Source organism: Ictidomys tridecemlineatus, chromosome 5 (assembly GCF_052094955.1).
Source record: "Ictidomys tridecemlineatus isolate mIctTri1 chromosome 5, mIctTri1.hap1, whole genome shotgun sequence".
Taxonomy (NCBI): Eukaryota; Metazoa; Chordata; class Mammalia; order Rodentia; family Sciuridae; genus Ictidomys; species Ictidomys tridecemlineatus.
In genome coordinates, this window is record NC_135481.1 from 128,483,593 (window position 1) to 128,555,681 (window position 72,089).

General features: G+C 38.8%; 1 protein-coding gene and 2 pseudogenes across 2 annotated transcripts; 2 read left to right on the plus strand and 1 right to left on the minus strand.

The window, feature by feature from the left end:
• Nucleotides 1-11,180: 11,180 nt before the first annotated feature.
• Nucleotides 11,181-36,368, minus strand: LOC144377990 (sorting nexin-21 pseudogene; annotated as a pseudogene). The gene is made up of 4 exons (XR_013439375.1): nt 36,230-36,368; nt 18,331-19,842; nt 15,074-15,329; nt 11,181-11,278 (listed from the first exon to the last, which is right to left on the minus strand). The product of XR_013439375.1 is annotated as a sorting nexin-21 pseudogene (transcript).
• On the plus strand, nt 35,821-42,358 carry LOC144377673 (uncharacterized). Its single transcript, XM_078049064.1, has 4 exons — nt 35,821-35,992; nt 36,152-37,790; nt 40,258-40,324; nt 40,779-42,358. The coding sequence occupies exons 1-2, from the start codon at nt 35,821-35,823 to the stop codon at nt 36,778-36,780; spliced, it is 801 nt and encodes a 266-aa protein (XP_077905190.1). The 3' UTR covers nt 36,781-37,790; nt 40,258-40,324; nt 40,779-42,358.
• Nucleotides 42,359-61,677: 19,319 nt separating this feature from the next.
• On the plus strand, nt 61,678-66,981 carry LOC101977420 (NGFI-A-binding protein 1 pseudogene; annotated as a pseudogene).
• Nucleotides 66,982-72,089: the final 5,108 nt, after the last annotated feature.

Below are 72,089 nucleotides of genomic sequence, written 5' to 3' on the forward strand. Positions count from 1 at the left end.
GGGAGTTCATTGTAATCTCTTTAATAAGGGCACTAATCTCATTCATGAGGGTAGCACCAATATGTCAATCTCACCTTGGGAAGGCCCCACCTCGTAACACAATCACATTCTAGGTCAAGACCTAGAATGCGCATTGGGGGAAAACACAAATATGCAGCCTATGATAATATTCATCTATTAACTTCAAAGGAGAAAAAAACCCATATCAACTCTTTTATTCCAGTTTTTTGAAGAAAAAAACTGTACTTGATAATTACAGCCCATCACATATTTATATATTTGGTTAGTGTGAATAATGCAGTGTCTCCAGGTAGATGGAATCTAAACTCAATTCTCTCAGCCAAGTTTTTTTAAATATCCCTTTTGCCAGATGTGGAGGCACATGCCTGTAATCCCAGCAGCTCAGGAGGTTGAGGCAGGAGGATCCTGAGTTCTAAGCCAGCCTCAGCATCTGCAGGGCACTGATCTCTAAATAAAATTCAAAATAGGGCTGTGAATGTGGCTCAGTGGTCGAGTGCCCCTTGAAATGCTAAGGCTTGTCATGGGAGATTAAAATGTGTGTGTGGACACACACAGATAGCAGTGACAAAGATGAAGCGCTTTATTGCAAACTGCTGCTAGTTAAAGTGAAAGTCAGTTATCTTAGACCAGGAAGCTCCTGGGGCCAATCATAGAAAAAGTCAGGACATCACCTACGGTGCAAGAATGTCCGCCCTGCATAAGATTCATGGAGATCATGAACTGTTCAAGAGTGTGGAAGATGGGAGGACCAATTAGTGAATTTTCAAAACAACTTGTTATCCGCCCACTGGCAATTTGTCCGCCGCCATATTGCATTAGGGGCTTCTTATCTGAAAGGCCCGAGGAGTTCTCAGGGAAACTCCCAACACCCCTGAATTTAATTCAATCCCTGGTAGCCCCCTCACCAAATTATATATATATATATATTATAAAATTACCTGTCTCAGTGTAAATATATACTGCCTTCACACTATATTTTCTGAACTCATTTGAGAAGGTCAACAAGAATTTAAATATATACATTTTGCAGAAAAATTTCTTAGCTTTTTGTCAACTGGCATCCTGTTTTCATACTAATTGCTCCATTTAGTAAATGAGATCTTCAATCCAAACTTATTGATGTTATTCTTTTTTAAACTTTCTATATTGAAAGATGTGCAGTTTACATTCTTCATTTACAAAATTATGTTTAGAAACTTTGCCTCCTCATGAATCATTATTCTTTATACATCAAGATTAGATTTTTAATTTCATTTTTAATAAAAAAATACTTTCAAGTATAAACTCAGCTCTGTTCCCTTCTCTCTACTACTAAAGGAGTGAAAAAAAATCAGACTCACCTTTTATGTCTTTCATACACTAAAATCTTTCCCCTGGAATCCCTTATGGTTGTGTCAGTGAGTGACAGTCTTCGTGCTGTGATTGAAGGAGGTTCTGTCTCCCTCCTTTCCTGGTGAACCTGCCTGAGCACTCCGGAAATGCCAGTGGCTCTCACAAGTGGACACCATAAAGGACCACACTGAGGACATGGCAGTGTTTGAGTGGAGTGGATTGTTGGCCTGCTGACTCTGAGATCTATTTTAATCCTAACCATCTCTAATTGTATTCCTGAAGAACACCAGGAACATGTCTGTGAGTCTGTCTCCATATAGCCAGACAAAATGTTCCTGTAAGCACTTTTCAAAATATCCATGCAGTATTGTTTGTATACTTGAAGTTCTGAGAGGTTAAGCCTACTTGTCTGAGACACCAGTGTTAGCTCCAGAAGGTACACCTTGCTGGGCAGGCTGGATTGAAAACAAAGTTTCAAAGATCTAGAATGTTCATTGGGGAAAAACATGAAGTCTATGATAATATTCTTGAATTGAGATGTATGTAATTAGATGCATCATCTGTTGGTTGTTAAAGCCCTAGCTTCCAAGAACTAATTATAGAAAATACAGCTTATCAGAGAGAACCCAAATAGATGCTGAGCTATGTAGTTTATATCATAAAGGTGATATTTATTCTCTCTGAAGTCTGTTTGTTTTCCAGGATTTGTTGCTTGAGGGCTTATGGGGAAAATTACTTTTAATAGAAATAATACTATATTTTATTCACAGTATTTTCATATTCAGAAGATTTTAATAGCAAATTGGCTCCCAGTGTGAAAGTTAAATTAAATACATTCTCAGATTTAAATAAGACATGTAGAAATAAGAATTTATAGGAAGAACATAGCTAATGAAGAAGGGAAATGAGTGGAGTTGTGTTTAATCTGTGGAGAATCTTGAGACAGGGCTTCACAGCAGCTGGCCAACGCGATCCTTCTTTCTCTCAGGGGCAGGTCCTCAAGCTTCCCAGTGCCCTGGGCTTGTCCAGCTGTGTGAAAAGGACTGAAGGCATTGGTCAAGAAATGTCACATGTTCAGTTTCATTTAGGCAGTCTGTATCTACAGTTCTCCTTATTAGTTACAGTTGGTTCTGCAAATCAGCTGTTTCTCTTATTGGAGGCTCATGCCAATTTCACATTCTTTCCGCTATTTGGTGTATACTTGGCTGCATGAATGCAAATACACACACACCTACAATGCTTTGTTTATAGTTTTTTTTTAATGTTGGACCTTTAACATAAATCATTAATTTATGTTTGCTTTAAGATTAGAAATAAAAGATTCATATCCCAGAACATGCAGCAGGCACCAGAAAAGCATCTGATAAATGAATGAAGATCATTCTATCTCCTGTAGCATTTTTCTAATTACCAAATGCACCCTCCTAGCAAGCTTCTTGTCAATGTTTTCTTCATCACTGCTGATTGCTAGGTGGTGAGATTTCCTGATTCCCTAAAGCCCTAAGGAGTAAAGATAGATGAAAAGTTAGTAAGAAGTTACATGTTTCAGCTAAAATACTAGTGCTTCTAGTGTTAACTCTGGTCTTAGCAAACTATGAAAATTATCTATTCCTGTTTTATCACTATTGTTATTATTTTAAATGCAAAATTTCCTCAGGTAAGTGTGGTGTCCCTTCCTGCACTTCTCTGGATTACCACCAGGGGCTCTAGAGGCACCCTAGGAGGGCCGGCCCAGAGCAGACTGGAACGCGGGATCCTGTGGTGTCAGGGGCAAGGATCGCTGGGTGGCTGGGTGAGTGAGTTCGGCTGTAGGTTGTACTTCCACTCCGGGTCCGAGAGGAGAGGAGAGGAGAGGAGGGTGCGTGCCAGACCTCTGCACCCAGCGGAATGTGGGTGTGGGGTGGGAGCGCCCCTGAGACTGTGGACAAGGAGCCTATGGAGGGAGCCTTGCTCAGGATACTCGCTCTTTTTTCTAGGCAGACCTGCAGCACACAGTACAGGATCTTTTAAAACTTATATTGAAAACTTAGAAATTGTGTTGTTATTGTTAATATTTACAAATGTAATCGCTGGCCTGTTTCTGAAAATGAGGCATTAAAAATATCTCTAAGCCCTATTGCTAAGATGAGATAGTGTTTTAACTTTATTTATTTTAATTATATATATATATATATATATATATATATATATATATATATGAATGACAGCAGAATGCATTTTGGTTCACTGTATGCAATTGCAATTTTACAATAGTTTTTTCTCTTGTCATATCTAACATGTATACATGTGTAAGTCATGATTTTGACTTCTGTGAGCCCAAACTTAAGCTGCTGGTTTGACAATTCTTTGAGAAAGTTAAAGTTCTAGTAAAACCTAAAATTAGCATAAGAATACTGAGAGATAAGGTGAGTGAACTTCATGAAGTAGTGAGAAGAGCATGCCACTGTGGTCACTTAATACCATCGTATTATAAATGCACTTCATAAGAACTATTTGAGAAAAAGAAACAACAGAACCAGCTCTCTCCTTTGTAGCCTAGATGAATGCAGTTGGTGCTCTGCACAAAAGGACAGACCAGAAAACAGAGAATTCAGGTACTGCACTAGATCTATCTCCTGTAGCATTTTTCTAATTACCAAATGCACCCTCCTGGCAAGCTTTTTAGGTGTAGATGGACACAACACAATACTTGGTGCTGAACCCGGGTCCCGCCTGTGCTAGGCGAGTGCTCTACCTCTGAGCCACAATCCCAGCCCTGCACTGTATCTTTCTGGCATATTCAGAGAAGTATCCACCCTTCCCCAGGAAATGGCTTTTGCTTAAAGGAAAAATAGTTTGCCATTCAGATTCATTTATTTTTATGGTATTTACTAGTGCATTATAATTATACATAACAGTGGTATTAACTGTGACATATTCATGCATATACATAACATAATTTGGTCAACCTCATTCCCCAGTACCTGCCCTTTCCCTCCTGTTCTTCCTCCCCCTGGCTCCCTTCCTCTTCCCTACTGCTCTCCTTTCTATTTTTTTTAAATCAGTGCATTATAATTATATGTAAAAATTGGTCTTGTATTTTCATATATGGATGTAGCATGATTTCATTTAAAAGTTCATATGGTTGAGTTTTGTGATTAAAAGTTCTGCTTACAAATTTTGTAGGTTCAGTTCATCCACATAAATTTCTCAGTTCTGGGTTAAGCTATGAGATGCTAGCTAAACTTATTCAGCAGACTTTAAGATATTTTAATCTGACAGTTATTAACAAAAATTTTAAAAGTTTCATTCAGATTAAAATCTCCGTCACAGGGCTTTCCTTGAGGCTTTTCTTCAGAAAGTCCCCTCTGTCTCTCTTCTTTTCCCGTGTGGACAGGAAGACAAACTAGTAAGCCTTTCAAGAAAGTGCTGGTAGGCATGTTAGGAAACTGACCTTGCTGCTGGTTATCCAGATTTACATTTGGGGGACAGGAGTCCAGCTCAAACATCATCATGAAAGTTAATCTGAAGGAATAGTATTACAAACTTATCCTTTCCACTCACATTTATTCATGCCCCATAGATTGATAATTTAGTATTCACTCATTTAAGGCAGTAATCTTTGTGCAGTCACTGCAAATGCTAACTGGTGATTCAGATACAATATTAACTTAGCATTAAGTGACCACCTCCAGGAATAAATTAAAATAGGGTATTTACATAAAACCTAATTCTCAGGTACTGAAAGAAAGCACTTGTCATTTTGCTAAGAAATTAAAAATTTGCTTGTAGAAAAGAATTTAAACTGCAGTTTATAAAGTAAGTCACTGGAGGTCACTATTACTTGCAGAAAATATGGCTTCAGAAACCTTTGCTGCCTTTTTCCTTAGTTTTAATTGTGTGATGTTGATGTTGTTAGCAGTTTTACTCTTTGTTTTTCATTGCTATTGCATTCCCTGAAACACAAGGGGGCGCCCGCTCTGACCCTGAGCATTCTTGCTAAGGAATCACAGTGCAGGTGCTTTGTGGGGAGGGGCAGTACACCTGCCTGCTGTGAATGTGTTTCTAAGCTCAACTCCCTGTGGCTCTCTGGCTGACTCTGTAAATATCAGTGCTAGCTTTCATGTATTACCCTCTTATTACTTAGGTATATTTAAATACTCAAACTAAATGTTAAAAAATAAATTTACATGCCATGACCATTTTAGATAATAAGGTCAATCCCCACAGAGAAGAGAGGGCTATTGATGGTTCTTCAAATGTCAAGATTATATTTAAATGGCTTGTGGCTTTAAAGGTCCACAGAGACTAGAAAAAGTACATTTGATAATTTCTCAGCGCTCTCTTTCTGATAGTCTGACTTGTGGAAGTAGAAATAATGGTGAATAAATGTTATTAATCTCATTAGATAAGCTAATTAGATAAGTTAATATTTGTTTCCTGTTTGGGAAGTAATTGTATATGTGTATATGTACAAGTACGGCACTTTAAACTTGTACTTGAAATTGGTTATTAGTCATGTAGAAAGGTATTCTAGTTTCTGTCCCATTTTGTAAGATATTTATTTATTTATTTATTTATTTATTTATTTATTTATTTATTTATTTATTTATTTATTTATTTTACTGTGCTGGGGATTGAACCCTAGGGCACTTTACCACTGATCCACATCCCCAGGCCTTTTTAATTTTTGAGACAGAGTCTTCCTAAGTTGTTTAGTGTCTGGCTGATTTGCAGAGGCTGGCTGCAAACTTGCAATCCTCCTGCCTCAGCCTCCTGAGTGTGAGAAATTTTAAAGAAGAGTTTTCAGACAGGGTAGGATTTCAGGTTTCAGTAAGAAGCCATGGACCTCAGTGTTGTTTAACCCTTTTGATAGCTAACCTTTGTTTTCCTAAGAAGTGCTTTAAGAACTCAAATAATCCTTTCCTGTAAGCTTTATGACTAAACTGAAATGTTCTTAAGCATCAACATGAAAGTAATGAGAATTGCATGTAAATTTTAAAAATGTATAAATGATCTTCCCCATAGAGCCAATACTGGTCCTAAGACAAGCTCTCCTAGAACAGGACTTGCTTAAAGCATGTGTCCTCTTAGGGATTATGCATATTTTGACAAGATGGTTTAAAATATAGGCAGTAAGTCAAAAGAATTATTCTGCTATTCTGCACAAGGTGAAAATTGTTTCTCACAGCCAGTAGCATGTGCTTGTGTGGTGTTTTGTTTTTTAGTTTAAGTTGAATGATCTACAACCCACAATATATAACATAGAATCTGATATTTTTAAAAATGTGAACAATTATCTGGGGTGCCCTCTCAAATTCTCTGTTCTTAGTCAAAATGAAAGTGTTTATGTGCAGCTGTTCTCTCAAAGGAACTCCAGAGGATATCTGAACACAGGATTCTGAGTTAGAGTTCTGTTTTCTTTATAAGCAGTTATCATTTGCTTTACTTCCTAATGGGAGGCACAAGTGGAGGAAGGAGGTAGCTCTCTATTTCATCATTTTACCTTTGAATCTACCATTTCTTTAATAATTTTAGGGAATTTTAGAGGAAGAAGAGGGTGAATTGCTCATCCGGTGCTCATAGATTGATTGTCACTATAAAGAACAGTGTTCACCTTGGCTAATAGCAACTAAGCTCCTTGCTGATGTTGTAACTGAATCAGGCTCTTCTTGTCTCAGTAGCATGCTTGATGTTTGCCTGGAGAGTTCCATGTTCCAAGTTAAATCAACTTGGTGTAGGAAGGCTACTTGTGAGAGCTGGTGCCCACATAACAAGTAAATGGGAAGCTGTTCTTAACACAAGCGAACATGTTGGGGAAATGACCTCAGATCAGGGATCAGTGTTTTGGTTGGCATTTGAGTTTGGAGTTTGGAAGAAGAATATTTGACAAACTATAAAGCTTATGAACAGTGATTTGATGTAAGTATTGTATATACCTGGCAGGTGTACACAGGCATTGTGTAATGATAAGTGGTCTTAAATTGTTGCTTTCTACTGTGTTTCCTTTCTTGTTAATGAAAAAATTAGTTTTCAATAATAAAACAGCCAGTTTGCCATAGGAGGTAAAAATATTTTCCTTAGATTCCTGAAAATGAGAATTTTCAATGTACTAAAATAACTGAAGCATAAACAGTAGTCATTTTTAAGTACTTTGAATTACAAACTAAGTAATTACTGTATTATTAGACCAGTTGTTTAAAAACCACATTCACATTTCCTCCAAAGCTATAAGCCACAACTTTTTTATTTTATTATTATTTTTTTTAAATACACGACAGCAGTGAAATGCATTACAATTCTTTTTTTTGAGAGACAGAGAGAGAATTTTTTAATACTTATTTTTTACTTTTCGGCAGATACAACATCTTTTTTTTTTTTTTTTATTGGTGATACAACATCTTTATTTGTACGTGGTGCTGAGGATTGAACCCAAGGCCGCATGCATGCCGGGCGAGCATGATACCGCTTGAGCCACATCCCCAGCCCTACAATTCTTATTACACATATAGAGCAAAATTTTTTGTATCTCTGTATATAAAGTATGTTCACTCCAATTTATGCCTTTATACATGTACTTTGTTTTTTTGCATTACAATTTTTAATACACATATATACCAATTTTTCATATCTCTGTTTGTATAAAAAGTATGTTGACACCCAATTCAAGTCTTCATACATGTACTTTGGATAATGATGTCCATCACATTCCACCATCCTTGCTAATCCCCTGCCCCCTCCCTTTCCCTCCCACCCCTATTTCCTATCTAGAATGAATCTAATCCTCCCATGCTCTCCCTCCCTACCCCACCATGAGTCAACCTCCTTATATCAGAGAAAACATTGAGCATTTGTTTTTGGGGGATTGGCTAAATTCACTTAGCATTATCTTCTCCAACACCATCTATTTACCTGCAAATGCCATGATTTTGTTCTTTCTTAATGCTGAGTACAGTTCCATTGTGTATAAATCCATTCATTCACTGAAGGATATTAGGTTGGCTCCACAGTTTAGCTATTGTGAATTGTGCTGCTGTAAACATTGGTGTGAAAGCCACAACTTTTAAAGAAGTATAATATATATCTTATCTGAGCTATGACTTTTAAAAAATTTTTATTTGGTCATACTTCAGAATGAAGTACACAGAAGGACTGTTAGTTATATTTAACTCTTGAAGAGAAACCTGAAAAAAGTTTGGGATTTGACTAACAAATATAATATTTTTTTATTTCTTTTGGGAGAATACTATGAATGTCAGATATTTAAATTTATGAAACTTTTTTTTTTAGGATGTGGCTTTCAGAAACTGTGTGGTTTGTGGTTCCATCACCTGACTTATTGGTTATCTTCTCTGAAGAAGGAATTTGTAATATCTTGATTCCTGGGGCTGGTGGACCTTGTTTGGGATCTTCTGTCATGATTTCATAGCCCTGTGTGGTCCCTGGAACTCTGGCTGAGGTTGAAGGTCCCCACATGCTCCTTTGTAACTCTCATTTCTTGGGGTGTTCAAGACCTAAGAGAGAATTTCTCTAACATGTAAGCAAGCAGTAGATCCACTGGTTGGAGTCGTGCAGGGTGACCTGCTTCCTGATGTTGTTAAATTGGGTGCTGCCTGCAGGACTCAAGACTTTTAAGGAACTCATTTGTTTTGTTAGCATCAATAAATCCTTGAGTGGCCTAAGAGCTTGGTAAAGTTAAACTGAATACAGCATTTCTAGGAGTGGTAAACTAATGGGCAAAGTGATAAAACCATCACTGATGTCAACAGGAGAATTCAAGATAAGGAAGAATTCAAGATAAAAAGGGAGATTTGTAGCTTCTAGTTTATTGGTTGGTCTAGGCAGAAAACAAAACAAAACAAAAACTGAGAACTCCTGGGACAACTTATTTTTACAGTTGGTACAATGATATGCAAACCAAGTTTAGCTGTGGCTCTTCCAGGAACTCGCAAGCCCAGTGTGCCACCCCACAGTCAGTAAATGGCTCTCAGGCTGGGTTCTGAGTTCAGGTCCAGTTGCCAGTGGGATCCTTCTTGGGGATTCTGCTGTGCATCTGTGAACCTGTGCACCTGTGCACCTCTGTGTCTGTCTGTGTGTCCTGAAGAGGTGATGGGTAGAGAGCTCTGTGGAGTAAATTGCTGCAGTCCACAGGGACAAGAAAGGCAAAGGTGATTGGAGCAGAATCCACTTATATGGAATGTAGTTGTTTCTTACTTGCTACCATGCAAAAGGGACATTCTCTATTCTGGGTTTCTGAGTCTATGAGCAATAAAGATCCACCATGTGCCCCCAACCAGTTGAAATGTGGCCTTCACTTGCCTGAGGTACCTTCTCTGTATCCTGGCACATTAGTGTACAAGTGTCCAATACAGTGCCCCTCCTGATTCTGGTGAACCCAGCACTACCCCAGGGAATGCCTGGTGGGCTACAGGTTATAGAACAAGAGATAAAGCAATTATGAGAATGCAATTAGCAAAAACAAATCAATAATTAGATTCAGTTCAAAAAAATCTTTTAAATCAAATATCTTGTGAAAGAAAATATTTTGATAGCTATTGACTATTGTTGTCTCAGAGTTGGCTGGCTTAAGAAAAATAGTATGTATCTGTAGACCTTCCTTCAGATGTTTGGAGAGTATCAGAGTTGAGCATTTGTTGTATAGCTTTATATTTGCTAAACTCTCTATGTTCTAAAACTTGAGTATAAGAAAATTGCTGCACTTAATGTAGTACTAAATTAAAATAAAAACAAATATAGAGGTGTAATGTCATAAATCTAGGGAGGTACTCTGTGTCTGGGATTTTACGCATCTTTGCAGTGTTGTTTTGGTTCATGGATGTTCTGATAAGAACAGCTTGTGAAATTTGACAGTTCAGAACATGTTTTTATGCTGTAAGATGTACAGTGATGACTAAGAAGCCCAAAATTTGGGGATAGAAGGTGACATATTGACTAGAGTTTAAGGTTTATTTAAGAAAGTTTAAGAGAACAAACCACAAATTACTATTTCCTTTCTTAAAATATAAGGGAAAATATGGGAAATAAAATGTCAGCTATAGAAGACAATACAGTCAACAGATTTCAGAGTCAAACACCATTTGGATAAAGTGAAATGATCTTTATTGAACTGTAGTATAAGGCTTGATTTTTCTGTATCATAAGGATAAACTTCTGATCACAGTAATTTATTATTCTTTGTCATGGTGAATTGCAGATTTGTAAATCTGAAAACTCAATCTTTGAGAGATTGATGTCACTATTAATAATTAATTTCATTGATTTTTCTTCTAAGTTCCTGGATTTTTCTTGTGACCATCACCATGAGTGAAGCAGGAAAAAGTGGGAAAGCACAGCTGTTAGATAGCATGCATCTCAACATGAAAAACACATACACATTCACACACACACACCAATAACCAGAATCCCATTCTCTAGGAAAGAATTAAACAAGCTCCCCCTGCCTCAGAGATACTATAGGGAGCATTCATGGGCATCCTCCTCCACCATGTTCTCAGATGGAGGATGACTGGATGTGACACCATGGATTATCTGGCTTGAACTGCCTGGATATGACTAGCCAAATAGGTACCCTTCCTCCCACTGCTTCCCCTAAGATCTTCTCCCTTTTAGGTTTTCCTCTGTGATCCCATTTATAAGTTTCAGTGATCTGGAGTTGTAAGATGGTGACTACTTCATCTTAATCTTTTCAAAACTAATTGGGTATATAGAGAATAGCAAGAAATATAGATGTTAAGAGTAGGGATATGGCTAGTGTCTTAGTCCTTCTGTTACTGTGACAGAATACCCAATACCAGGTAAGTGATAAAGAATGAAGTCTATTAACTCACAGTTCTTGGCCTAAAAGTCCAAGATTGGGTGTCCACATCTGGTGAGGGCCTTGTGCTGTATCATAACATAGCAGAAAAGTAGAAGGGCAAGTGTATTCCTGGAGAAGAGACCAAATATGAGGTCAGCTTTGCTTCTTAATAATCTCCTCAGGAGAAAACCTACTTCTGAGGGGAAGACGGTCTCCAATCTTAACAACTTAAGCTTCTTCAAGGCCCTGCTCCCAACACAGTGGCAATCAGATTTCAACATGGATTTTCCAGGGGTTGACTCACTCAAAGTGCAGCAACAAGTACCTTACAGTTACAAACTTGCTAGCAAGCATTTTCCCAGTTATAATAGATAGGAAACACAACCAGATGGACTTAAGCAAACAAGAGAAATCTTTAACTCAAATTATTTTTACAAATCATAACACTTATTTCAAAGTTGGGTCCAAGTGATGAAATTTTGCCATCAGGGTCAACCTCTTTTCAGCTCTGTCTTTATTACTTTGACTGGACCTCAGGCAAAATACTGTTTGGCATCTCCAAGATCAAGGTCAAACTGCCCAACCACATTGACTGAGAAAATGCTTTATTTTAGACTTTGGCCCTTATTGCCATTTGAAACACAAAGCACTAATTTGTTTATTCCCTCATATCAAGTCCCAAGAAATCAGACTTAATGTTTGTTTTGTTTGTCCCCAAAGAATATCTGGGAGATAGTGAGTTTTCAATATGTATTTGCAAAGTAATATCCCCAAATACCATTTTCATTTTTTTCACTCATGTTGCAAGACTGGTCTTACCTAATGATCTGGACAGACCTAGCAATCTTTTTTTTTCCCATATATGAGATGTTCAGTATTTTTTTAAGTATTTTTTTAGTTGTAGATGGACACTATACCTTTATTTTATTTATTTGTTTTTTTATGTGGTGCTGAATATTGAACCCAGTGCTTCACACATGCTTCTACCTCTGAGCCACAACCCCAGCCAGGCCTCAGAATCAACAATCTTGACAGGAGTTATTTCCTTCCAACCGACTAGTGGTAGAACCAGGAACTTATTGTGACCTGATCCTTGACCAGGCGTTTCATCTATATCACCTTGACAAGAAATCACAGTGCACCAACTCACTAGATAATTCAATATGTTATGAAAAGCATTTGTTTTCAGATTATCTGATTATTTAAAAGATGTTTGGTTATGTGTCTGCTTCTCAGATTCTAAACTTTCTGAAACAGAACCACATGTCTTTGTCTCAGTGGTGGCCCACTAATGGTACTCAGTAAGTAACTACCCAATACCTGAAGAAACTAATAGAGTCGTGCACCCCATAATGACATTTCCATCAATGACGGCTGCATATATGAAAGTAGTCCCATAGATTATGATGGAACTAAAAACTTCTTATGGTCTTGAATTTTTTTCATACCTTTTTTAATGTTGAAATATACAGATACAATTGTGCTTTAACTGCCTAGAGTATTCAGTACAGTAACATGCTGTACAGCTTTGTGTCCAAGGCTCAGTGGCCTATACCATATGGCCTATGAGTATGATAGCCTATTATACCATCTAGGTTTGTGTAAATACACTTTTCATGTTGTTGGCACAATGATAAAAAATCACCTAAGGATTTACCTCCTAGAATGTGTGCCCATCATAAAGCAACATATGACTATGTATTTAAATATGCTATTTGAAAATGTGTGCGAAATGCAGAATTCCCATGTGAATTTCATAAATATTTTGTAGTTGAAATATTTTGTAGTTGAACTTTCAACTGTTGACCCATTGGTCAGATGGCTAATTTTGAGTTATTCATTTCCTTTTTAGTAGTAAAATGCATGGCATAATTTCTAGTCCAAAGCATTCGTAAGAATCATGGCACATGTTACTAATGGTGAAGGAGCACCTGAAGTGGAGCTGAGAAAGAACAGTGTCAAGCAAACCACCCCAACACCAAAGAGCAGAAAGAGAAGGACTTAGAATAGTATTAGGCAAAAATATTGTATCCAGGCACCTGAGACTCCAAATTGAATCTAAGCCAGGCTAGATTCTACTCAGTGTGGCAAGGGTGCCTGGGAGCAGTGTGTAACCATAGTTATCCAGAATCCTGGTTTGCATTGTCTAATTGGTACTCAAAGCAGCATCTAATACAAGATGTACAAGCCTGAGAAAAACCAGGGTGGGGCTGGGGACCAGAAAGGAAAATGCAGGGCAGGGGATGTGCAGGTGGATGAAGGTTATTACATTTCAGCATGGTCATTGTATCCATTTCACTCCTTGATACCCAGGAGGCTAAATTTACTTGGGCTATAATTGCCTCTGGGATTGAAAACCACAGACTTTCCTTTAACCAGTCAGAGCAAAAGGAAGTTCCCATTATGTAGACTCTACACTGCTGGTCTGTGCTGGGGGATTATGAGTCTGTTCCTGGCTGGTCATTTTCAACAAAACCATTACTGACACCATAACATGCTGATGATATTGCTTAGAGAGTATTTCTATTTTTAAATGAAGATGCTTTCTAATTTAATTTTCAGAATTCCATAGATGGGGTATAATGGAGGCTATAGAGATGATTCCAGCAGCAATTTCATGATGTGCTAACATGATGAATCACACTTTCTGATAGGAATGGTGTGGGTGTAAGCAGATGCCTGGTTCCACAGGTTCACACCATCTGTGTAATCTCAGGTAACTTACTTTTCCTCTCTGTGTCTGTTTCCCCATCTCTGAAAATATAGGTAATACCTACCTAATAGAATTAGTATAAAGGAGATATATATGTATGTATGTATGTATATATATATATGTGTGTGTATGTATGTGTATATATATATATGTGTGTGTGTGTGTGTGTGTGTGTGTGTGTGTGTGTGTGTGTGTGTATAATCTTGTGCCTGGAACCTAGAAGTAAGTTCTCAATGAATTTTAGCTAATTTAGCTCCTATTGACTTAAAGAATAAAATCAGAAACATAGTCCATAACCTTATGTAGAATAATAAACAATATTTTAGGGCAAAGTATTGGCACTAGGTATTTACATTATCAGAAATATTTTCACTAGTACTATGCTATTATGACAATATTACAAAATAGGGATGTTAAAAAGATGTCTGTACAAAGTCAGAAAGTCTTACTATAGCATATTGCTCTATTTTGGTTTTCTAGAATATCATCTCTGTAAATAATAAAATCCCTCAGATTTTAGCTGTTTTAATCAACTTGTCATAAGCAGCTTAAATCTTCTTTCAACTTCACATATTTTCTATGAGCTGGAAGAAACTCTCCAGGACATTGTCTAATTGTCTGTGTCAGGATAATAAACCCTGGGTACATGTGCTGCTTGTTATCAGAATGTTTTTATTTTTTTCAAGTCTTGTACAACATATGATGTCTGGCCACCAACATGGATCCTGCAACATTCCTGATAGGTTAGTGAGTGTTAACCTCTAGGTGAATGTATCTCTATTACAGGGATGCCATCTTCACTTTAATGTGCAAGGAGACATTGGTGTGGGTCCCTAGAGAGAACAACACTGACTGATGATGAAGGATGGGGTAGAGTTCCATCTCCTGAATTTGCTCTGGTTTTCTTCAATCATCCTGTCACAGGCTTGTTCAGTCTCTCCATATCTCTGGTACTTACACTGTTGTCTTCATTGTTTTCCTGTCTCCAATTCATCTCTTAATCCATTTGCTGTCCTGTTGCTACTGTAATCTTGCTAAAGGTTACTTACCTGATGACCTTACTTTCCTGGGCAGGACTCACATGTTCATTCACATCTCATGAAACACCCTCACATTCCCTGAAAGGCCCCTTCTCTTTACCACTGCTCCCAGCCTGGCCTCAACCACAACCACACAGCCACGCTGGCATCCCTTTACAAGTCTGTACTCACCCCACCCCCAGTGGACTCTTGGAACATCTTGCCTTCCTGTGGTTTGGAGTGTGTTCCTTCTGTGGGATCTCTATTCCCTCCTCTCTGGTTCTGAGCTGCTGTTCCACCTTGGTAAGTTTTCCAGTATGTCTTCTTACAGCTCAGGCACCTCTGACAAGCCGAGTTTCTGTCACCATCCACATTCATAGTTATGTCTCCCCAGCACCTGGGGCCATGTCTTACATACAGTGTAAACTCCTTCATAATTTCTGAGCACCTGCAATCACAGATGCACACAGGCATAGATGAAAATTCAGACAGTCTTTCCCTTTCTACTTACTCTGTGGTACAATTAATTGACCTGTGGGATTACAATTTGGTCAATTAAGTTTCCTTTAAAAACATTAACAAATTAAGTGACTCTCAATATTACCATTGCAATTTATTTATTTTTTTCATGAGTTTGGACAAAAACTAAAAAAGATGGGGCTGAGATTGAGGCTTTGTGGTGGAGTACTTGCATAGCACATGTGAGGCACTGGGTTTGATTCTCAGCACCACATGAAAGTAAATAAATAAAATAAAGGTATTGTGTCCATATGCAACTATAATTTTTTTTAAAAAAAACTGAAAAAGTCACAAATTATTTGGATGTTTTTCAAATATTTACTCCCAGGCACTTGCCATTTTATTTTTAGCAGCCTTTGAAATAATCAAAAATACATTTTGTTGGAGTAAACTGGTTCTTCCAAATCTCTCTCAATAAATTTATCCTTTGGGCTTATTTTGGCAAGGCAAATATATAGTTGAGATGCTTACATAGGAGGAGCAAAGAAGAAAAATAAGTGTATTATCATCTACTATTGAGCAACAATATTAGTATATCCAATTAATAATATAATGGTATAAAATTAATAACAAAAATATTAGGTTTTTCTCTTCTTAAATAAAAGTGGAAATAATTAGGTTTATCCAAATAATAATTCCCACCTGCATATTGACTTATATAGCAAATGTGCTGTAATTTTTAAAAACCTGTTGACTGAGTAAATTAACACATGGAATATGCAGAAGGCTGAAAATATAATGGTGACTGGAAGAAGAAACTACAGATCCAAAAATACAATTAAGAAAGTGAGTACAAAAAATAGGTGTGGTCCAATTCTCCGACCTCAGCCTCCTGAGCTCCTTGGATTACAAGCATATGTACACCTGTCTAAGGGAAGTGATTGTTTCATGGAAATTTTTTAGTTTTCTATTACTATTTAAATAATTTCAGGTAAACATTGCATTAAATAGAGGAGCTATAATGAGAGTCTGATGTCTGGAGGGGTACTACATACTAGGAGCAGAAGCATTCTAGGGAAAATCAGAGACAGAGAATCTTGTGGCCGGTTGGTGAAATACCCTGAATCCTCCCACTCTGCCTGTTGGCTAGATGGTAGAAAAGTCAGAAAACTAAGGTTTTTTTTGACAATAACCCAGTGTATTAAACTAGAAATAATTTCCCATAAATTAGTTAAATTAAAAATTTCAGTATCATATGAATCCAAATTCTAAAAATAAAATAAAATTCTTCCTTTTTTCTTTATGAGATTTTTATGCATTTCTTTAATACATCAAAGAAATTACTGTCCCTTTTTGGTTGAAAAGGAAATGATATTTTATGACGAATTCATTTATAAATATTCTTGCTAGGAATGGATTGATTGCACTTGCTCTGAGCAGCTGACATAAAACCATATCATAGTCCCCAAATCCAGTTTTTCCTTCCATGAAGAGACTGTGACCACAAGACACAGCCCTGAGGAAAATCATATGCTTCATTAGAAACAAGAGCCTTCCCAGATGGAGCGCCTCACAGGAGTCTGTTCTCCAGGAACATGCCCACATTTAGCAGGGAATTGTTCCTGGTTTTCTCAAAGTAGAAGGAAGGAGGCAGGGAGACAGGGAGGAAGCAACAGACAGAAGTACATCTATATCACAAAACAATGCAAGAAAATTTATATGGACAGTTTTAGAACGTTCTAGTTGATTATTTGAAACACCAAATACCTATATCTTGGCAATGACATTTTTTTCCTATTTTAGTATAAAGTAGGGAGTCTCTAGCTTAATAGGGAGTCTAGCTTTGGAATGTTTTTTTATATTGCTTTAATTCTCCTCAATCAAAATGCTCAAATTACCAAACGTTCATTCTAAGATAATAAAAATGAAAACAAATTCTCATGCAGCCTTTGTCTTATCCTGAAAATTCAAGTTGTTATAAATTTATGGACCAAATATGATAGTACAGTTGTTAAATTCTTGTATTTAAAGTCATATGGTCACTTAGAAAAATGTCCCTCTACATAAATGACCACCAGAACTCTTTCAGGTCTTTTCTACATTTTAAAAACTTTGTGTAGCAATTTCCCAATATTTCTACAATAATATAAAAGAGAGGGAATTAAATAATTTCCTTCTATTTTTACTGGAGAAAACTGAGGTATTGCAGGGTAAAATTTTTATCTAAAGTTTATTCAAAATAGATTATTTATTCACACAATAAATATGTTGCTCTATGAGGTAGCATTTGGAGCAACATTTATAGAATAAAACTATGGTTTTTAAAATTAATATTTGTTATGGTTTAGATCTGAGATGACTCCCAAAAGTTCATGTGTGAGGCAATGCAAGGATGTTTACAGGTGAAATGATTACAGTATGAGGATTGTAATCTAATAAGTGGATTAATCCACTGATATAGATTAATTGGGTGCTAACTGCAGGCAGCAGTTAGGGTATGACTGAAAGAAGTAAGTTACTGGGGCCATGACTATGGGGTTTATATTTTATACCTGGGAAGAGAAATATGCTTTCTCTCCCTCTCCTACCTGCTGTCAAGTCTTGAGCTGCTTTCCTCTGCTATGCCTTCCACCACCATGATGCTCTGCCTCACCTTGGGCCCAGAGCTATGGAATTGGCTAATCATGGACTGAACCTCTAAAACTATGAGCCAAAATAAATGTTTACTTCTCTAAGTAGTTGTTGTCAGGTACTTTGGTCACAGTGACAAAAAAAAAAACTAAAATTATATTATTTTTAATTGACAAATAATAATTGTATACATTTATAGGGTACAATATTTTTAATGTGGAATGATTAAATCAACATGATTATAATAATGATTAAGTTAATTTAGCATTTATTAGATATACACACACATATATATGTATATACATACACACACACACACACACACACACACACACACACACACAAATATACATATGCACCTTTGAAATGTGTTTGGGTTTCTATTGTACCATAATTAACAGAATTCTTTTTTTTTTTCCTGGAGTGGCTGGTCTTTAATTTCTTTGGGCCAGAAATACAGCCCTTCCTCTGGCTCTCAACTGCAAGACTTCAGTCAGGCTGACTTGATGGCTTAGAGGCCCATGGAAAAGAACACATTAATCCTGACCTGGGCAATGGCCCCTGGCTGTGAATAAGCTAGAGGGGCTGTGTCAAACTTCCTCCTTGTACCATTCCCTGGGTACCAATCCCCAGCCAAAGCTTGTCCTCAGCCCAAGTCAAAACAAAATTTCTTCTGTCCACTGCAAATTCTCTGTGGAACTTCTGGGGGTTCTCAGTAACCCTGCAGCCTTCTAGCTGCTTTCCATGTCCTCCTCTTCAGTCCCCTGCTCCCCAAATCCTGGGGCAGCCCTTCTCCCCACAGGGGCTTTAAGGCTAGGTGAGGGTTAGCCCAGCACCTCCTTGATGAGCAGCAATTCTTTGAGACTGAGGGATGGCACAGGGGCCTGGAGCAGGGACTCTGAGTGGCATTTGTCCAGACCTAGGCACCAGGGGAATTGGACATGGGCCTCTAGGAAGGGTGCCAGGAAAGAATGGGAGCTCTTTTCTCCCAACAGCTGCAGGGCCTTCTCACAGCAGGCCCAGGCCTCCACAGGGTCCTCCAGCTCCTGGTTGCACACAGCCAGCCCAGCTAGGGTCAGCAGAGAATGGTCTGGGCCCCAGGAGGGCATCCAGCTGGGTCTGGAGCTGTCATGCATTGGCCTAGAGTGCCAGGGCCTCAGGATAGAAGCCAGTATAGGTGAGGCTCTGTGCCTGCTGCAGCTCTGGCAGCACGAAGAAGTCCTGCAGGTCTGGGGCATGGCGTAGCTCAGGCACGGCTTGTAGGGGGCCCAAAAAAACTGTCCAAAGGCTCTGCTAAGGCGGGCAATCGTATCCACGGTAAAATTCTGGTGCGGGCGCTCACGGGGGAAGGAGACGGCATCTATTGGTCCCAGAACTTCAGCTGCAGGTTTCGGTGCAGCTGCTTAAAGTCTGAGTAGCTGCAAGAGATCTGGGCTGGCTGGCGATCTGGTGGCCCTGGACACATCATGGCGAGGGTATAGAGTAGGAGGGAGGGTCCTTGACTACACTGGTGCTGGTCACCTCAAAGAGCAGCTGCCGGGATACCAGAGTGTATTGGGATTTCTTCCAGAAATCCTGTAGCTCCCGGACCAGGAATTTACTGCCTCGCTGCCCATCAGGTGGGGGAGTCTGTTCTGTCTTCTCGCAGTGTCTGTCCTTGGGAGTCCAGGCGGGCCTCCTTGTGGTGCTCAGCGCTGGTGAAGCTGAGGGTGCAGCTGAGACAGGAGGACAGTTCCTCGGCAGCGTCATCCTTCAGCTAGGAGGTCTCTGGGAACTGCTCAGCCTCTGGGCCCCCCGCCGAGCTAGGAGGCCATGGCATCCTGGGGGTAGTGGACTACACTAGGTCCAGGGCTGGGGCAGGAGGAGGACCCCTGCCAAAAGAATTTTTGACAGTTACAAAATTTTGGTTATTCATGTGAACAAGTTTGTGAACAAAAACTTTTTTCAATTTCATGCTTGATTGCCTTTTAACATTTTGAATATGGAATTTGAGAGTTTTATGGAATCCAGTAACTTTTGCGTTTAGACTAACAGATTGTATGCCCTTTGAAATTGCTATATCAAATTTATGCAATCAGGATAATTCTCCAGCTGGTGAGCTATGGATAGTTAAAAATCTTTAAAACTGAGTATTAAGGGCAAAATCATTACTAATAAAGAGTCAACAGCCAATAGTCCCAGTTGTGACTCCCAAGAACTCCCTTGACTGGGATTTGGGGTTTTGCATTGTGTCTTCTCACTGCCCCACTCTGTCCAGTAGTAGTGCCAACCTCAACCACAGAGCACACTTTAGATACCAAGACTAACCTTGTGCAAAGTCATATGTTGCAGGGAGCTGCTCCCCTGCCTAGTCCAAGAGTCCATCACTGCAGAGATGTGGGGATTGAGGACCCAAATCTGTGCAATTCCGTCTTTGGAGTTCATGGTTTGACTTCCTTGAGTATTTAGTACAAAAATAGCCTCCACTGAACCCTAAGTGCCCTGGTTTGGTGGGGCTCAGAGTAAGCTTCAGTTAGCAAGTCAAAATTTCAGTTGAGGAGGTGAGGAATTGTTAGTTTTTAAAATGTCCCAGGTGACTTACATTCATTTCCATGTTTGAGGACTATTGCTTTACCTTCAGGGTTCCCAGGTTCATGCTGGGGTCCTGGGGTTGGCTAACCAGGTACAGTCTCACTACCCTTCAGCCCTTTAGCCAGAGGTTTCTTGAATTCTGACTCCTATATAGGCAAATGTTTCAGCATGTAGAAAAGACTTTCCTGGCTGTGTGCATCAGAGAAACCATTGTTGTGCCTGTTTCTTTGAATTTTACTGCACGGAATTGTACAATTTTGACAAATCTACAGACATTATTTTCTTCTAACTCAGATATGTCCTCAACTTCTAATTTGTGGATTCTTTCTGAGAATTCACATTTCTGAATGTGGTGGCTTGTTGAATTTTACTAACATGCTTATTTAAGCAGGGATAGGAATGTCTTCAGTAATGCATTCTAAAAGAGGGAGCCTCTCCTGGTAGTTGGAGAGAAACCCTTTTCTCAGTCTGCTTTTCTGCCTCCACTTATCACTTATCCTTACACACCCACCTGGAAAATTAAGACCCCTTTGTTCTCTTTTTACAATGAATTCAGTTTTTTAAATGTTTTGAATTCAATATATGTCACAGTTGACATAACTTAGATACGAAAATTTTAAGATTTGTACAAAATACTCTCCAACTGAAGTCCTGGTCAGTTTAATCCAAGAAGGAAGAATTTATTAAATACCTACTGTGTGCCAAGAAATATGATAAAAGCCAAGAAATAAAGTTATATACTGGTTCTTTACAAAAGTATGCTGATCCTGTAAAATGTACCTGGCAATTCATTTAAGGGATATTGGTTATAATTTTAGAACCATACTGCTCATTTGGAATCTTCCTTCTGGCAGCCTGAACCATGAACCTTGCCTGAATGTTGGCTGGCTGGATTCATCTACTTGCCTGCATAACAAATAGGCAAAAAAAAAATGGAAAAAAGAAAAATGGGTTTTATGCAGTTTGATCAAACTGGGGAGAATCCACAAACAGTGGAGCCTAGCTTCTTCCTCTTAGTGGTAGTAGTTACACGTAATAACACTTTTCTTGAATAGAAGTTTTCAGTGGCTAGGTGAAAATAAGAATTGGGATGATTAAAATTTGCCTTTCAAGCAGGCTGAAAACCTTTTCTTCATAAGGTGCTGAACAGGACAGTCAGTGAGAAGACAGCAACAATTCTTCCTCCAGAATTTTGATTTTCTAGAGGTTCTGTGGAATAACAAGATTTTGCATTATTTTAAAACCAGGAAGCAATATACTTGATTCTTTCTGTTGCCAGGCCAAATAGGCTCTTAGACATGTAACTGGAAAGACAAACAAACAAACAAACAAAAAAAAAACTTCAGTTGGTTAAAATTTTGAGTTCTTCCCCAGTACACTCTTTTAAATCATAGCCTTTTTCTTTTGCTTGTACTTTTTTTTTCCTTTTTTTTAATTGTGCGTGGTACTGGAAATGGAACTCAGGGCCTTCAACATGCTAGGCAAGTGCTCTATCACTGAGCTATATCCACAGTGCTTTTTAAAAAATATTTATTTATTTTTTAGTTGAGATTGGACACAATACCTTTATTTATTTATTTTTATGTGGTGCTGAGGATCAAACCCAGAGCCTTGCATGTGCTAGTTGAGTGCTCTATGGCTGAGCCACAACCCCAGCCCCAGTGCATTAACTTTTATTTCTAACTGAATTCATAGATTTTGGAATAAAATCTTAAATAAATCTTGAAAAACAGGTTTTGTGTTTGTTCCAGGTTTTCTGGAAGTTCAAACCCAGATACTTCACAAGAAGGGTTTTTTTTTATAATAAACAAACAAGTATGTATTCAGCTAAATGTTTTCAGTCATTTGGACTTCAGATACTATATTTTTTTCTCAAAAATATGTAAGGCAGTTCACAAATGCTGTGATCTTAAAAAGGAAACACTACTGTGTGAATCTACTCCACTGAAGGGAACTTGAGACAGCATTAATTATAAAATCAATTATTGTTTTTAAGTTCATACCAAATGCAATTTAAAAAGAGTTTCAATTGATGGGCACTAATTTGCTATCCTGCAACACTTAAATGGAAACTGCTCTTGTAGTGTTACCACATTATTTATAATTAAAAGTGAATTCTTAACCATTGAGAAATAATTTTACAGGCAACATTAGAATCCAGATAAATGCATGACATATCTGAGTTAAGGCAATGGCCAGAAGCTGGATGTATAAAGTAATTCTTGAATACAATGTTAAAATAGGAAAGGAGCTCTAGATGTAAAAACAAAAGTGCTTTCATTTGAACTTGGCATAAGTCCCCTATGTGTATGAAGTAAATATACTAGCCTAGAACCAAGAGTCATGTGCCCCTTTGGACCTTGTTATGGCAAAATATAATCATAATATATCACTCCAATCCATGGTGAATTAAAACATACAAGATCTCAGAAATCACCCTTGCTCTTCTCCATTGTATATTGGACTGGGGTTTGAGAGTTATGGAATTAAACAGTTTAATCTGGCAAAGTGGTTTAAGCTTTAGTCATGCTAAATGGTGCAAAGCCTACCCACATAGGATGGCTGCATACAGGGACAATGTGAGATTCTTGCACAGCATGTACTTTTAGAGGCAAGTAAGGGCACAGGTGGACGGGGATGCAGTGGGGCTGGATTCTGCATAACATGGATTCTGTGTGCCAAGCTTATGAATTTGGAATGTGCTGTAATAGGGATTCTACATCCTCTCTATTGTATATGTTAGACCATTGGAATTATGCCAGTGCTTTAGTTCCTTTGGTTCAGAACTGGAGTCCAAAGTAGTTAGGACACTGGGAATCTGCTTGATTATGGATGGAAAGCCCGTTAAGTGGGGTGAGCACACTTCATGTTCACAAGTTCTCAGAGACCTCCATATGTCACCAGCCATCAGGAATGACAGATATTGGAATTACAAACTAGTCCCCAAACTCTTTCCTACTAATACAGAAATGATCCTTAAGTACACAAAATTCCTCCCGAATCCAGATATTCTTCCTGGTCCACACACTCTATGAGTGAGCCTTGAGAATAGGCACCGGATGGCATTCAAACTGTCATTGTGAAAGGAGCAATAAAAGTCAAAGTTCGGGGGGGGGAGGGGTTATATACATTCTCTTTTTCAATCCAGAGAATAGGTTCCATTTTGATGTGTTGAGGAATGAAATACATGCATATTCTGAAAAATTTTTAAATCTAGTTCAGAAAATAATGCATGCAGGAAAGATACTATTTATATGCAATTTTGTATGCACAGAATTTCAAAGTATTGATGAAAGTAAGAACAAATGTATTACTGAGGGACTGTAGTCAACCAAGGAAGTCTGTCCAGAATTGTTTTTCATTTGAGGGGATAGGCAGATTAAGTAATTCTAAAAGGGGTCAGGGGCCTGGAAAACTCTCTTACTGTCTTACTTAGATTGGGAGGATCAAGCCAAATATATTTTTCTCAGCTGCAGGAATTTCCAAATTTCTAAGATTTCACCTGGGAAAAATAAATATTTGTAGATAGGTAGGCAGGCAGGTCGGTAGATAGGTAGATAAAAACTTTTTTAAAAAATCAGAAGCTGAATATTGTAAAACTGTTTTATGTCAGGATAAGCAACAGGCTATTGATGAAAATGGCCTTACAATATATGCAAATACTGAGACAAGGTTTAAGGTTTTCATAAAAATGAATTTGATGCATAAAAATACCTGCAAGAATATTCCTAACAGTCTGATCTGAAATCAGTTTAAGTGATGAAAAATAATTATGCTTTTTTTCCTCTCTAAAGTACATTACAGCTAATCAGAGATTTTCCTTCAGAAAACATGTCAATGTTTCAAAAACCTAACGTTAAGTACATTTGCACCTGTGCACACTAAAACTGAGAGTTCTTTTTTCATAGAATCACTGTATAAGTGGTAATTATGCTGAGAAATAAAAATTACTTTAGCCTAACTGTGATTCTGATATTCAGATGTTCTTATATGCTTATTTGCACCAATCTTGGTTTTTTTCTTCCCTAAGTGATGAAGTGGATGGTGTTTACAATTGTTGTCCTCTCACGTGTTAAAAACAAATATCTGTGAATAATTCATGTAGTTTGGAAGCATTTCAGAATTCATAAAGTTTTTTTATAGAAGTATTATTTATTTGGGGCTGGATCTGTGGCTCAGTGATAGAGCGCTCACCTAGCACGGGCAAGGACCTGGGTTCGATCCTCAGGACCACATAAAAAATGAATAAACAAATAAATAAATAAAATATATAATAAAGAAGTATTGTTTATCAAATTATTAATGATAATTAATTCAATGACTACTGAATATTTTACAATGATGCCAGAGAAGAAAATTACACCTGGTCCTACTAATTTTTGCTTCAGCAATCTTAATATACAACAGCAATATTTCACATTGGAGACAGCAGTGAGTGGAGATTTCCAAGGGCATCTGACTCTTCATCTTATGTAGACGTAACTTAGAAGAGCTAGTAGTATAGGAACAGCACTGTCCCCACAGAGATGCTTCTGTCCCAGGGCCTTACAGTAAATAGGCACCTTGTTTTGAACACAAACATTTTCAGCAGATTGGGGGAGTCAAATCAAAATGGAAGATTCTAATGTCTCAAAATTAGGGTTTAGAGAAAATGGTCATTTTGAAAATGTATCAGTTTTTTGAGTTATCTATATAAGCTTCTACTTCAAATGTTTCCAGGTCCTGCATAAATCACACAGGCTAACAGCCCCCAAATCACACAGGCTGACAATCCCATAATCCCATCCTGGTAAGGATCCTTGCTTTTATTGGCTTTTGTCTTTGCTTTTGCCCAGGTCCCTATAAAAGAAGGAAAAGCCAAAAGTCAGGCAGAAGTACTGACATCAGGGAGCTAGGCCTTGGGAGGACATGGAGGTGCCATGAGGCTGTCTTCCCACCAGCATGATCTCTGGGGAGCCTCCTGTCCAGCTCTGATATCTGGGAGACCCCACTGTGGAATCACACACCTCAATCAAAGTACCAAAACCTAATCAAGGCCAATCTCTCCTGAGATAAAAGCCAGAGAAGGGTTCAGGAGCAGATGGGCAATTGATCAATGACATCCAGAGAACAGGCCTTGAAAGCAGGGGTGCCCAGTGAATGCCAGGGTGAGCACAGGATAACATGCTCTCCAGGAAAACAGAGGTGCCCTCTAATGCCAAGTGATGTCCATGTCAGGTTGGGGTATATTGAAGTCCTTGCCCACAACCCCAGCTGCTCCACATGGCATATTCCTCCTCCAGCTAGGCTGGCCCTCATTGGGAAGACCAATGCTGAGGGCCAGACTCAGTCAGCTCACCTCCCCAGAGCCCAAGCACTCAACAAAGTGACACTTCAGTGGAACCTCTGATCAAGTAAATTCTTGTGCAGAAATTCTAAAAGTAAAACCCATAGCAAGCAGTATCTGCTGAGCAAGCACTCACATTATGTGTATGTGCATGCACGTAAGTTCACTGTGTTTTAAGTGTGTCCCCCAGAAGTTCAAGCACTGAAAATTTAATCCCCAAAGTCATATACTGATGACATTTGTACAAGAGCCTTTGGTAGGATTAAATGTGGTCTAGAGGGTGTGGTCCCCAGGAGAGTGTTGGTAAGTTCACTGTGTTTTAAGTGTGTCCCCCAGAAGTTCAAGCACTGAAAATTTAATCCCCAAAGTCATATACTGATGACATTTGTACAAGAGCCTTTGGTAGGATTAAATGTGGTCTTGAGGGTGTGGTCCCCAGGAGAGTGTTGGTAGTTTTCCAAGAAGAAGAAAGGAGATCTGAGCTGGCAAACTTGCTCTGTCCCAGCAAGTGCTGTGTTATGATGCAGCAAGAGGGCCCTCATCAGATGCAGGCACCACGTTCTTAGACTTTCCAACCCACAGAAACATGAGACAAATAATCCTTTATCCTCTTTTATAGGTGGGGAACAGATACAGGGGATGGAACCAAGGGCCTTACACATGCCAGGTACCAGCTCTCCCACTGAGCTACAGTATTGATATAGCATCAGAAAAGGGCTACCAAAGCTGCCATAACCAGTACCGTGGACCAGGAGGCTTTAACAAGAGTAACCTGCTGTCTCACAGTTCTGCAGACCACAAGTCTCAGATCAAGGAATTGCCTTCTTCAGAGGGCACTTAGAGAGACACTGTCAGGCCACACTCTTGTTAACTTAGACAGCCCTGTCCCCTTGTGTCACCTTCAGTACCTTCTTCCATATCACCTCCCTCCACATGAGTGTATCTGTGTCCACTTCTCCTTTTACAAGACACAGTTCTATTGTATCAAAGCCCACCCTAATGACTTCATCTTAATTTATCACCTCTGTAAAACCTCTTTCTCCAAATAAGATCACAAGCTAAAGTACTGGGAGTTGGCAATTCAACATATCTCCCCACCCTTGCCTCAGGAAGGCCTCAATTCAACACATAACACTCTAATATTCTCTTTATGAAAAAGTCAAAATGTGACTCCATCTTAATAGCCCTAAAAACTGGATACTGCATTTCAAAAGACACCTCTAATCCTGTTTCCACATTCTTTTAGATTTCCTGTATTTTGCTTTAGTGTCAGAATATCAAGATGATTCAGATTTTTGTGACCACTTACATAAGGTAAAAGTATTTCAAATCCATGTAGTAAACTCTGAGGTTCTGGAACTATACAAAGATGGCTACTTCAGTCTACATCAAAACAACCTATATCCAGAGATGCCCCACAGCAGGGTCACTGTAATACTCTAATTTTAAATATATGGAAGTTTTCTGTAAAAAAAAATTAAGGGGGAAAAAGTAAAGTTCTGGCAATCCAGACAACAGACTAAGACTTTGAGATTTTCAATCCCTTCAATGAAATATTATCTGGCCTCAAAGACACCTGGATCCTGCCCCTCCCTGAATCTCTGTGAGATCACTTTTGATAAAATCTAATAATCTGCATCTTCTAAAGGAATGTGTCATTATTTATTTCATTGCACTAGTTAGAGCTGTACATTTGTATCATTTACCACTTTTTTAAAAAAAAGTTTTAAAGCATTTTTTTAACCTTTATTTATTTTTATGTGGTGCTGAGGATCAAGCCCAGTGCCTCACATGTGCTAGACAAGTGCTCTACCACTAAGCCACAACCCCAGCCCTCAATTTACTATTTTTAATTCATTTTCAAACAATTTCAAATTGACAGAGAAGTTGCAAGAATCCTGCATGAAACTCCTACAAACTCCTTACTCAGATTTACTACATATTCGCATCTCACCCCAAAGGCCTCATCAAGCTCTTTCCACATGCACATGCACACATTTTAGTTTCTGAATTCTCTGAGAATTGGATGCCCCTTGATCCCTCAACACTTCAGTACGTAATTCTTAATGGTAAGGACATTCTCTTACTTATACAACTTACCTGCACAACTAAGAAATTCAGGAAAACTAACCTGGATGACACTTTCAAATAATTTTCACCCACTTTTCAGTTTCATCAACAGTTCCAATAACATCCACAGCAGCACATTCTTTCCCATCAGCACAGCTGCATTGGGCTGCTTCCCCCTTCAGTTGGACCCACCCTGAGCTATTTCATCCTTTAATGACATTGACAATTTGTATTATAGGCCACTTGTTTCTAAAAATGCCCCTCCTTTTGGTCTTGCCAATTTTTGCTCAAAATCACATTTGGGCACTTGTCTCCAGCTGGAATACAACCTAAATAACATGTGTTTCTTTGACGAACCAGTGTCCATCTGCTTGAACACGTGATGTTAACCTGGATCTCCCAACTAAAGTGCCAACTAAGGTGCTATTTCGGAAGCACAGAACAGCTCTTACCAGAATAGATTTAGTCACAGTCCCCTTGCAAATAAGATTCAGTAGGGAAGTCCTTTGAGACTATGCACACCTCCTGCTTACCCACATCAAACATGCTCCCCCATTACTTAGAATCAGCACTCATTAATGACTCTCGTCCAAACGAATCCATACAACTATTATTGCAAAATGTAATTTTCCCAACTTGTCTCCCATTATTAGTGGACATTTTGCTCTATGGAAGTGCCCATCCCTCCCCATGTCTCCATTTACTTATATTTTGAGTGAGTTAAATAGTTGTCCCTGCAAATGCATATCCACTCAGAACCTCAGATGTAACCTTATTTGGAAATAGTCTTTGTAGTACTAATGAGTTAAGTAATATAGGATAAAATCACCTTGAAATCAGGGTGAACCCTAAGTTAATGACCCGTGTCATTCACACACAGGGAAGAAGGCCATATAAGGCAGAAGCAGAGATCAGACAGATGTGATCACAAGACAAAGACACCAGGAGCCTCCAGAAACTAGAAGAAGCAAAATGTAATTCTCCCCTGGAATCTTCCTAGAGACTATGGTCCTTCCAACACATGGAGTTTGGATGACCAGCCTCCAGAACTGTAGGAGAATAAATTTGTGATTAAATTATCCATTTGGAGTACTTTGTTAAGGAAGTCCTAAGAAACTCATATGCATATTTACTTACTTAATATCTACTTTGAATTATGAATTCCTTTCTTGTTCCATATACAATCCATTCTTATTTTCACTGTGATGCTCTAATGGTCCCTCATAGGGCCACTGGAGCTCCTTCAAGTCAGCCCTGTGTACATGACATGCCTTCATCATTTATGATCACTTACTTGCTTTCTTCCAGGCTCATCTTGCATTTTCCCCTGTGGCAGTCACATAAGTGGTTATTTCTCCAAGACACACTAGCTCCTTTAATGTAGAACAGTGTTTAGAAACCAAGATCTGTGAACCAGAAGGGCTCAATGTTATGAAGGTGTAAGAAATAACTGGTATGTATAGAATTAAATGGTTTACATACTATGGGTTTGTAATTTTAGCATTATAATATGTACATATGCACACATATATGAATATATGAAAATCATGAGTTATACTAATGCCTCCAATTCCAATCCAATCCTTCTACAATAAGAACCCTGGTTCCAACACTATCAACACACTTCTTATCACCCAGTCCTATAATTCATACATGATACATTCAGAATTGCTGTATCCACACCACTATAAAAATCAAAACTACTGGCGCTGGGGCTGTGGCTCACCTAGTATGTGCAAGGAGCTGGGTTCAATTCTCAGTACCACATAAAAATAAATAAATAAAATAAAGATTAAAAAAATCAAAAATACTCAGATAAGTGCAAGATTTGCTTTAAGGTGGCAGTTGATTTTTCCCTATAAACTGAGGCTATAAAGTAACAAGACTTAAGGTTTACTTGATCTCAGTTTCTTCCTTCATTCACCCCACCCCATCAACTGTGGTGCTGTTGTCCATTTATAATATGGTAATGTTTATGATTTGCTAGCACTTAGTTTTAGTTTCCCTGCTATCTGTTGTTACTTAATTTCTTTTTGAATCCATAAGACATCAACATATTTCAAAAGTAAAAAATACAAATAAGACAGGAGAATAAACTAAGAATCCAAGGAAACTAACTGGACATAATAAAGACCATATAGATAAAGCCAGTCATTCACAATGGTGAATGACTGAAAACTTCTCAAAGATCAGGAACAAAACTAGGGTGCCCACTTTCAACACTTCTATTCAATACAATACTGGAAATTCTAGACTAAGCAACTAGGCAAGAGAATACAACAATATAAAGCATCCATATTGGAAAAGAAGAAGTCAAGTTGTCTGTTTATAGATATCATTATTTTATATATATAATAAGATCCTCAAAAACATTGCACAAACTGAGCAAACTTGTAGGACACAAAATCAACATGCAAAAATCAGTTGCATATCTACAAACAAACAATCCAAAAAAGAAATTAAGAAAACACCTTAATTATTACTGCAGCAAAAAGAATAAAACACTCAGGAATGGATTTAATCATGGAAGCAAAAAAATTAAAGAAGATATAAATGATAAAAAGACATTCTGTGCCTTCAGACTAGAACACGTAACACTTACAATGGAAATGAGGCCAGTAAGGTAAAGGAATTAAGTGTTTTATTTCTTTTAATTTCAATTAATTTTAAATAGCTACATGTGTCTAGCAGCTACCATATTCCACAACAAAAGTCTACAATATGTTCAGGCCAAAATGTTTCTGTAATTTAACTTTACTGTACAAGAGGGTGTGGAAACAATTAGTCTGGGAGCACAGGGAATTTCAGCAAATTGCCAACTCATGGAGGACTCTGGACTTCCCTTGAAGAATTACTGAAGCTCATTCCAATGCAATAAATAAGACATACATACCCACTTCTCACTGGAACCTAAAACCTTCTAAAGAACAAGCTACTTAGTCGAATGAAGCTAAATCTTTCTGTAATTATTTCTTTCATTTGGCTTTTGATTTTTGTCATTGTTGTTCTTTCAGAGTTAGGACTTAAAGAAAACACCCCCAAGAAATCCCATAAATGGTGTGAACCACACCAACACAATTCTCTATTTTTGAAAAGCTGTATGAAAATTCCCAAGGTGTTCAATTATTCTTTGGCCACTATGTTAATATGATTTTAAATATTACATCCCCGAGGGTTTTTAAGATAACTGCACAGTGGCTGAGGTTGTGGCTCAGTGGTAGAGCGCTCACCTCGCACGGGCAAGACCCTGGGTTCAATCCTCAGCACCACATAAAAATAAATAAATAAATAAATAAGTAAAATAAAGGCATTGTGTCCAAATACAATTAAAAAATAAATATTTTAAAAAATATAACTGCACATGCAAGCAGAACTATCCTGCTCTTGTTTCTAACTTAGTAAGCTCCTCCATAAAACTGAATAAATATATACTAGAAAAAGGAAGTGGGTACAAAAACTCCAATGGGTTTCAGCCATAAATGATGGGCTGCAGCTCCTCTTGTTCCTTGGATTTTTACTCCAAAACTCTAGAATCCCCTTCTACCCACTAAACTAACTTTCCAGTTCCAGTGGAGGAGTGAAACAATACATAGCATCCATATTGGAAAAGATTGCTTTTCCAATAACAAAACCAAAGAGCCCAAATCAATGTTTTCCAAACTAGTCCTTTTGGACCAAAAGTCCTTTTGCAAATTAACTATTGGCCATGCAGCTGGGGGACAACTAGTCAAAATGCAGACCTAACTGGCAAAGCCTTCTCCGAAAAAACAAAGCCCCAGGGTTCCTTTGTTTGCGTGGTGTTCCTGGCGTCCACTTGGAGGTCACCTCAGGGTTCTGGAAGAAGGAAACATCCCAATGGGCAAGTACAAGGAAGAGCCAGTCCTGGAGAGCCCCTGGTGGGAAACAGCAAAGTGAACCCAAAGGTGAATAACCTAGCCTTTCTACCACATGGGTGGCAGAGAAGGTATCCACTACAGTTCCCGCTCCAGGTTTCCAGGGGATGGACCAAATAAACACCAGAAGGCCTACCTCATCTTAAGAGGTTGGTTATAAACCTTGGGCAGAGACAACAGTAGTGCACTTTCTTGTCTCTGAAATACAACCTGGAATTACATAATTCCAGGAGAACTCTCCAAGAAAAAAAGACTAATAACGAGAACACAAATTTCCAAGACTTGGTCAGACTAGCCAGGTCACACTATCAGGGAGCCAAACATTTCACATCCAGTTCTCATTTCAATGAAAATGGTAACTCTTCCCACACTAGCCTCCTGTTCATTTTAAAGGAGTGCCAGTTCTCTGGATGAAATCTTACTAAAAGAGAATTAATTTTTCCTACCTGTCAGAGAAGTTGCTCCTTACTCTTGCCTATCTAATTCCACTGCCTTCAGAAACAGAGATTCCACAAGAGCCCAGTAAATTCAGGCTTTCCCCAGCTTAAAAAGTTCCTCAGGTTAAGTCTAGGCTAAACATTTGGAAGCAACTAGTTACTCACCACAAGTTACACCACAATAGAGAGAAACAAGCAAACACCAATTACAGCTGCACCTCGAATAAATAATAGGAACAATGCTTAACAACACAAATAGGAATGGCAATGCACCTTGCCTCATAAATCTGCAGACCACTGTCACCAAACACTGTTCCTGGAAAAAGAGCATCTTAAAACCCATGTTACTTTTTTGCACACAAAATATTAAGCAGAATTCTCGTCAGCTTTCTAATGACAGCATACTGTCAAAGTGGAGTCCCTTTGATGAGAGTGCCCTTAGTTACAGGGTCCCCCACAGGGATTTGGATTCTCAGGGTGACAGTCTTCTCAAATGGACACCAAGACTCAACTTGATTGCATTATTAAACACTGAAAAGTTTCAAATGTGAAGTCCTTTGCTTGGCACACAGCCATAAAAAGAAAAACATGTTTCCTTACTATACATAAAAAAAAACCTTCTGTTTCCACAAAGTCTTCTTATACAATATGTTTTCATTTATTTTCTTCTATATGGGTCACTATCATCATTTATTATGATCATCATTCCTGGAATCCGGTCCAGAAGTAAACAGTACACTGCCCCATGAAAAGAAGACGGTCCCTAAAGGAGGAAACAGTGGTCCTACGTCAGGTATTTTTCTCCTTAGGAAATAGCCTTCCTAAAAAAATGTAGTAAGAACTTAGATATCATTTTAGAAGCTTTTGAGGTTTCTACATAGTATCACTTTGTGGACAAAATACACTCAAATTAGAAAAGGACACACCTAAAATTTCCTGTAATCAGATAACTTTACTCACATTTTAAATATGAAATTACCATTCTTTGGACTTTCAGTTATCCAAGAAGTCCAGAAAGAAAAGAATTATATCCTACTCCTTCCCCTATGGAGTATTATTATATCACTAGAAAAAGAATTCAAAAATTACAGAAATGTCCTTAGTTGCTTTGTTCATTAGTCCTTACTTTGGACTTGAACATGGAGGTGTTTACTCCACCCGAAATACAAGCAACTTTCCTTTCCTAGTTACAATGTTAAGCAATGGACGCATCTTCCTTCCTCATCATCCATCTCAAATCTCCCACTACAGCAACAACCCCTAGATGCATCAAAACCTCCCCACAAGCCACACAGTTTCCAAGGCAGAGTTTTGCTGGGAAATTAATCACCACATGGCCACCAGCAAAGGTTGTGCCACTGCACATCAAGGCAACATATTCAAAGGATCACTTGAGAACAAAAGAGGAGGAGGATTCTTACAGGGGAGGTACTGGAAGTGGGATCCAGAAATTGGCAAAGGTTATTAGAGAAAGACACTTAGAAAGTGGTTTACTTCCAAGTTTATTGTGAATTGTGCTGCTATAAACATTGATGTGGCTGTGTCCCCATAGTATGTTGTTTTTAAGTCCTTTGGGTATAGACCCAGGAGAGGGATAGCTGGGTCAAATGGTGGTTCCATTCTCAATTTTCCAAGAAATCTCCATATTGCTTTCCATATGGCTGCACCAATTTGCAGTCCCACTGGCAGTGTATGAGTGTACCTTTTTCCCCACATCCTCACCAACACTTACTGTTGTTTGTCTCCATAATAGCTGCCATTCTGATTGGGGTGAGATGAAATCTTAGTGTGGTTTTGATTTACATTTCTCTAATTGCTAGTGATGATGAACATTTTTTCATGTATTTGTCGATTGATTGTAATCATCTACTGAGAAGTATCTCTTCAGGTCCTTGGCCCATTTATTGATTGGGTTTTTTATTTTATTTTATTTTTTTGGTGATTAGCTTTTTGAGTTCTTTATATACCTAGAGATTAGTGCTCTATCTGATGTGTGAGGAGTAAAGATATAGATGAATGGATTTTTAAAAAGTGACATATATACACAATGGAACATTACTCAGCAATAAAAGAGAATAAAATCATGACATTTGCAGGAACAAAGGAGTTAGAGAAGATAATGCTAAGTGAAGTTAGCCAATCCCAAAAAAAACAAATGCCAAATGTTTTCTTTGATATAAGGGAGCTTATTCATAGTGGGATAGGGAGTGGGAGCATGGGAGGAATAGATGAATTCTAGATAGGACAGAGGAGTTGTAGGGGAGCGGGCATGGGGTTATTAATGGGGTTATTATTAGAATGTGATGATCATTATTATCCAAAGTACAGGTATGAAGACTCGAATTGGTGTGAATATACTGTGTACACAACTAGAGATATGAAAAATTGTGCTCTCTATGTGTAATAAGAATTGTAATGCATTCCACTGTGAAAGAAAGAAAGAGAGAAAGAGAGAAAGGGAGAAAGGAAGGAAGGAAGGAAGAAAGGAAGGAAGAGAGAAAGAAAGAACGAAAGAAAGAACGAAAGAAAGAACGAAAGAAAGAACGAAAGAAAGAAAGAAAGAAAGAAAGAAAGAAAGAAAGAAAGAAAGAAAGAAAGAAAGAAAGAAAGAAAGAAAGAAAGAAAGAAAGAAAGAAAGAGGCTTACTTATTTTATTGTGCACTCTGGGAGGTTTATGCTTTAATGGAGAGCGATTTAAATGAAATCCTCCTTCCAGATAAAGGCATCCAAGAATGTTGATGTAATCAGTATCTGCTAACTCAAGCACTACCCCCCACCAGGAAAAGCCGCTCAACATGCTGCCTCTGGTCCATTGGGCAAGCCAGAGCTGCAGAGCGAGCTTTTAGCAACAGGACATGGGAAAAGCTGAGCGCCCCTTGCCTTCAACTGTCCCTTAATTCTCACCTGCCTGCAGGAATGTGGAAGAAAATTGTATACAGAAACCGCTTTAAGCATGTGGAGCCTCTCACTTTTTTTTTTTTTAAGGTCTTAAAGCGAACCTTCTTGGCCTCCAGTCCTCCGGCGCCCCACTCATCGTCCCCCAAACATGCAGGTTGCCTGGAATGTGAGTGCCAAGGGCGCTCAGACCATAGGAACCCTTGTCTGCACCAGGAGGACGAAACCGCTTCCTCGGGGCACCCCAGGCAGGTCTCCAGCGCCGCCTTCTGGGTCCACAGTCTAGCCCACACAAGGTCCCTAGGGGACAGGGTTGCCCCAAGAGAAAATGCCACCGCGGGGGCGAGCCCCATTGTTCCAAGCGGTCGCCTCCTCCCAGGACTAGGGGTCGGGGATGCTGCTGGGGCCCCCAACCCTAAGCACAAGAAGCGCCACGTAGGCCGGCCACACCAGACGGTGAGGGAAGCCGGGCACTTCAATCAAGAGGCTGGAGAAAGCCTGGACTCGGGACTCCAGAGCTGCGGGCTCCCACAGCTCCCGCCGCCCGGAAAGTAGCTTCCCTGGGCTTCCTCCAACCACTCGCTCCCAGGGCATCAGCCTACCCTGGCGATAGGGGCCTCGGGAACCGACGGGGCTACCGGGGTTCCTGTGCCCTGCATGGGTAACTTCGGGGAGGAACCGAGTCGGGTCCTGAGATCCACCCTGCACTTCGCGGATGAGGGTCTGGGCCTCCAGCCCGCGCACTCGCGCTCAGTCTCACATTCGCTCGCTCACAGCGCCCGGAAAACCCTGGCGAGGGACTCCCCGCCACCGCCAAGCTCCGCCCCCGGTTTCTGAAAACCGCAAAAAAGCGGTTCCCAGAGCGTGGAACCAGCCCCGGGCGTCCTAGGGCGCGGGCCAGAGCGCAGGGTCCATGCTGGCACCCTGTGCGGTGCGGATAGCCCTGCCCCGGGTCCCTCGCTCCAGAGGGACCGGTGCTAACCAGGAGGTGAGGGCCAAAGCCGCGGAGGAAGGAGTGAGCCGCGAGCCTACCGCCTGCGCCACGAGGGGGCGCGCTGGGTCTTACCTGAGGTGCCGAGTACCGACAGGACAGCTGCAGCTGCCCAGCATCGCCCACGGCGTCAACGACAAGCCCCGGACCATGCTGCTGGCGGTAGAAGCCCGGTAGCCCTCCGCCTGCCGCGTTCGGCCTTCAGACTGCGGGCCAGGCGCCACCACCCCTTGCCCCAGCGCGCCTGCTCCTCTTTCTCCCCGAGCTTTGCAATCAGGTCTTCTTCGAGGACCTCGTCGTCCTCCTCCTCTCTCAGCCTGGATGAGACGCTCAGCTGCCGCTGTGGCGCGGGCTGGCTACGGAGGCTCCAAAGCACAGGTTCGGGTATTGGGCCCACCGCTGGGGGCCGGGGCACAGGAGGCAGTCTCTTGCTTCCCCGCCCCAAGGGTAGAACGAAGCCGGCGGCGCGCCCTGCCTGCCAAGGGCAGCTGGCGAGGCGCGCGGGAAGCGGCGGGCAGCCGCTGTATCTCGTCAATTGGCTTCTGCGCCCGCCCTCGGATTTGCGCCTCAGAACGCGTGGACACAAAGGTGAGGCTTTGGGGGCATCCAATCGGACCTCGCGGTAGCTCCCTACACTGCACAAATGCCCAGAGCAGTTGCCCCCAACCTTCAGGGGTCGAAAACCCAGCGACACTTCAGACAGCCTCCCTCTACTGGGGCATATCATGGAGCCATGGGTCCCAGAAACTCAAGACCTGAGAGGGCATCGCTGCAGGCGACGAAATGCTCAGAAAGGGCTGGGAATGGAGCTCCAAGGAGAGAGCCCGCTGGAGCGCAATGCTATCTGAGGCTTTTGGGTTACTATTAAAAGCAAAAGGTGTCATTTTACCCACTAAAGGCAGAACACTGTTGCGTTCTCTGCAGAACTCCAGAACATGCAGAATTAATTTGCTTCGCTTGTAAAAGACATTTTGAACGCACTTCAAATAGCATATCTTCTTGTTTATTCTTGGTTTTGGAAGGCTTGATCCTCTTGTTTGTAACTCAAGATTTTTGGTGGTTGTTTGATTTTTTGTTTTTCTCTTTTGGAAATGGATTATCCTGCCACTCTCTTGTTTGTTTTCTGACATTTCTTTTAACAGATTACCAAGCAGTTTGTTTAGTGTTTTTGCTGGATCACTATTCCCTGTTAATTAGTGTGAATTAGGGAAATACCTAGCCCCCCACCCCCACACCCAGTGCCAAGCCAGAGGAGGCTGGTGAGCTTGCCTACCTGCAGTTGCCCTCCACAGATTCAGACATCGCAGAAAATAAAAGTCCTCTAACTATGGCCTGCTGACAAAATGGCTGGACCAGCCCAGGCCCCACCCTGTTCAAATTAGTCCTCAAGCTGTCTCTGCCCAATTTATCTGGAGGAAAGTCTCACATAGTTCTCATTACTGATACAGATTAGGAGGACTGATTGCAGCTGGCCATGTCCCTGCTGGAAATCCAAAGGGAGAATGGGAGAAGATGCCGGCTCTTGGCTGGGTTAAAATCATTATCAAAGTTCCTGGACCCCAAACTCCTCCTTCTGCCCACACTGGTGCCTCTGAACTGGGAGCTGCTCTCCAGGGTGTTGTTTGAAGTCTGCCAGGTATTTATCTTTGGGGTTTTCCTCATTGTATCTTTCTTGGGGGCTCTTACAGATGCTTTTAAAATAAGTAAACTTTTAAGAATTGGTCTTGAAACATTGAGTTACAGACCCCCCCCCATATTGGATGGAGTGAAAACCAGATAGATGCTGCAAAGAAGGGTCCTCTGAGCCCTGCTCTTAAAAAAAAAGAAAGAAAGAAAAAGTCACTCAGCAAGACTGACATTTCTGTGGGACTGTGAACCTTGGAGAAGGAGATGCTTGCACGTTTAGCCATTTCCCACGGTTTTCCTATCAATAATTCCATTCTGCTTTCCCTATTTCTCACTCTCTTCTTCTTCCTCTACCTGTTGTATCAGAACTAAAAAATAAATACAATGAATAAAATTGAAGAGATCAAAGCACAAGTAGAAAAATGGCTTAGATCCAAGGCTAAATTGAAGCTACATATTCCTTTTCGCCTATATTAGTTATCAGTTTTTTTCTTAACAAAATGCCCCAAAATATAACAGCTTCAATCTGTAAACATTCATCATTTCACATAATTTCAGTGGGCCAAGAAATCAGGAGAGGTTTAGCTAGGTGCTATGTTTTGGAGTCCCCCCAGGAAGTTGCAGTCAGATGTCAACAAAAGTTGCAGTCACCTTAGGCTTTATGGGTTGGACAGTTCTCACAAAGTCATCCAGATGCTTCATGCTGGGCAGGTGAGTGCTGTGTGTTGGGTATGTAGTCCCATGAACCTCTCTATGGGGACTCTTGAGCATGGTCACTTCATGGAGGCTTGCTTACCTCAAAGGAGAGACACACAGAAGGTACAGTGTCTTTTATAACCTAGCCTTAGAAACAGCATTATTTCTGCAATGCCCTATTGTCATGTGACTGGGCCCTCTTCAACACAGAAGAGATCTAGACAGGAATATGTATACCAGGAGTTAGAAATCATTGGAATCCCACATCACCTTTCTGGGAGGCAACCACATGGATCCTTGTGATAGGCAGCAAGCAAGAGGGAGAGAAAAGGTGCATACTTTGTACTAGAAAAAGTAACAAGAAGAGTTCTTTTATAAGTTTTATAATACCAGCTCAGTTCAGATCCATCTCTTACTTGGCTTTTCATTTTAAAAATAAAATAAAATTATTTTCAAAAGTAGCAGTTTCTTATTCTGGTGAAGTCCAGTTTGTCCATTTTTTTCTTTCATGGGCAGTGTTTTTAGAGTCTTAATACATGCTAAAAAGATCAAAAAGGAAAAAATCAGTAAGACTCCAGAGGATTTGGACATACCAAAGTACAGTGCACTGATGTGGAAAGTAAATGACTTTAGTGTGTGTTTTTTGTTTTGTTTTGTTTTATTTTGTTTTTAGTTTTTTAGTTGTAGTTGGACACAATACCTTTATTTATTATTATTATTATTATTATTATTATTATTATTATTATTATTATTATTTAATGTGGTGCTGAGGCTCAAACCCAGAGCCCTGCAAGCGGCTACTGCTGAGCCCCAGCCCTAGCCCTAGGGTGGTTCTTTTGTGGGAAATGAATGCAAAATAGTGCAGTGGGATTTTCACTCATTCATTAGTTTTCAGTCAAGAAAATCCTCTTCTGCTCTCCTGGAGGTAAACTCTACAAAGAAGATAAACAGTCAAACTTACCAGAATAAGAAGCCTCCATTTTACCACTCTATGCTTCTTGCAAGTCTGACCCCCTGAACTTACACAAACAGCTTGGCATAGTCAATAGAGATCCAAGATTACTAAACCCAAGGACTATTTTTGTTCTCTCCTTTAGCCTTTCTGCAGCACTCTATTCTGAACTACTCCCTCCTCAGGTTTGATGATGTCAAGTACTGTTGGTGTACCCCAACAGTATTTGAGATGTGCCAGCAGCATGTTTGTGCATACAATGAAAAGAGGGAGAAAGCAAGGCTGCTGCCTCTCTCTCTAATGTACAAGTCTATAAAATAACACTGGCATTTTCCATATTTCTTGCTTACAGGACTGTTAAGGTTTAGTATGCTTGTTGAAGCCCCCTAAAGCCCAAGGTTGTGGAAGAGCAGTGGCTGAGACAAAGGTCAGCTGAGGCAAGCCAAGCAAGGAGGAGAAAATGTTTTCTTCCCCTTATCTTAAGTCACAAGCTCTGCATACCTGGGCCAACAGGGAGAGGCTCTTGGCATGCTGAGCCTGGGAAGAGTACATACTAAAGAAACACATGCAGCCTCAGGGGATTAGATAAACTCTATAAAGGAACTCTTGGTTTTACTGAGCAAATAAACAGGAATGATCAGAGTTTAGCTTTGTGTATTTGCTGAAGTATGTTATTAGGGCAATGTGGGCAAAGTGTTACTAAAGAATTGTTTGCCTTATGTTAAGAAGTGTATAAAAGGAGCTAAGAAATAAACATGAGCATGCAGTTGCATTTGCTGCCTTTGCTCTGCATCTCCTGTGTCCTGATTTCTTCGCGACCCTTATCCAGGGACCCAAACGCACTAGACGTTCACAGTTGGCGCCCGAACAGGGACCCTGCAGAATTGTCAGGAAGGGTGAGTATACTTCTTACATATTACAGGGTAATGGGACAATCTTCTTCCTTTCCTTTTCTAAAAAATTTGCAGCATTTTTTGGCTATGTATGGCATTAATATCTCCCATTCTGATATGGAAATGTGTCTTAAAGTAGTCAGGGAATGGAATCCCTGGTTTCCTGAGGAAGGCTCTATGGATGTTGATAATTGGAAACGGGTTAGACATAATGTGGAAAGGGCAATGAGACAAGGAGAGAAAGTTCTGATCCGCTTCTGGTCAATTTGGTCTATTTGTATAACTAATGTACATTCACATATAAAAATTTACAATATAGTCCCTTTATTTGGCAAGAATGTGGTGGAAAATTTGGGAAGGTGTTCCAGGACATGATTATGTGGGGACCATATGGAATTTTTTTAAAGGATTGCTCTGAATGGAATAGTACTGCTTGTAATTTGTCTTCTACATATAGAATCCCGCAGAGAGAGAGGTGGAATGAGACCTTGACAAATGACAAGCTGATGGCCTGGGGAGATGGTGGAATTGCCGACCCACGTTTGGCATCACTTCGACATCCTTATAACGTGCAAACTCATTTTTGGAAGATTGCTGCTGCTATGAAACCTATAACCCTTTTAAACGGCTCTTTTTCAGGAACAAGTAAATCTCGAGCTTCTTATAATTTTACTATATTTAAAGAATATAATGTCACGACCTGTGCTCCTATGCCATACCTTTTCTTAATAGGACATATCACATTTGATTTAGTAGTATTTTGTTTTAATTGTAAATTATATACTTGTATCAATACTTCTGTATCAATTCCCCCTGGCCATTCTGTTATGCTGTTACAACAACGATCTCATATTTGGCTTCCTGTTAATTTACAAAGACCCTGGTCTCAAGATCCTGTAAATACTTTAGTTATGGAATTTTTCTGACAATTGTTAAAAAGATCTAAGCTCTTTGTAGGAGTGCTAGTTGCTGTAATTCTAAGCCTTATTGCTGTTACAACATTGGCAACAGTATCAGGAATTGCTTTGCACACTTCTCTACAGACTAAACATTTTGTGGAAGAATGGCATAAGGATTCACATGAGCTATGGCTATCTCAGACCAGAATCGATTCTAGACTTCAAACTCAAATAGATATATTAAAACAAACTGTAAATTGTTTAGGTAAAAAGATTTTAACATTAGAGTAAGAAATTCATTTAAAGTGTGATTGGAATTCTACTTCTTTTTGTATAACTAATGTACAGTATAATCAAAGTCTTCATGAATGGAATACTATACAAAATTATTTGGATGGTAATGATACTGCACAATTAATGACTGTTTCCTTACAAAAGGATATATTTGAAGTATTTGGAAAATGATTTCAACATGAAGATGCTGCCCAAGTAGCAGAATTGTTTTTGAAACAATTAGAAGGGTTAGATCCAAAAGGAATTGTACAAAGTTTATCCCATACAGCGGGAGGGGTAGGTGTGGTTTTAATTTTGGTGTTAATTCTTTTCATACTTTTATATTACATTTGTATCAAACCCTCTCAAAACTCTATCTTAACATTATGGAAGGCTGTGTTAGAAAAACAAAAGAAAAAAGAAGGAAATGTTAAGGTTTAGTATGCTTGTTGAAGCCCCCTAAAGCCCAAGGTTGTGCAAGAGCAGTGGCTAAGACAAAGGTCAGCTGAGGCAAGCCAAGCTAGGAGGAGAAAATGTTCTCTTCCCCTTATCTTAAGTCACAAGCTCTGCATACCTGGGCCAACAGGGAGAGGCTCTTGGCATGCTTAGCCTGGGAAGAGTACATACTAAAGAAACACATGCAGCCTCAGGGGATTAGATAAACTCTATAAAAGAACTCTTGGTTTTACTGAGCAAATAAACAGGAATGATCAGAGTTTAGCTTTGTGTATTTGCTGAAGTATGTTATTAGGGCAATGTGGGCAAAGTGTTACTAAAGAATTGTTTGCCTTATGTTAAGAAGTGTATAAAAGGAGCTAAGAAATAAACATGAGCATGCAGTTGCATTTGCTGCCTTTGCTCTGCATCTCCTGTGTCCTGATTTCTTCGCGACTCTTACCCAGGGACCTGAACGCACTAGACATTCACACAGGACTACATGAACCTACTCATAAACTCATCCTGAAATTACATATTCACCCCAAACCACAGTGTTTTTGTAAATTATATTTTTATCTCAATCATTTATTTCTACATACAACTATTTAAACTTTCCTGTCTCAAAAAAAAAAAAAACAGATTCAGAAACAATAAGTCAAGGATTCCAGTTTTCACCAATAGCTACAAAAGTTAGAAGTTCACAAAGCTTGAGTGTAATAATCATTATAATGAAGAAACCATCTGAACTTCTAATCTTTTTGTCACAATGTTCAGGCTGCAGGAGGAAGCTGACAGGAAATAGTTTTTCCCTTTGCAGTTCATCATTTGTATGAAGATGACTCCCACCTGGCAGGTGATGATCTTGGGGAGGCCCAAGCTTTAGTATTAATCTAGTATTAATCTCCTTAGCCACTGAGGAAAGTAAACCTCTCATGGTTTATGTTCCACCCTTGACATCAAATTTGTGCTGTCTTAGCCAACACCAAATGTATGACTGAAAATCAACTAGGTATCCCACAATTTAATTCCATTCTGACACTAGTCACCCAGAGTTATCCTCAAACTTCACAGGTTTAAGGGATCAGAACCCCAAGACTGCCCTGACTTTAGACACCAACTTCATGTACGGATTCCTGGGTGCTTAACTGGGATTCTGTCTGACTTGCTACAAATGCAAGGGTTTCGACAAACCCCTCCTCTAAAACAACTTTCAGAACTCTGGAGAATATTTTCACTTACTACTACAAGTTAATCATAAAGGGTGCAACTCAGGGATCACCCAATGGGAGAGATATATAGAGTGAAGAATGGGGTTGAGGGGAATGAAGTTTCCATGTCCTCTCCAGGCACATCCATCGCCCCAGAATCTGGACGTGTTCACAAGTTGGAAGCTCTCTGAACCCTGTCATCTAAGGATCATGTGGAGTTTTCATTATGTAGTCATGATTGATTACATCATTGCACATTGATGATGCCAGGAAGTAGGGATAGGGCTGAAAGCTCCAACTCTAATCAAGGCTTGGTCTTTCTGGTGACCAGCCCCTAACCTGAAGCTATCTAGGAGCCACAGCTACCAGCTATCTCATGAGCAAAAATTCAGATAAAGTCTAACAATTTGGTATAAATGACAACTGACAAGCATCACAGGAAATTCTAAGAGTTTTAGGAGCTCTGTGCCAAGATCTGGTGACAAAGACCAAATATGTATTTCCTATTATAGCACACATATGGTCAGAATGTTTTCCTGATGGGTCAATTAAAAATATCAATTCACTTTTTTGGGGGAAAAAATCAATAAAACCAGGATGTATTTTTATCACCATTTGTTACTACTTCATGATTGTTGTGTTAAAATACTAATGTCACTGATTTTTTAATCTATGATGTTTCATGCCTATATTATTTTTCAAAATCCTTTTTAAGATAATTTATTTCACAGTCTTAAAAGCAATATAGCCTGGTATGTTGTCAGTAAGTAATCCCAGAAGGCTGAGACAGGAGGATCACAAGTTCGAGGTCAGCCTCAGCAACTTAGTAGAGACACTGTCTGATTTTTTTTTAAAAAAAGTGAGTAGAGACTGAGAATGTATAGTAGTAATAGAACACTTGACTAGCATGTGCCAGACCCTGGGTTCAAAGACCAGTACCACAAAATAGAAACAAACAAATAAACAAAAACTCTCTATCTCCTACGGATCAATGCTATAGTTTAAATGTGAAATGTCCCCCAAAGGCCCTTGCTTTAAAACTTAGAATCCAGGGTGGTATTACTGGGAGGTGGTGGTACCTTCAAAGGGTGGGGTCTAGTGGCAGGTTCTTAGGTCACTGAGTTTGGGTCCCCAAAATGGATTGTGGGAACCTGACCTATTCCTCTTTCTCTGTTATAATTGCTTTTGCTTCACCATATGCTCCTTGCCATAGGCCCAAAGCAATGGGACTAACTGATCATGAACTCCAAAATCATGAGCCAAAATAACACCTTTTCTCTTCATAGGTTGATTATCTCAGGTATTTTTATAGTGTTGAAAAGCTAACTAACACAATAAAAAATCGCATGTTTGGGGATGGAGATGTGGCTCAGCACTAGAGTGCTCGACTAGCACATTCGAGGTGCTAGGTTTGATCCTCAGCCCCACATAAATAAATAAAATAAAGGTATTGTTTCCAACTATACCAAAAAAAATTAAAAAACTTTAAAAATCACATGTTTTATTGGGCAGTGCTTAGACATACAACTGCTCTCTTTAAAACATCTCTGAAATATGTAGAAAACTATGGTTTCATTTATTAAAGCTACTGGAAGCCTGAGACCTACAGTGAGCAGCCTTACATTCACCCTACGGTTTTTGATATATGTTAGGGGGTGAATTGTGTTTCCCAAAAAGATGTTGAAGTCTTAGTACCAGGAACAAATCCCTCCAATGGCCTTTAGTGGAAGCCAGTCCTGCCAATATCTTGATCTCTGATTTCTGGCCTCCAGATGTGTGAGACAATAATCTCTATTTTTTAAGGCACTCAGTTTTGTCTACTTTGTTATGGCAGCCCCAGGAAACTAATGCAAAGTAATAAGTGGGACACAGAACAGAGATGGCCCTCTCAAATTCTACTTATCATAAAATAGTTAAACAGCACAAAATTGTCTAACATAAAATTATCTTAACTAAACACACACACACACACACACACACACACACACACACACACACACACATTATTCTCTCTGTTAAGGAAAGAAGGCCACAGTTCTCTCATCTCCAGAAGGGATTGATGGTCCATTGGTTCCCTTGTAGATATGAATGTGCTTGCTCCCTGGGGGTGTCCTATGCCATTTTTGAACTGGATCCACCATAAAGGACTTCATCAAAAAGAGATCCAAAACACCCAGGGGAAAAAAATGGATCTTCAAACTTGGGTAAGTAGAACAGGAATGTACAGTTGAAGTTTTTGCTTAACAAACCCTACCACACTAGGTCATGAGACGTCCTTGGTGACATGATAACTGTATGACTCTCCAATAAAGTTTCTCCCAAAAGGTTTTAGGTCCTACAGATATGCAAACAAAGCCTCCCTATTACTGTGACTTTAATTGGATGTGTGGGACTTAGGCAGTCCTCAAATGTGAGGGTATTAAAAATGTTCAGACAAAGATGAAGTTTATAATTCCTGTCAAAGTTTAGAAGGTTGGTGGGGCTAGATTTGTAGCTCAGTGGTAAAGCACTCACCTAGCAGGTATGAGACACTGGGTTTGATCCTCAACATCACATAAAAATGAATAAATAAAATAAAGGTATTGTGTCCAACTAAAACTGAAAATATATATATTTTTTTTTTAAAAAAAAAGTTAGAAGGTTGGTGTATAGCAGGATGAGATGATTACATGATGTTGCCTCTCTCATCACCAACATGAAGATGCATGCAATTTCTCTCCATTTAAATTTTCTTTTCTTTTCTTTTCTTTTTATAGTTGGTACCAAGGATTGAAGCCAGGGATGCTTAACTGCTGAGCCACATCCCTAGCCCTTTTTTTTAAAATATTTTTTTTAATTGTAGATGGACACAATACCTTTATTTTATTTATTTATTTTTACGTGGTGCTGAAGTTCAAACCCAGTGCTTCACACATGCTGGGCAACCACTCTACCACTGAGCCACAACCCCAGCCCCACATCCCCTAGCCCTTTTAATTTTTTATTTCGAGACATGTTCTTGCAAAGTTTCTCAGGACGTAGCTAAATTGCTAAGGCTAGCTTTGAATTCACTATCCTCCTGGCTCAGCCTCCCAAGCCACTGGAATTACAGGTGTGCACCACTGTGCCCGGCTGCTTTATATATGTCTTAGCAATGTTATTAAGTACATATAAGACTATGATAATTTAATCTAATTGGGCTACATTTGGTTTTGACATGATGTTTGGTAAACACTGATAGTACTCCAACTCATAAATATTCCTTTGTTACTCCTTAGCAAAATACTCCAATTTTGGTTAAAGTAGCAATATACTTGGGTAAAATTTTGTAGTTCCTGTATATGTAGAAGTTATATTTATAATTTCTGATATAAGAATCCTCCCTTCCAGGCATTTCCTTTCTTCCAATATGGAGTGCAGGAGTGAAACTGGGTAGAGGTAGTCATGTTAGGATTTCAAGGGAGCCATGAGAATGGCAGAATGCAGACAAAGAGGCTGTGAGATGGCTGACAGCATGAATCTGAGACAAAGATGAAGCTTACTGTCCAAGTTTAGAAGGTTAGTGTATAGCAGGATGAGATGATTACATGATGTTGCCTTTCTCATCACTCCATGAAGATGCATGCAGCTTCTCTCCATTTAAAAAGATCTGGTTTGCCTAGCAATGTTATTTATATTATTAAACAAACTCTTTTTGTGGAAGTCAACACTGTAGCATTTCATTAAACCCACTTAAAGTCCTAGATGATACAATATATAATGGCCCAATTCTCTATTTTTATGCTTTATTGCTTTTTCCCCTTCCTTCTAGTTATACATAAGTAGAATTCATTCTGATATAACTAGACAAGCATGGAATATATCTTATTCTAATTAGTACCCCATTTTTATGTATGTAATGTGATGGTGGGATTCACTATGGTATATTCTTATAAGAACATAGGAAAATTATTTTGCATTCATCCCACTGTCTTCTCTTTTCCTATCCCCTCTCCCTTCCATTCATTCCCCTTGTCCTATCTACTTAATAATCATTCCTCCCCTCTCTGCACTTATTGTGGACTGGCTTCCACATATTAGTGTAAACATTCAAACTTTGGTTTGGGGGGACTGGCTTATTTCACTTAGCATAATAGTTTCTAGATCCATCCATTTACTTGCAAATATCTTTAAGTCATTCTTCTTTATGACTGACTAATACTCCATTGTGTGTTTATACCACATTTTCTTTATCCATCAATTTGTTGAAGGGCAACTATTTTGGCTTTGTAGCTTAGATATTGTGATCTCAACTGCTATAAACATTGGTATGGCTGTGTTACTGTAGTATGCTGATTTTAAAACTTTTGAATATATACCAAGGAGTGGGATAAGTGGGTCAAATGGTGATTCCATTCCAAGTTTTCTGAGGAATCTCCATACTGCTTTCCATACTGGTTGAACCAATTTACAGTCCCACTAGGAAGGTATGAATGTACCTTTTCCCCCACAACCTTGCCAACATTTATTGTTACTTGTATTCTTGATAATTGCCATTCTGACTAAAGTGAAATGGAATCTCAGTGTAGTTTTAATTTGCATTTCTTTACTTGCTATAGATGCTGAATATTTTTTTCATATATATTTTGACCACTCGTATTTCTTCTTCTGAAAAATGTCTGTTCAGTTCCTTTGCCCATTTATAAATTGAGTTGTTTGGATTTTTGATGCTAAGTTTTTTTTTAATTTTTTATATATTCTGGAGATTAATGCTGTATTTGAGGTGCAGTTGGCAGATTTTCTCTCATTCTGCAGGCATTCTCTTCCTGTTCTTGGTTGTTTCTTTTACTTTATAAAAGCTTTTTAGTTTGATGTCATCCCACTTGTTGATTATTGGTTTTACTTTTTGTGTTTCAGGAGTCTTATTAAGAAAGTCAGTCCCTGAGCTGATAATGTTGGAAAGTTGGGCCTACCTTTTTTCTAGTATGTGCAAGGTTTCTGGTCTAATTTTTAGGTCATTTATCCACTTTGAGTTAAGTTTTGTGCAGGGTGAAAGATACGTTTTCATCCTAGTACTTATGAAATTCCAGTAACACATACATACACACAAAAAAACAATAAACAAATAATCCATTAATAAATGGACTGAACAGGCACTTCACAGAAGAAGAATACAAAAGATAAAGATATGGAAAAATGTTCAACGTATCTAGCAATTAAAGAAATGCAAATTTAAACTACACTGAGATTACATCTCACTACATTCAGAGAGGCAATAATGAAGACAAGTAACAATATAAATATTGGCCAGGATATAGAGAAAAAGATACATTCACACATTACTGGTGGGACTGTAAATTGGTACACCCACTCTGGAAATTAGTATGGAGATTCCTCAGAAAACTTGGAATAGAACCACTATTTATTTCATCTAATTATCCCACTCGTTGGTCTATACCCAAAGGACCTAAAGTCAGCATACAAAAGTGATGTAGCTACATCAATGTTTATAATAGCTCAATTCACAAAGCAAAACTATGGAACCAAACTAGATGTCCTTCAACAGATGAATTGATAAAGAAAATGTGGGGGGCTGTGGTTGTGGCTCAGTGGTAGAGCGCTTGCCTCGTATATATGAGTCACTGGCTTCAAGTCTCAGCACTGCATATAAATAAATGAATAAAATAAAGGTCCATCAACAATTAAAAAAAATTAAATAAAAAAAAAGAAAATGGGTATATATACACAATGGTATATTACTCGGCCGTAAAGAAGAAAGAAATTATGACATTTTCCAGTAAATGGATGGAACTGAAGACTATTATGCTAAGTGAAATAAGCCGATCCCAAAAAACCAAGGCCAAATGTTGTGTTTGATATATGGATGCTAACTCACAGCAAGGGAGGGTGGGGAGGGGAAGAATAGAAGTCCATTGGATTAGACCAAAGGAAAGGGAAGGGAGGGGGAGGGGAATAGAAAAGACAGTAGAATTAATCAGACATAATTTTCCTAGCCTTGTATTTGAATACATGACCAGGGTAACTCCACATCATGTACAATCACAAGAATCCCAATTAGAATAAGTTATACTCCATGTATGTATAATATGTCAAAATACATTCTACTGTAATGTATAATTAAAAAGAACAAATTAAAAAATATGAAATTGTTCTTCCCAAAAAAAGACTACAATGCAAAAGTCATTCTAATTTTTTTTTCCTAGATTAAGCTGTGTATGCTTTCTTTTGGGGAATGAATGCTATTAAAATATCTGCAATTTATGTAGGTAACAAATGCACAGGGCATGCTGAACTTGTGTAGTATGTCTAATTCCATGATTGAAGAAAATGTTGAGTTTAGTTAAAGGTTAGTAAAAATAAAGATGTAATAAGTTTCTATTCATGTTTTCAGAGCCCCTAAATGGTGTCTGTCCCGTGTGTTAAGAACTTGTGAGCCTCATGAGGCACTCCTTCGAGTCTTATGAACAACCTCCTGTGCTTTTGATTGGGCCTCTAATGAATCTTTAGCTCAAGCTAGAGAAAATGATACCTTAAAAATATGGAGTTTTCCTGTTTGTGGTTCTTATAGACTGCAGTTAGGTAGTTTTTCTTTCTTATTTTTCAACAGAGTTTCTATAATGATCTCTATAAACACCTTGGATTATTTTGTAGGTTGCATTCTTAGATGCCAATATATTTTGTTACCATTTGATATTCTCTCTTATTTTGTAAATATGGCTATTGTTTAGGTATAGCATTAGTTTTTGAATATTGAACTAATATCTAAGTAACCTTTTTATTTATTTTTTTATTTTTCTACCTATGCAGTCACATTAGCTGGAAGGACCAACAGTTGCTTTTTGTTCTTTCCAGTTTATATGCTCTTCATATTAAAATTTTAGAGTCTTATAAACTCATAGGACTCTCAATGCAGTGTTAACAGAAGCAGTGATGTCTGTGAGTCTTCTTCCCGATTTTAAAGAAAATCCTTCTAATATGTCCCTATTGAGTCATGTGCTGATACCAATTTTCAGTAGCTAGCAAGAGCCAACTGTTAACTTTTCATGAATTTTGCAAACCAGTGTTAAAATACAGACATTATTTAAAATTTAATTATGTAAATGTAAAACTGAGCCTATCATATCAAAAGCACAGATAATCAATTATCAAAACTCACATTTTACTTCTTCTTTCATGGTATCTTGCTATGACCCCTTCTCTTCAGGCTGTTTGTATGTCTTCTTTTGTGGCTGGTGGAAATGCTATGTGGTGTGTGTCTGCATGCCTTCCCAGCCCCGGGTTCAGAAACATTACACTGAGGGCTTTGAATTGGCCTTATTGGGAATAGTTACACCATGGAGAATGACAAAGGCTAGAAACAAGGCTTTTATTTTCCTTGTCATCCTATTATTAGACATAGGCTAAAGTGCTTATGACCAAGACTGGTGCAAGTTCTAGCCTGTTAACCAAAAAAGAAAGGAGAAAAGTCAGGAAGAGGAGAAAGGACATCTTCTCCCAGTGTATTAACCTGCAGGTGTTGCTTTTACATCTGTGATGCTCCGTTGGCCTCTGCCTTGCCCCAGGTGTCCTTCAGCAGGTCCTCAGAGCTGTCCAGCACCCACAGCCCTGGGTTGGCAAGCCTAAACCAGAGAGATGATAGTAAGTCAGCTATTGTCTCTGCTCTCTCCTTAGAAAGAGCTTTCATCCTTAGTTCTTTTCCATTCCTATTGCTCAAAAATTAATTATTTGAATTTTAATGAAATTAAAAAATTAGGTTTTTCATGTTATCATTTGTTTGCTTTATTTTTATTATAAATTTATTTTGATTTTGTTTTGATAGCTTTCTTCCTTATTTGTTGACAGTAATGCTCATAAAGAAAATTAAGTTAGAAGGGAATTATTGGGAGCTATTCATTATTTCCAATTATAGTATCTCTTTTTAGTTTGAGAACAGACTATGGAAAGGTTACTAGTCAAGTGAGCAAATCATGAAAAATTGAAATATATAAATAAGTAAATGAGCCAGTGTCAGAGCCCCTGGGGTTAGTTAGCAGGCTACCACACAATGTCTCTGTGATGCAAAGAGTTCAGGGCTGGCCGATGGGCAATGACTACCATCCTGAGATATATCATGTGGAGAAGGCCAGGGGAAGGCTGTGATGATAGTAGGGATTTCCTTCCTATGCAGTGTGAAAGAAGCTGCAGGCTTGCTTTTTGGAGATGTATCATTCCATCACAAGACTCTGTGTCATTGAGTAAATTACCTTTTCTGTTGCACAAATAGTAGTTCAGAGGATTAAATCAGTGAATACAGTTAAAAATAAAGTGTTCTTCTCTACCTTCTAAAGAGGTAGACTGTAACAGGTAAGCTAATTCACTTAGGAAGTATAGCTAAAAATTAACTCTGCCCCCTGTACATGTATCCTTATAAATATTGGTGATATAGCTTTGGAGTTGAGTATTTGTTCCCTTTATTTAATATTCCAAAGATCTGGGTTTAAGTGTAACTTGGGTTTTACTTCATTCCTTGTAAATCAAGCATGGTACTTAGTAAGTAATCAAGTAAAGAGTTGACACAAAGGGTTGGAGAGCATGCTCTTGATTACTCACTCTCATCTATTTTTACCATTAGGTAGCTTTTTTTTTTTTTTGGCCTGGGATTTATGTTTAAAGTATCCTTCAATAATTTCTAGCATGCCCAGTAAAAATATATTTTCACTGAAGCCAGATTTCAGCCAACATGTACATTATCAAATTACCATTTTTGACCTGGTGATTACTCTAATATTGTAACAGGGAGCATGAATGTCAGGTGGGTTCTTTGTCTTACAAATTTGAAGAATAAATTCCACAAACACCAGGGTGAGAGAAAAGTACCAAGATTTATTAGAGTAACTGAAATAAAGCAGTACTCCTGAAGAGGAAAAGGTTTCTGTGGTCTAGAGGTTTTCGTTGGCTTGATATGTCTCTATAGTTGATTAGTGGACTGATAGAGTTCAGAAACAGCATACTAACCCTCTCTATTTTGAATTCTTCAACAAATCTGGGGAGATAATTTCTAAGACTTTGTTAGCATAAGTGTTGGCACATGTCTAGGGGCTGTTAAGAAACTGTCCTTGTGGCTATGAACAGCTGGGGTCAGAACCTTGATTTCTGTCTCTTTTCCTTTTCTCAAACCATTTGCTTGGATTCCTATGGGTGGTATGTCTCAATATCAGTTTAACATCTAAACTTCTCAGTAGTTGCAAAGATCATAATAACTAATAAAGACTCAATTTAATTATTTTTAAGAAGCCTAAGGGCCTTGTATGTTGTTTTTCTGATCTGCAGAGACAGAAGCCCTTTATGATTCAGGCTCCACTGCTGTAGGTACTGCAAAGGTTATAAATATACAGAGGAAAAAGGTCTCCAAGTTTAGGATCCACTTATTTCCATTATATTTAATTTTCAAAGTTAATAGCTCAAAATGTGGTAAGCAGGCATTATGAAGTGGTGGTATGAAATTCATCTTGTATATTCAGATTACTTTTATTGAATATTTAAATTATTTTTTCTAAGAGAGTAGCAATCAGCTAATGAGGTTTAGTGTTTATAGTTGCCACTCTGATTGCATGTAATATGGTTTCAATAAATATTCCTTGGTACTCCTACCAGACTACATACTCATTCCTGAAGTGTGATTTACAGAGTTCAACTTATAAACATTTCTTCTGAAAGATTATCTATGTGTGTTTTCTGTTTTGTTTGTATAATTTTATGTTTCTCCTCATGCATTTTATGTATGTACTCATATTGCATAATATGAAATATTGCAAATGTGAAATAAAATATGTATTCATATTTTATTTATGTATTCCTTCTATTGATTTCTGAAATGTAATTAAATATTTCTTAGCAATACATTTGTGATAAAAAAGGAAAGGGATCTTATAAAGGGTACTGGGAGGGCTGAGTAGAGAAATCTGGGTGGGCTCGGGTGTTTTCAGGGACCAAAGGCAGAGAGGCAGCTCCCAAGGTGTTGAGCATCAACACCAGTGATACTGTCACCACATTTTTGTCAGTGTATTTTATGATTTCCCTAAAGGAAGAGCTGGTTATTGTAGAGAGAGTAATGGGTTAATATTTTCATTTTGCGGGGAGCAGAAAAGGAAAAAAAGTCAATATGATTCTTCTGATACAACATGCCTTACCTTTTTATACCAAGAAACATAAATTTTGAAAAGTCAGCATCTCAAGATGGATGAACTATGGCTGGGTTGTAGCTCAGTAGCAGAATGCTTGAGTAGTATGTGTGAGGCCCTGGTTCAATCTTCTGCACACACACACACACACACACACACACACACACACACACACAAATGGCTGAACTAAAATTTTTTTTGGGGGGGAGAGGGGTACCAGGGATTGAACACAGAGGCACTCAACCATTAAGCCAAATCCTCAGTCCTATTTTTGTATTTAGAGACAGGGTCTCATTGAGTTGCTTAGCTCCTCACCATTGCTGAGGCTGGCTTTGAAAATTTTTAAAAATTTTCAAAATGATAGATTTTTTTAAGAAGTAAAACTCACACTACTTAATAAAATTTATGTCATTATATATGAATGTAACTTTCTAAAAACTTGTTTTTGACTGTTCACTTTGGTTCCATCAAAATTAAATTGATATTTTCTAAAATTAAAAAATAAATCTTATACAAAAGAAGACTTAAAAATCTGTGCATTCTAAATAAGAAAATGCTATAATATTAGTCTTCAATTATTTTCTTCTTAATAATCTCCTTAAGCTAGGCATGGTGGCACTTGTCTCTGATCCTGTGGCTCTGAAGGCCAAGGCAGAAGGATCAAGAGTGCAAAGCCAGCCTCAGCAACTTAGTGAGGACTTAAGCCATTTAACAAGACCCCGTCTCAAAATAAAAATTCAGTAATGGACTGGGGATGTGACAGATTGGTTAAGTGCTTCTGCATTCAATCTCTGGTACAAAAAAAAAAGGAAAAAAATTCTCCTTAAGAAATTTTGTACTCCACATTTATCCAGACAAAAGTCAAAAAACCAATACCCAGAAAACTATCTTCAAAAAGTAACCATGTGAGCCTTTCATTCCACATTTTGCTTGTGTAGGGAGCACCTTATTCTGCAGTTATTGTTGCTCTAGAGACCCTGGATTAAATTGACTCAAGCATTCCTGGTGCTGCTGCCTTTTAGCCCTCAGTGCCACCTTCTCATCCCATCAGTCATGGTGCCTAAGAGTGCAGGCTTGTCGAAGAGAGTCATGGGGTTGGCAGAGATGATGAAATTTACTAGAAGAATCATACTGAGGTTTTTTCTTTCAGACTCCCCCCAAATGATTGCATAAATACACATTTCCAGACAGGGACTGCTTTCTTCATAACTCAGATGCCAAAATCATGGGCTCTAAGGCCAAAAGTGCTCACCTGTGTGAGAAATACCATTGGAGACAGTGGAAATTGTTAACTTTTGGTGGGTGAGGGTAGGTACCAGTGATTGAACTCAGGGGCACTTGACCACTGGGCCACATCCCCAGCCCTATTTTGTACTTTATTTAGAGACAGGGTCTCACTGGGCTGGCTTTGAACTCAGGATCCTCCTACTTCAACCTCCAGAGCCACTGGGATTACAGGCAAGTGCCACTGCGCCCAGCTCTATCAACTCTTTTGACTGCAAATGTATCAATAGCAGCATTTAGAATACAGTATCATTTATTACATAATATAGACAGAGATGAATGGAATTGATTGGATTGTGTTTTTTTTTATCTTTCCTCAAAATTCTCAGCCTATCTAGTACTGAGATATTGAGCACATTTCCTCAGATCATGGATTGTGCTCATCTGTTGGTGGAACCAGGAAATAATTTGCCTAATACTTCCAATACCATAATTATTTTTAGCATTAAGGTACTTATTTCTCAGGCCGGGGTTGTGGCTCAGCGGTAGAGATCTCACCTCCCAGCCTGTGAGACCCTGGGTTCTGTCCTCAGCACCACATAGTAATATATGAATAAAATAAAGGTATTGTGTCCAACTACAACTAAAAAATAAATATTTTTTTAAAAAGATACTTATTTCTCGGGGCTAGGGCTGTGGCTCAGTGGCAGAGCGCCTGCTTCGCACAAGTGAGGCACTGGGTTCAATCCTCAGCACCACATAAAAATAAATAAACAAAATACATTGCATCCATCTATAACTAAAAATATATTTAAATACTTATTTCTCACTTTAATAGTTAGTAGTATAAATTTATATGATGGGGATTGGGGCTATAACTCAGTGGCACAGTGCTTGCCTAGTGTGCATTAGGCACTGGGTTCGATCCTCAGCACCACATAAAAATAAATAAATAAATAAAATAAAGGCATTCTGTCCATCTACAACTCAATTTTTTAAAATTTATTATGGGTATCATCAAGATAAATAAATAAAAGTGATTAGATTGGGAAAAATGTTTAAATTTGTCCTTAAATTATCACATGGCTTCTTAAAACATGGGACTCTGGCTTTTTGAACTCCGAAATGTCCCAAATAGTATATTATATAACATTTACTGTCTTTTTTTTGTCACTAGAATTGCACTCAACCACAGAGCCCCATCCCCAGCCCTATTTTGTATTTTATTTATAGACAGGGTCTCACTGAGTTGCTTAGTGCCTCACTTTTGCTGAAGCTGACTTTGAACTCATGATCCTCCTGCCATAGTTTCCCAAGCTGCTCCACAATGCCTGGCTAAATTCACCGACTTTTAATTCATGAAGTGTTTTTAAAAACTTTAAATAAATAATTTAAAATATCTAAACTTCTATAAATCAGCATATAACATCATAAATATTTGATGCAAATCTTTCCCTCACATTTTTTTTTCATAGACTTAGGGTTTTTTTTTGTATTCCCATTGTTATGCATAGGCAGAAGCCTGATGGGATTGGCCTGTGTTCCATAGAGTAGGTCAATTCAAATCACAGTAAAGAGACCCACCTAATAAACGAACTTACTGGCAAACCAATTTTCTATAAAGGTGAATGAAATACAGGGACATTTTTGCCTTTGCACATCAGATTCTTAATTCTGTTTATTAGTTCTCCCTAAAAGTTTTAGACCTATGAGGGACAAGAGATGTTCTCTTTTTAAGCTACCATTTTTTTTTCCTGAGGAAAAAATTTTTTTTTTCCTGAGGAAAAAAATTTTTTTTAAAAACTCTGCAGATACACTGTTGGTGTGAAGTACTATGGACAGGCCAAAGCTAAAAGCATGTGTGTTAAATATGTCCATGTGCTAGTGCACAGAGCCCTTCTTGGCAACTACATAGCTTTATTTAGTCAGTTTTTATGAAATGCTAGATAGCAGTACCTGGGAGGAAAAGCTCTGAAACCACAAATTTGGACAGAATCTGTCCTGGAGCAGCACACAGAAGGTAAATACTCACCTGCTCAGGATCTTTCCTTCTCCTTCTCTAGCTTCAGAGCCTCAATATTCTCCATAAAGCCTAAGTTACCAGATGAGACAAACAGAATGAACCTGCCATGTTTGTTTCCAGTGTTGTCAGCATCCTTCAGAGTGGCAGTCCTAGGTGTGATTTTTGCCCGCCAATTATGCCAAATTATAGAATTACCCTCAGAATCTGGGCTCTGCTGGACTCAGCTGCCTCTTTCGGATGGCTGTACTTTCTAGGAATGCTCAGATTTCTTAGTGCTATTCCTTCTTCATTGCAAGATGGTATTTGGATGCACAGGACAGTCTCCTGCCTTGGTGGAAATGTATGATAAGAGGAGACGTCCTGGTGTGTCAGCTCCTCATGTTGGTCCTTGGCTCTTGGCTATGTGCTGAGGGAGTTTGTCTGGACTTAACCTGAAGGCACGAATCCACATGTGTCACTTCTATCCCAAGGCTGTCACAGCACACTTACAAATTGCAGTGAAGTAATCTGTCATAGTATCTGTAAGGAAAATGTTTTTTCATCAATGGAATTTTTTTCCCAGAATCACTGGCTGACTGAGCCAATAGTTGGATAATTCAGTTCTATTGGCATTATTTCCAAAGGTCTCACCCTTGAATTTTCTGCCATCATCCTACACTACATTTAATTTCTGAAAAAAAAAATAGTGATTTACTAACTTCCTTAGGAACAGTGAAAGAAATCTCTCAGAAGTGAGTATCAGGTACCTCCTGCCTTTCTGGGCAGATTTCTAATTGCCATAGAGATACATAGTGAGAAGCTACTGTTCTGACCTCCTGAAACCTTATCTATTGAAGTAACTTAGGGGAACTCTGGAAGATGCACAATAATGCTTTCATTAAGTGTGATCAGATCTCTGAACAACATATCATAAATGTGAGGACTTCACAGGACAAAATCAGAAAGCTCCTTGGCACATATTATTTACTCATAAATGAACTACTGTAAGTTTGGATTGTCCATAGGCTTGCTTTGCAATTCTAATTTTATTTCTAATGTGAGAAATTAGCAGAATGGTCTTACAATTTGTGAATGTGGAACTTCCAATAACTAAGAACTGAAAGCACCAGGTCAACACAGATCTTCAAGATGTCATTGTGCCTCTCTGGCTTCTCTTTTTTATAACTTGTTCAGGAGTGTACGTGAAAAAAAAAAAAAACAGAGCGACACACTGCAGTAATGGATTTTTGTTTATGTAGGAAGAGCTACAGAAGTGAATGTTAAATGCCAAAGGGCACTGAAAGTTGTCCCTGGGGATGCTGCACACAAAACTTTAGACAGCTAGTGGTAACATCTCACCATGTGTTTCCAAGCCAGGGTCTTTTTGTCCCCCATGCATTGTGCCAGTCACTGAAACAAGTTTTGTAAAAGAGCAAGAGTTTATCCATGAGGTAGCCAAGTATGAAGATGAAAAATCTAAGTCTCACATCTGCCTCCTGGAGGATATAAGGCTTAGAGATATTTATGGGATAAAGAAGCAGAGTATTTAAGGCATGGGTGAAGGCCAAGTAATGCTTGGATTTCATTGGTGTAATCAATCGTCATGGCTCTTCCTGAGATGTATGTTCAGAAAATGTCCGCATTAGCATGATCTGAGGATGGAGGTTTGGCCTCCTGACATCAATGCCCCCACCCCACTCCCCATTGCACATCTGCACAGGCCCAGAGAAACAATGCTTGTTTTCAACAAAAATAGCCTTCATAAGCCTGAAAAGTAACCTAGGTAACCATTATCATTACAACCCCTATGTCAAAACTCAACTCAAAGTGGATCATGGATCTTGGATTACGCCACAAAACCTGCATATACTGGATGAAAAAGTAGCCCCAATACTCCAACATATTGAGGGCATTTTCAAAACTGATAAATTTAACTAAATAATAATATTTCAATAAAATGTAGCTAAATATATTAGAATTAAAATCAATAGCTACAAGAGCAAACTGGGAGTCATCTAATGCAACACACAGAAAGATCCTGGAAACACATCCCAGACACACCTTTAGAGAGAAAGGTGCTTTCTATGAGAGTGAAACAGTTTCCCTTCAAAGCCTGCTGCTAGGTGCTGGGTGTGTGCAGAGTACATCAGTCACTCCAGTCATTGTTCAAGTCATGACTTGTGTCCTTGCTTTCAAGACACTGGTCAGGAGAAACTGAGCCAAGTACAAATTGAAACATGAACTTTTTATAATTTTGAGTGTTATCCATTCATCAGCCCCTTGTTTATGAGATGATCTACTTCCATTTCCAGTAGGTGGGGTGCCATGGATTAAATGCTTGTGTCTCCCCTCCAGCATTTATATGTTGAAGGCCTAATTCCCAAAGTCATAGCATTAGGAATTTGAGACTCTGTGTAGGTAATCTGGCCAAAGAGGTAGAACTCTCATGAATGAGCTTAGCCCTCATGAAGGAAAAAAATCTGCTTCCCCTCTCTTTCTCTCTACTATTTGAGAAAAGCTTGGGTCTACAATCCAGATGACAGTCTTCAACAGAACCCAGTCATGCTGGCGCTCTGATCTTACACTTCCATCCTCTAGAAAGGTAAGAAATGTTTAAATATCTGTTGCTTCAGCTACCCATGATATGGTATTTGTTGCAGCAGCCTGAGCTGACTAAAGCAGGGGGCAATAACAGCACATCAAATAGACCACTTGAGGACAAAGTGTTGTAGGAGCCTCAGCCTAAGCCCACACGGTTCTAAAGGCAAGGGAGAGCAGAGCAGGGGTGCTAGCCAGGTGCTGATTTCATGGGTGACAGTTGCAGGAGAGACAATATTCTCTCAAACTGTTGCCCTATCTGCACCATACCCACCCTCACCCTCCAAGAGGGCTTTGGTGCCAAGGATCTTGCAACTGTTCAAGTGTGAATGACAAGAGAACACTTTGTCCCCAGAAGGGATGGAAAACCCAAGGTAGGTCACCTCTATGATAGGTCTTACTGGGGCCTTGCTTTCTGGTGGTGGCAAACCCACAGAACACTGCAGATGTGTTTTGCCCTGGAGCTCATTTTTTTTCTCTGCAATCAACTGATGCACCTTGCTTATTTTTGCTATTTTCTTAGTCTCTACAATTTTGGGACTTCTTCGGGTGATTTTCAACGATTGCATCCATTTAGTTCTTCCTTTATCCACTTCCCTGTAAATCCTTTTTTTAAAAAAAAACATTCTTTTTATAGGTACATGATAACTATACATAATAATGGGATTTATTATGTAATATTCATATATGCACATAATTTGATCAGTCTCATTCCTCAATATCTTCCCTTTCCCTCCCCTTTTTCTTCCCCTGATCTGCTTGCTCTACTGCCCTGATTTTCTATCATCATCATTAGTAGTGGTGGAAGTAGTAGTAGAAGTAGTAGTACATTATAATAAATATATAAACTAGATTCATCATGGTATATTCATACATGGATATATAATAATTTGGTAGACTTTGTTACCAAATACTTCCTCATGCCCTCTTCTTCTCCTCCTTCTCTATCCTTTTCCTTTACTCTGTTGGTCTCCCTTTTATTTCCCGGTGATTCCCTGTTTTATTTCTTTTTTTTCTTCAAATTCTTCATTTTCAAGTCCCTTTCTTTCTTTGCACTACTACTGTGTGTCCCACCTCTACCTTTCAATTAGACTTCTGCAGTAATCAATTCATCCCAGTACATCCTAAGCATTGCTAAAGCAGACAAATTTCTGCATAATGTATGGTTTGATCGGCTTATTCCCCTGGCCCCACACCATCTACCAGAGCCCTTCTAAATGCCTCAGTGCATGTGTCCAGCCCTCCATTTCATAATCTTTAGCATTTTTCCCAACCTGATTTGTCCTGCTTCTCAACCTGGTTCAAGATCACCTAATTTAAGGGAGCCACAGTGGGGAGCAGGAACTCTTTAATTACCTCAATTTTATTTGCACTTTTTTTTTTTTTTTTTTTTACTTTTTGTGTTTTCTGGAGAAAATTTTTTTTAACTCTTGGAGAGAGCTCCCCCCCCCCCATTGGCATGTATTTTACAAAATGATGAGTTTAATTAGGTATCTATGTAAACAATTTGATTAAATTCACTTCTCAATGCCTTTCTCATCCTTCCTCCCAGATCCTCCTCCTATACTATCTAGGTCTCTCTTCTACTTTTATGGTTTCACCTCCACACACCCCGCTAGCTTACATATGAGAGAAAACATATAATATTTTCTCACAGTATGACTTATTTAACTCAAAATTATATTCTTCAGTTTCATCAGTTTCCCCGAAAATTGTAGAATTTTGTTCTTTATGACTCAATAATACTCCATTCTGTGATATATATATATATTTATATATATAAATATATATAATATATATAATATTAATATAATATATATTTATAATATATATATTTTTATATATATATATATATATATATATATATTGTCTTTATCCATTCATTTGTTGATAGCCACCTAGGCAGACTCCATAACTTGACTAGTGAATTGTGCTGTGGCAAACATTTTATTTGTATGCATTTGTTTTTAAAGTATACTCACTTTAATTCTTCTGGATAAATTCCAAGGAATGATAGAACTTGATCATACAGTAATTCTACTTTTAGCCTTTTGGGGACACTCCATACTGATTTCTACAGTGACTAAAATAATTTAAATTTTCACCAACTGTGTGTATGTGTTTCTTTTCCCCACATCTTCACCAACTTTTTTTGTTATTTGTATTTTTCATGCTTGCCACAGTAAGAGAAGTGAGAAGGAATCTCAGTGTAGTTTTGATTAGCATTTTCCTGATTTGTTAAAGAAGTTGGACTTCTATGCATATTTCTTTTAATAAGTGCCTATTCAGTTCATTTGTACATGTATAGGCTGGGCTATTTTTTAATGTTGAGTTTTTAAAAATTTCTTTATTCAGGGATGGGGGCGGTAGGAAGAGGCCAAGCCACGGGGCGTCACCCTCTCCCCTGTCCCAAGGCGGCCCACTGCCTGTATCTGAGTCACTTGGCCGCTAGAGGACCTGAGCCGGAGCCTGAGCCGTCAAAGTAGCAAGAACAGGAATCTCCCAACGGGAGGGCGCGCTGGGGGTGCAGGCTCGGACGGAGGTGGGCGGGGGACCGGAAGGTGCGGAGCGCACGGGGAGGGCGGAGGAGGTGCCACCGCTGTTGCCGCCACAGCAGCAGAATGAGCGTCGTCTGGGCAGGCGGGTGGGCAGCAGCGGGCAGGAGCCAGAGTGCGCAGGGAGACTGCGCCCACCACCTTCCCTCCCCCCCTCCCAAGACGGGAGCGGGGCGTCCAGGCCACCGAAGCCGCCTGAGGGAGAGTTGGGGCTGAGTTGTCCTCCAGGGAGAGTGCGCCAAGACTGCTGCAGCTGTGGGCCAAGTTAAACCCATCCACAGTAATGGCTACAGCCTTACCCAGGACCCTGGGAGAGTTGCAGCTATATAGAATACTGCAGAAAGGCAATCTGCTTTTTTGATGCCTTTATCCAACAAGGTGGCGATGATGTCCAGCAACTCTGTGAAGCTGGAGAAGAGGAATTTTTGAAAATCACTGGCACTCCTTGGCGTGGCTAGCAAGCCCCTTCATGTTAGAAGACTATAGAAGACTTTGAGAGACTGGATTACAAACCCTGGCCTTTTCAATCAGCCACTGACTTCCCTTCCTGTCAGTAGTATACCTATCTACAAAGTACCAGAGGGATCACCAAATTGGCTGGGAATATCCTGAAGTAGCAATGAAAGGAACCTCATTTTAAAATTCCCAAATGTGCTGCCACTACTTGTGTGCAGAGCTTGGGACAAGGGAAGTCAGATGTGATGGGAGCTTAGCACAACAGACTCTGGCAAGGCCACCATGCTACTGAGGGAGAACACAGTCTGACCCCAGCAGACCTTGGCTCTCCAGCTTTCTCCAAGGAAAGCAGTGAAGCACTGGATGCTGCTGCTGCCCTCTCTGTGGCTGAGTGTGTGGAGCGAATGGCCCCCACACTGACAAAAAAGTGATTTGAATGAAGGGAAAGAGCTGCTAAAAACCAACAAGAAGTTGGCCAAAATGGTCACGTTTTTGAAATAAGTGATGATAATCCACAAAAAGAGGAGGAAATTCGAAAATACAGTGCAATGTATGGCAGATTTGATTCAAATAAAAAGGATGGGAAACATCTCACACTTCATGAGCTCACTGTTAACGAAGAAGCTGCCCAATTCTATGTGAAAGATAATGCTCAGCTTACAAGAAGAGATGAACTTTCTGCTTTGGCTAGGCATATTTCTCGAGAAGTCACCTATGAATATACTTACAGATACATCAAGTCAACATGTGGTGAAAGAGATGAATTATCCTTAAAGAGAATTAAAGTAGAGGATGTATTTCCAGATTTCCAGGATTCTATGCACACACTCTTTCAGCAGGCTAGAGCCAAGAGTGAAGAACACGCAGCCCTTAGTTCACAGCAGTCTGAAAAGGTGATGGCAAAGCAGATAGAGCTCCTCTGTGCCCAAGCTGGCTATGCTATGAGAGACTGCAGCATGCTGAGAAAAGACTGTCTACAGGGCTTTACCAGGCAGAGCTCAAAAGAGCAGTCCTGATGGCTTGCCTTCTGATAACTCAGATGGACAAGGAAAGACACCTTTGAATATCCAAATGCCTAATTTGCAGAACAGACAGCCACATCATTTTGTGGTGAATGGGTAGCTGAGTAGACTTTACTCAAGTGAGGCCAAGTCCCACTCCTCAGAGAGCCTTGGGATTTTAAAAGACTACCCTCACTCAACTTCTACTTTGGAAAAGAAAGTCAACAAAACAGAACCTGAAGATTCGAGATAGCTCTGATTCTCCTACTGTTCTCTGGAAATGGCATCAGATTTAAGGATAATGCTCCATCATAGAAATAAGGCTTAATAGCCAATGTTGCCTCATTAAGCTCAGATTTCATAGCCAAAGCATAAGAACTCCTGCATCAGTCTGTGGAAACTGGGAAGAAAAAACAACAGCCACAAAAGAAAAGAATTTAGAGTTGCAATTTATATCACAAATATTGATCCATTCACATTCCTGTGTAAGTTATTTTATGTGAAAAGGTTACAAGTTAATATTGTAAGCATTCATTGTTTCAGAATGTACAATGTATTTGTGTAATTTATAAAGTAAAATCTAGATGTTGAGATCTGTTTGGTCCTAATAGACTCGGATATAGTTTGTTTTATTTGAAATTTTATTGTCTGCTTTAAGTGTATTTAGTGTAAATATTATTATCAGAGTTTAAAATCTTTACAGTCATAAAATAGAAAGCTTAAGTAATATAGTTATTGGCAAGGTTGCAATAATTATAGAAAAATTAAAAGCAAATTCTCAATTTAAGCCAAAGAAAATAGTGTGTATTTAATACTTAATGAAACTAATTTTACCAGAAAATGTATAGAATTTATTCAGTAACCTTTTTGCTGTTTTAATGAGTGCACATTTACACAATTAGTTAGGGAAAAGTTAAAAAGAGAGCAATAAAGTAGAAAATCTCTCTTACCTAGTTGGCTCAGATTGGATTGCAGAATTGCTGTTTAAGACATAACAAATATAGGAAGCTATTTCTTGGACAGATCTTAAAACAAGTTGACTAATGTATAAAATCTTTGATTAAACATTCGTATTTCAGAATGTGTTAAGTAGATTAAGATGTAGTACATTAACGCTAAATGAGATAAAGATGATGACTTAACAAAGGCTATAATAGATTTTGTATTCAGAAATTCTTCTCCATGTATAAGAGTCAGACTAGGTGGCTCTCACTGGAGAATGTCTTCCCACCCAACTATCACAAGAGTGGAGTCACTGATTCATATTTGCCGGCATATTTCTATGGAAGTTAAGTTGACAGCTTTATTATTTATTTTACAATTTTATTTGTGTACACCTTTCAGATTTTTGAATGCAGTTTTTTTTGTAAAATTTATTTTAACTTAAAAGTATATTTTTAATTTCCCTATTAGTATACTGAGTGCTCATACACATTATTAAATGTTAATAATATATTGGCATACTTGTAAGGATTTCACATTTGAATCCATAGTGGGTATTTAAAAAAAAAAAAAAGGAAAATCCAATGTCGGCCAATATCTATTTTTTCTGCTGATTAAAGAGAAGATATTTGACAGTTTATATACTTATTACACATTCATCTAAACCCAGATATTGCTGAGAAGAGAATATGGACATGGAGTATATGTTTTTCTGTTTTTAGTTCTGCTTTAACTCATAACTGTGTAACAAATATTGTCATAATCTGTTATACTAAAATTTGTCAGCCAAATGTTAGATGAAATGTCTGCCCTATAGTCTCTGATCACTATCATATATATAATTGCTTTTTTCATTTTGATTTGTAGAAGAGCTTTATGGTAGAAAAAATCAGTGAACAACTTTTATACTGTTAAGAGACTTTTTTTCCTTCCTAAATGCTTTACAGGTACCCTGGTATTTTGCCAACCGAAGAAACTTTTTATGGACCTTGCAACTTCTTTGCTAACTTGAGGTTGATTATTTTATTATTCACTGCTTGTAGAACTAATGTGAGTACAATTTAAATAGAATTTTCAGTTTTTAATATTAGCCATAGCACTGGTTAGTATCTCAGTAGTTTCATGAAACATTTCCTGTATTCTAATATATTTTGAGAAATTTTGTGGTCTTTTTTTTTTATTGTGTCTTACAGTTCAAGTTTATAAATTTTAATAAGCAATCATTTTTAAAAATGCAATAATCTCCCAACTATTATTTATCCATCTTTCATGAACTCACAAACTGCATCTTTAAATCCATAAGTAAGAGTCCTTAATCACACTTTTCTGCTCTTTCAAGCTTAGTGATGAAGAAGCACAAAAATTTCAGTAGAAAACAGGTTTTATTTTGTAAACATTAATGTATTAAAATAATATATATAATATATTATACATATACTATTTTTATTTGAATTGTATATATGAATTGGATGTTATAACTAGTTGTTTTTTTAAATTGTGTTAGGGGTATTTTCACTGAACAAGGTTGATTGGTTACCTCAATATTACAGCCAAGATAGTCAAAGGGAGCATTAAAAAAAAATCTTTATTCATTTGGGATATTTGTTTTCTGAAGAGTGGCTGGCAAAGATTTTCTGCCATTCTATAGGTTATCTCTTCACTCTACTAATTGTTTCCTTTGTTGTACAGAAGCCATTAAATTTGATGTTAGTTGATTTATTGATTCTTTATCATATTTCCTGAGCGATTGGTGTTCTATTCAGGAAATCTTTGCCTATGCCTGTATGTTGAAGTGTTTCCCCAATTATTTCTTCCAAGAGTTGCAGAGTTTGGATCTAGTATTTTGGCCTTCAATCAATTTTGAAGGCTAATATATCTGGATCTAGTTTTCTTCTATGTACGGATATGCAATATTTCTAGGACCACTTGTTAAATAGACTTTATATTCTCCAGTGTATATTTATGTTAGTTTTGTCAAGAGCCAAATGTCTATAGCCATGTGGAATTGCCTCTGTGTCTTTTCTTCTGTTCATTTCCTCAATGTGTCTGTTTTTATGGCAGTACTATGCAATTTTAGTTACTCTGACTCTGTAGTATAATTTGAAATCAGGTACTGTGATGCCTCTAGCATTGCTCTTTTTGCTCAGTATTGTTATAAGTATTCTGAGAGTTTTGTTCTTCCATATGAGTTTTAGGACTTTTTTTTTTTTTTTTTTAGTTCTGTAAAGAATGTCATTGGTATTTTGATAGGTATTACATTAAATCTGTAGATCACATTTTGTATTGTGGCCATTTTAATTATGTTAATTCTGACTATCCATAAACACGGGAGATCTTCATCTACTGTCTTATTTCTTTCTTTTCTGTTTTATAATTTTTATTGTAGAGGTCTTTCACTTTCTTAGTTATGCTTATTCCTAGGTTTATTTAAAACTACTGTGATGGGAATTGTTTTCCTGAGTCTTTTCTCAGCCGATTTTACTATTCATGTACAGAAAAAGTTTTGCATGTTTATTTTATGTTTTGTTACTTTGCTGAATTTCTTTTTTATTGGATCTATAAGTCTTCTTGTGGAAATGTTAGAGTTTTCTAAGCATAAGATCATATTATCTGCACATAGGAATAATCTGAATTTTTCCATTTCTAATTGTATCCCATTTATTTCTATCTCTTGCCTAATTTCTAATTTTTGTTTGTATCTAGTATTGCTAGTAAAGTATGTAGGGCTTAAAAGAAATAGAAGCAGGAGGAAGTAAAAATAAATGAATAAAAAAGGGGAGGGAGAACGGCTGTAATGCCGCAGCTAGTAGAAGAGAGGAAGAACCAAGGAGTGGTTCTACTTGTCATCCTAATTTTTCTTGTTTTCATCTTGTCATGGAGATTCAGTAAGTGTCTTGGAACAATATTGAATTTTTTTAGATTGTTTGTGTGTTACTTTAATATTTGAATTCAACTGGGATTTAGAAGACTATCAAAATATATGTGTCTTTTTGGTTTCAGGAAATTTGACCTGCCATTAAAAAAAACAAAAGTAAAAACAGGGGTTGGGGGGCGGGGCAGAAGCAGATAATGACAGAAGAAACTGGAGTAGGAGGAGCATAAGATGGCAAGGGATATAATTTAGTGGTTGAGTGCTTGCCTAGCATGAATAAAACTGTGGGTTCAATTCTCTGTATGGGTTGGGGAGAGAATGTTAAAAAATTTTAAAATAGAAATTAAAACATTTTATAAAATACATGTATTTGGATTAAAGTATGCACTATCAAATAATTGGGGGAAGAACCTATCAAACACAGGAGACAATAAAAAATGAACATGAGGGAGTACAACATTATTCCAAGACAAGCTATTTGAGATGGAAAGGTTTCTTACTGGGCTTTCCAGATTTGATTTCTGTCAAGTGTTTTTCTCTCTTCTCTATTTTGGGGGGTGTAGTAAATGCCCATGTCTCCTTAGCTTGTTCTTCAAGTTTCTCTGGATACAGAGGTAGTAATAATACCAGCTGTCCCCATGATGGAACAAGGAGCTGTATGTTTAGTTTATTCTCCCTTCAGCTCATCTTTCTCCTTTGAGAACTGCACAGAACTCAAGTCATGACATCTATTGTCACAGACCTCAGTCCTTCCACTTCTGGAATGAACCTAACTGGGTTCTGTACTTCCTCAGCATGCCTGAGATTGACTAGCTCTCTGGAAAGTCAGAAGAAATGGCCCCTAATTGTGACAGAGTGGACAGGTCTCTCACTGCCTGGCTTGTGGACCTGCATATAGAAATGTGGCATACACTTGGGGTTATCTAAACAGCAATAGAGATTCAGTGCATGGGGTGCAGTGGAAGAGGAATGAGACAGCCTGGCAACTGGGGCATGGGTTGCTGAAGAAAGGCTGGGTGTGTAGTGGTGGCCAAGAGCAGAGGCACCTGTTGCTTTCTAGAGGCTGCACCTCCTGACAAAAGCAAAAAGTAGTGGCCTGGGGCAGAGGCAGAGGAATGGGACAACTTGGCAATGGGCACATGAGTTGGTGAAGAAAGGTTGGGTATGTGGTGTTGGCCAACAGCAGAAGTACTTGCCACTTTCTAGGGGCTGCAACTACTGGCAGAAGCAAAAAGTGGTGGCCTAGGTGCTGCACTCCCTGATAGTGTCATGCTCTCTGTTTTGTTCCACCTCACTCAATGCAGAAGCCAGAAGGAGAGGAAGGGTTCGGGTGTCTTCATCTCATAGATAGTGATCCCACTACATAGGTTGCTCAGCTGGCTCATTTTAAAGGTGTTCCCTATGATAATATTTGTTGTGATCTCTAGGTAGAAAGCCTTTCCCAAGCTCTAAGCTGAGGTATAGTCTCTACAAATGGGCTGCCTGCTTCTCTTTACTGGCAAATTCAGAGAATAGAACACTTCTTGCTCAACATGTGTCTCTGTAACTCCTGCACCAGTTTAACTTTGTTTTTATCTCTCTTCTACTGCTTTTTCTGAAGTAAGCTTGTCAGCTTTGCCTCTCCTTCTTTCTCCATGTTGTAGCCCTCTCCTTAGTCCTGCCCTGATGCTGCAGGTGCTGCTTCTGGGGTAACAAATACTTTTCTGTTTTGTGTTCAAGTGTCTAAAATCCTCTGGTAGCTCAGTATTTTGAATCAGTGCATTCCCTCTCTCATCCACCTCTCCATTATGTGATTCTATCACTGCTTTGGTTCCACACTGTGGAGTTGAAACCTGCAGCCTCCCTCACTTCCACCATCTTGATCCAGTCCTAAAGATAGTTTTGAGAGAATTCTCTAAGGGGTGCATCTTCAAAGCAATTTGAGACTCGTTTGCCTGCATGCACACATTGCTTCTATTAAAACTTATCTGTTAAACATTACTTGATCATTTCCAAGTCTTGATGTGTGAAGACAACCAGGGAGCTTGGATGCCTGAAATATGGACTACCTCATGGACGTGTGGGCCAGAAGCATGTAGGAGGAGTAGGACAACAGTGATTGGAAGGAAGAAAGCTAGAAAAGAATTGAACTAAAGAGGGTTTCATATAACATTGAAATTATAGATGTTCTTCTCTGTGGGCTAGAAAATGTTAAGCAAGGAGAATGTTGCCAGATAATTATCAGAATAAAAGTAAGAAATAAATTACACACACACAATTAGCTAAGAAATTTGTGTGGGAGTTAAGTGGGCACAATGCCCAATCTATTTACATAAAACAAATAACATTTTGGGGACTGCTACAATTTGAAAACTAAAAGGTCCCTTCAAAGGCCCATATGTTAAAAGCTTGGTCCCCAAGTTGACATATTTGGAAAGTGGTGTAATCTTAAAAAGGTGGGGCCTTTTGAGAAGTCTTTAGATATTTGGAGTGTGCCCTGAAAAAGATTATAGGACCCTGGTGTCCTCCTCCTCCTCCTCCTTCTCCTCCTCCTCCTCCTCCTCCTCCTCCTCCTCCTCCTCCTCCTCCTTCTTCTCTCTCTCTCTCTCTCTCTCTCTCTCTCTCTCTCTCTCTCTCTCTTTTGTTGGTTTTAGTTGTAAATGAACACAATATCTTTATTTTATTTAAGTTATTTTTATGTGGTGCTTCATAGTACTTGGCAAATCCTCTACCATTGAGCCACAATCCCAGCCCCTTTCTCTCTGTTTTCATTTCCAGGTCATGAGGGACCTGTTTTATTTCACCACCTGCTCCCATCAGTATGTGCTAACTCATCACAGTCCAAAACAATGATGTCAATGGATTATGGACAGGAACCTATGGCACTATGAGACAAAGAAAACTTTTTTTTTTTTGGTACAGGGGATTGAACCCAGGGGTGCTTAACCACTGAGTCACACCCCCAGCCATTTTTTAATTTTATTTTGAGACAGGGGCTTACTAACTTGCGTAGGGCCTTGCTAAATTGCTGAGGCTGGCTTTGAACTCATGATCCTCCAGCCTCAGCCTCCCAAGTTACTGGAATTAGAGGTATGTGAAAGACCCCCCCCCAAAGACCCCAACCACTCAGTGAGGGAGCACACCAGGTGGTCCAGAGATCAGTTTATTCATCATATGCTACAGTAGAGATGGAAGCATCTGCAACAGCAGCAGTGTGGTTTTAAGGACTTAAATTATCCCCTGTGGGAAGTGCGTGTGGTTATGACTGGCATACCTGTTGTTAGTTTTTTTATTGGGCTCCTTGGCTGGTGACGGCCCTTTGGCGGGCTCTTTTGGTGGGCCCCTTCTCTTAGATAGGAAGAAGAAGCTGGAAGCCTAAGGCCCTAGGAGTAGTCGCCATTGTTGAATGGTGACCTGGTACTGTTCTGGTTCCGTGCACCACCACACCCAGATAAAATAAATTTTTGATCATGGTAAGTTGAACTGCCTTGAGTATTTGCTTAGTAACATAAAGCTGACTAACAGAGGGACTGTGCATAGATTGTCTTCTACCTCTCCCTGTCATCCTTTATATTTTTTCTCAATATTTTTTCTCAGTCAGTGATTTTTCAAGATGATTCCCAGAGCCAAATGACCCATGCAGTTTGCCTTGTGGTCATGGAATGGGCCTGGATGACACAGACTTCACCTGATTCAGCCAGAAAAACTTCATGTTCATTTCCTTTTATACTTTTGAGTTCTGCAGAGTTTCAAGCTAAAAACAATCAGAAAAAAAATCAGTGGCCCTAATGTTGAGAGTGCGGGAATAAAGACTTGCTGTTTCGGGCTGGGGATGTGACTCAAGCGGTAGCGCGCTCGCCTGGCGTGCGTGCAGCCCCGTTTATTTTGTGTGCAGCCAGACTGCGGCACCCTAGGTGGTCCCATTCTACTTTGTTCTCTCAGTTACACAAGTTATACTCAGGAACAAAAATTTGCATTTGTGTTGTAGAGAAAGATTTCTGATTCTTCAATTCATTTCAGGAAATTTTATTAAGGAATGAGATGAGTGTTCAAACGTGGAAACAGCGGTTGAAAAATGACTGGTTCTGTACCTCAAGGATGACTTACAAAATTGCTTTTCTTCCTGCTCAGCTAACCTTTTTTGATTCTACACTGGTAGCTCCAGGATAGAGAGCAAATGAACTCATTCTTCCAAGGAGTCAGGTGGGGCTTTCCAGACATGAAGCCCACTCTTCATCTGCTGCTCCCGGGAAACAGGTTGTTGCTTTTATGTATGCCAGTGATCCATTCCTTGAGTATCAATTACTGTTTTTGTTTGTGATACTGCACTAAAGGCATAAGGGATTAGCGGATGAGGCACACATCATTCCAAATCAATTTCAGGGATCAGTACTGAAATTCATTCAACTATCAGAATGTACTTTTTAAATCAATCAACTTTCAAGTGCACATTTGAGGGAAAAAGTCTTCACTATGACATCATGGGTTCACCTTTACATAAAAAAAAAATGTTGAAATTCAATATACAAAATGGATATTTAAAATAGACACACATATTATAGTATAAAAGATATGCCTGCTATTTAAAAAACCCATTTGAGGTAGAGGTAAAAATTTTCAACATGCAAGTTATATAGTTTATTTACCAGAAAGTCATGTATGTTATAGTTAATATAATCAATAATATATAACATAATTGATATAATTCAATATTGCTTGTGACTTCTTTGAACATAAAATTGTGGAAATTTATACAAAATAAAACCAAACAAACAGTACTGATGATAATAACCATAAGAGCTCCCATTTATTGAGCTCTTGTTCTTGTCAAGTGCTGTTCTAAGTACACACACTCTATGAAAAGTACCTATAATCAGGAGCAGCTTAAAAGCTTGTATAATTATTCTATAAACAATGAGAGGGAAACAGTTTTTTTTTTCTTTCTTTTTTTTTTTTTTTGTATCTGGGATTGAACACAAGGGCACTTAACCACTGTCACATCCCCAGCCCTTTCCAAATATTTTATTTAGAGACAGGGTCTTGCTGAGTTGCTTAGGGCCTTGCTAAGATGCTGAGGCTGGCTCTGAATTTCTGATCCTCCTTGTCTCAGCAGACATGCGCCAACACACCCTGCCAGAGTGGCTTTTAAATTGCCAAATATACACAGCAAAATAACCATGTG

Excerpts from the sequence above, each read along its gene's own strand:
- LOC144377673 (XM_078049064.1), top strand. The coding sequence starts at position 35,821 with ATGGGTAACTTCGGGGAGGAACCGAGTCGGGTCCTGAGATCCACCCTG. Across the intron at positions 35,993-36,151 it reads ACCGCCAAGCTCCGCCCCCG|GTGAGGGCCAAAGCCGCGGA; the intron begins GTTTCTGAAAAC and ends GCTAACCAGGAG.